Source organism: Pezoporus wallicus, unplaced genomic scaffold, assembly GCF_028554395.1.
Source record: "Pezoporus wallicus isolate ANWC-B61680 ecotype Strahan unplaced genomic scaffold, APGP_CSIRO_Pwel_v1 contig_5767, whole genome shotgun sequence".
NCBI classification, from domain to species: domain Eukaryota; kingdom Metazoa; phylum Chordata; class Aves; order Psittaciformes; family Psittacidae; genus Pezoporus; species Pezoporus wallicus.
Window position 1 is genome coordinate 10062889 of NW_026640599.1, and position 72089 is coordinate 10134977.

Consider the following 72089-nt stretch of genomic DNA (forward strand, 5'->3'; position numbering starts at 1 on the left):
AGAGAAGTTCTACATACAAGTATGGGAGAAATAGAACGGTGGAGCATAGATTACTGTAAGGCAGGACTATATGTGATAAAATTAGACAAAACAAGTATACCCAAACAACTACCCCAAGTTTCATTATGGCTACTTAATGTACTCTTGTTGGTCTACTCAGTACATCCATTACATCCATTACATTTACATCTCAGCTACAGAATACGGAAATAATTCTGCAAGAAACAATCTGGAAAAGAAAGTGATCATTTCTTTTTAAATTCTGGTGCCTGAGGGGGAGAACAATGAGTAGGCTATTTGAACTTACTGACAGCGTTTTCATTGACATAGGGAGGCATAAGATTTCAACCTGTTCTCTTTTTAAACTGAATTTCAACATTAAAAATGGATAAATGGGTTGTGCCACCCACTGTCACAGCAAGCTGTGGGGACCAGGGACATGACTGAATTTAAAAAACATCAGGAAGGTGCTGCCTCTAGATATTCTTCACCCCAATTCAGTTCTCTAATGTACAAAGTGGCACAGTGAATCATGCCAATAGAGATGGTGCTTCCACGAGCAAGGGGTTGCTCTTGCAGTAACTCTTCATGGTTAATCAGCTTTCAAACAGCAAACCCAGACAAGATGAAGGTTGCTCCCGTGGACTTCTTCACCTTTTGTTGTAGTTTCTAAGCAAGTAAAAAAAAAAAAAGAAAATCCTACTTGGAGTATATGAGAGCATATTCCACTCTCTTGGCCAAATCCAGCTCCACTGGGGCTGTTAGCAATCTCTGCCAAGCAGGATGATTTGAAAATGCCTTCCTGAGCACAACACACACTCCGGTAGACCACCATCCAGCTCCTGGGCCTTCAGGAGGGCACCACTGACAGAGCATCACTTCAGCCACATTGAGCATGAAGGGCAAACACGTCAGTAACACTGCAGTCCCACACTGGCTTTGCAAGACAGATCTTTCAACCTGGCGTTGTTTTGAACAGCAAGGATTTTCAATCCATGCTGTATCCAGCACACTAGGTGGCCAGGGATAGCTGAAAGATAACAAAACCAGAAAGGAAAAATGTATGTAATGAACACTTTCACTTCTGCAATCACAAAAGCTAGAGAGAATTTGGAGCTCTAGGAAGCAAAGCTTTCAATTCATCCTCATTTCCCAGGAACAAGGTAGTGCTCCAGCAAAGTGTACAGCACACTTTATCATGAAAGGCAGAGTCACACACTAGGTCAATATGAAGCACATGCATCTACTCAGTTCTCCAGGGATCAAAACATTCATCCCCATCTCCATATCCTTTTTGGAAGGATGAATCATGCCTATAGCAATTGTTTTTTCATTAGCTAACACTGAATCTCTTTCCTAATAGAAAAAAAAACCTACAAATTAATTTTAAAAATCATTATTAAAAAACACATTGCTCTTCTGCACAGAATTTAATCATGTGCAAGTGTTCAAAATTAACATTTATATAATGCTTGGCTCATCACTTTTTGAATTATTCACACAATAAAAAAATTTGTTCCTTCTGTACTGGGCCCTCTGCATCAGCCTTGGAGAGTACTCCACAAAGTACAAGTGTAGGTTTATTCAATACATACTTGTGTAAAATCTGTAGTGCAAAACGTGAAACACTCAAAACTTGTACATGTGCATACGGGTTGTCAAAGTTGAACTGCATAAAACCCGAGTAGAAACACAAAACACTAAGAACTTGCTTACCATTTTTGCACTAGTACAGCTTTCAGGAAGATACAACATTGTCTTAGTATTTTTCAATTGAATCTTTATTAAGAACATCATTATCTTGCTGTTATTTTATTTTGCTCATCACCTGTCCACAAAAGTTTCAGTTTGGGTTTTATGATTTTTAATGTTAATCTGCAAATTGTAGCTTATTGCTGCTACAGATATCCTGGAAATTATTTTACATTTTGGGGTTCTTCTTCAATCCCTGGGTTTACAGCATGGGCAGTTTCAACATGGACTTTAGGATCTCACAAAAAAAAAACCTTTCAAGCAAATGGAAACTATTGCTGGTGGGGGAGCTCAGTGGGTAACAGGTACATGAGGTGCTGGTTCACCTCATGTTCAGAGCATGCATTGGGCATAACTAGAATTGGAAATAATTAGATGAATATTCCAGTTCTGAACTGTGCCTGTTCCTCTGATCCTCTCTGTTGCAACTCTATTTGCTGCTTAGCGGTATCAGTTTTAATACCCAGTTCCTAATTAGTGTTATCAAGCACCTCTCTCAATTCCATTATACAGAGCTAGATGAAACGTTAGGTCAAGTGTAACCCCCAGGTGAGCTTATATTAGTTTTCCTCCTGGTTTCTGTATGCGCTCTTGATGTTCCATCTCAAGCAACAGCAAACTCCTTGTAAGCACTGAAATTGTACAGCTGGGTCCCCAGGGCACCCCGAAACACAGCAGACATCACACAACTGTCACTACCCTAACTTGAGGACTTATTTAGCTATGACAGTGCAGCTGATAAAAGCGAGTAGTCAGCCTATTAGCTGATAAATGCCATTGGGAAGGAAAGCTAGGTTGAAAAACATAAAGTGAAAAAGCACAAATCACCTTTCACTGACTGTTCTTCCCATTCCTTGCATCCTTTTTCCTGACAAACACTTTGAAATTTAAAAAAATAAAAAAAAAAAAAAACAAAAGAGAGTTATCATTTATGCTTCAACTTACATAAGCAAAACCTGGTAGTTCATGTCCACAGCAAACTATAAGCATGAAATATGTGACAACTTTATGTATTTATGAGGCTTGGAGGAGCCATTCAGGAGGCTTAACCACATGGGTTTTAATATGGGTTTCTAACTCTCGTGGATATGATGAAAAGTATTTTACTACTGGCTGAGCATTAATGGATTTGGAGCTGTTAACTGCAGTCCACAGGCAGCCTGAAATGGCGAGCTAATGTGCATTTAATTTTGCTCATTTGGTTTTCATAAAATCAGATTTTGTTATAACACTGTAGTGCCAGCACTAGCAATCTGGTTGTTGAACACTGAAAGGAGAGCATGTGGTCAGTGAAGCTCTCTGAGAAGAGGAAATTTACAGAGAAGCAGATGGAAAACAGAAGAGAAACAGGCAAGGAAAAGAAATAGGAAAAGTTAGAGAAATAACAGCAGTAAAGGGCAGTGGCAGAATAAGCCCCAAAAGGGAGTGTCTTGAATAAACATGTACATGTCTTGCTGCTGGGTAAAGACTGGGTGCTGCCGGGCAGCCCTCTATAAACATCTCTTTAATACCAGTTAACTGAGAGATGCCAGCATTCCTAGTTTAAATCTCTGCCCTTGAATGTGGAATTGGGTACTGGATCCTCTCCTGGAAGAAAAGCAATCCTGAAACCATTTGGTTAGTCCTGGAAACACTTATGAGCTGCACTGCCATTGTATTTCAAAACAAAAGAGGAGGAAATGCTTTTCAGGGAGGTAACCTTAGTTACTTTGCTAATTTACTGTGCACTTTCACCTCTAAGTTTTGCAAGCAATAGCGGGCTGGCAGGATGTCAGAACAGGAGCAAAAGGATGACAACCCTGAGTAAGCATGAAAAAACAGGACCACCTAAGGCTGGCAGGAGGTTGCTACCAACAAGCAGAGAGTCCAAGGAAACAAAAGGCTGAAAAGGTTAAAGGAGTGAAGACTAGATCTGAGCGGTGACATCTCTGGCAAACCAGGAACATGGCCCTCTTCCTTAGCTCCAGCTGTGCACCTTAGGTATATTCCAGCTCATACGGACCTGAAACCCAGACCCATATTCGAGGGTGAGGAAGGATCCAGCAGGACACAAGCAGAAAAAGGTGCCTTCCCATCTACAGCAGGGTGAAGGAAAAGCAAGTGTGTACTGTGTCCTAAGCCGAATGCACAAACCAGTAACTGGGCTGACCCCAGCTCAGGAGACTGGCACCAGCACCGGGCATCATCCTGGCAGATAGACCACGAACCAGCCACAGCCTGAACATCTCTTGGCATTAACAAATGGACCAAACACAAAAAATCAAAATAGTTCATTTTTGTCCTTATAAGTCTTGTTACTAATGATTTCACATCAGTTCAAAAGGGCCTTCCATAGCTCTTAGCCTGTCAGAGACTGAAGCAGGGCCAGCTCTGAGCAGATGGTATAGATATTCCCCTAATTCTTAAGGCTAGCTGTGTAATATTGTTTTGTCATCACCAGCAACAAGGACTCTCCCAGCAGGCAACCTTGGAGAGCCTGGGAGGGACTTTTAGAATCACATAAATATATCTCCTGTCTATACCAGTGGTGAGAACTTCACCATTTTTCCTGTGGGAAAGCTTTCCGGGGAGGAAGAGAAAAATCCATCCTCTGAATGATGTACAAGTTCTGAATGTGGATTCAGAACCTGCTGGTTAATATATTCAACAGGAATCTCAGGACATTAGAAGTATGCTGCACACTGCAGGCTTTTTTATAGTAAATAGAAGAGTCTAAATACCTGCTAAGGTTTAATCATGCATTCATACACAACTTGCAATGGGACATTTTTGCAATGCACCTGCATATAAAAGTCCCATAGCAGTTTATGCCAGGTATGAGCAGGGTCCACAACATCAATGGGCTTTCCCCTGTCACGCTAGAGCTGCTTTTCAGGTGGGTGAACAACCTGAGCTGCATGCTGCTATGGCAAAGCTGTCTCCTGTGTTGAATCAGCTCATTTGCTTTGGGTACTGTGACGGTGTTTTGCAGTCGAAACTGCAGTCAGATCCAGAAGGATTAGTGTCTGGAGAGCAGGAGTTGAACTAAGAAACTTCCTCCTCCTGCCAAATAAATGTAGCAAATGAGACCTGGAGAGTGGAAGTTGAGGGTGCTGTACAAAAGAAATGCATACCGATGCCTCCTAAAATAAGGGCACCAAAGGACTGGCTGTACCAATTAAATTAAATCAACTTCATAGCCAATATCACGCTATTGCACAATCGTCTGTAGACAGTGTTATTTAAATTAAGAGCATTTTCTCTCAGTTTAGATTAAGCCAGTTCATGGTAAATTTTTAAAACATTAATATAAACCATTACTGAATGGAATCAGAGCCTTGACAGCACACCATTAGCTGATTTCTTGCAAGCCTTGAAAAAGCAGCTTCTCAGCAAGATACGTAAAGTTATAAGCAAGGTTTTTGTTTCTTGTGAGAAGATTTATTATTACCACTATTACTTCTAAAATTCATTTCTAAAGCACTGCAAGACTTCAGTGTGGTTGGCTTTGTGCTTGAGTGCTGCAAAGCTGTCTGAATACTGAAGACTTTTTTGCTGAGAAGATACTGAGAACTTACACCCTCTTAAACTTGGACTATTAAATGGTCATTGAAGATCTACCAGCTGCTTCCAAGCACAGGGTTTTTTTTAATGAAGTTATGAATTCATATGAGCAATCATTAGATAACATTTTAAAAACTTCTAGGAGAATATTTTTGTTACTACAGGAGAAAGAAACTCTTGAACTGTGAAGCCGGAGAATGACACAGGTAAGTGAGACTGTTCATCAGAGGCTAAAACATTCAGAATGTTCAGTGAGACTGACACAGATTTACAGCAAAAAGTGAAAGCATAGACAAGTGTGTTAAATTGCCTAGTGGGAATACCTATTGGAGTTTTCCTTCCTTCAAGTGGGGTTTTATTGTCACTTCATCTAAGGCAAGGTCCACTCTTGGTGTATTTGCCAGTATAATAATCTTCTATGTATATATGGGGAAGAAGTAAGTAAGGGAAAAGAGGGAGGAAACAAAGAAAGGGAAAAATGAGATCATATGGCATTTTTAGACTTGATGGCATAGATGTATTTCTGTTGGAAAATCACTTTAGCTGACCTCATTTGGCTTATTCATATACCTGGTATAAATAACAATGCCAAATGTAACTTTTTGCTGTTAGAAGCTTATAAATGTATTACACAGCAATGAAATTATTTCTGCTCAACTAGAGACTATCTGTGATGTAGTGAATTGGTTTGCACATAGTCTAGTTCAGCACAAAGTGAAGTGGCTTGAATTTTTCCAATTAGCACAGTTTAGGATAGCACTGATGTTGAGGTAGAAATCACTATCCTCACCCTGAACAGGTTTAACAAACTTTCTGTCTGAGAGCAAGCTAACCAGTCACAGCTTCTGTGCTGAAAACTTCATGAACCACTTTAACTCAGGATTTTGGTTTTGTCTGATGATGCCATAAGAGGGCTGGGCAGTAAAGCTATTCCATTATACTATATGTCTTCTAGAGTAGACCATGGCCATGACCTGGGAATGTACATCCTAGGGCTCCACTTGCATCATTTTGTCCGAATTTATGGTCATTTCTCCATCTCTCTTATGATCAGCCAAAAATATCACTCCCCAAACCACAGATTGGCAAAGATTTGGTCCTACCAGACCTCAGCTCCTTGGCCATAGGACTTCTTTGATGCCACACTGGTACAACTTCTGTTGGCAGCTCCAGCCTCTTAAACCATCCCCTGGGGAGTTTTTCTCACTTAGAAAAGTTGATAATGTCCTTATTTCAGTTGAGCATTCATTAGCTTTCTATAAGCAAGCCAGCGAGTGGGCAGGGAGAAGAGCAGAATAAAGGATATGTATTGAGAAGACACAATGTTCTTCTCTAGCAATGTGAAAAGACTGGTACATCATAACATCCAGGAATAATAAAGGCAACTCTTGCACTTTCATTAGCTACTTATCAACAGGTTTAACATACTGATGTGTTTGAAAAGTAACCACGCATGCAGATACACAGCTTGTGTAGGTCAGGATAAGGGCAATGGAGAACTCTTGGAACTACTTGATAAGAAATTTGATTGAAAATGGAAGGAGTTTAAAAGCAGGTTACTATTTCTAACTTTTGCTACAGAAAAGCAAAATCTCAAATAAGAAAGAATATTTTTTTATCCAAAACACTGGCAAACCAGAACTAGTGACTGTCATTTGAGTGACTCGTGTTGTCCCTGCTTTAGGCAAAGTTCTGTGCTCCAACTGCATGTCCTGTCATCCCTGAAAACATCATTCCCCCTCACTCATGAAAATCATTGCTTCTGCGAAACCTGGTTTATAGGGCAGAATGGGGGCATGAGGAAAATAAACGACAGCTTTCCTAAGGATTTGGCACAGCGCTTTTAAAACCAAAGGCACAGGTTTGGCTGGACTATCTCTGTTTTCAATGAAAAGAAGTATCAATTTCTGCCAAAATGCCATTGACATCTGAGTGATTATTTTATTACATCTTAATGATTGAAAATGTTACCTGCTCAAATTTTGTGAATTACCCTCCTTGAGCCATAGAAAACAATGATGGACTTGTCTTTCTTCTTGCATTTAAAAGGAGAAAATGTGGTGCTATACAACTTGACTAATTTTGCTAGACTTTCAAATCTAATAATAGCATTCTTCATAATTGATTTAGTCTTTCTCAATTCCACTTAAATTAGCTTTCTACCTTAATTAAATCACAACATATTTTATGCCAGGAGAAAATTGGTCATTTTGAACTGCTGGTATAATTACGAAATATCATCACAATGCACAAGAACATACTGAGTTCTATAATTATGAATAAGCTTAAGAGTTAATTTTATGCTTCTGTTTTATCTACAATATTTATAGCATATTTGCATTGCAGATACGTTTAACACTGTTATGTTTTATAGTGTTTTGCAGACAGTGCTGCAATTCTCAGCATGCAATAATAGGAATTAAATATTTATGGTCGTTTATAATTTCAATTCCCTCTGCAGTCTTCAGAGTTCCTCTTAGAAGTCAGGATTTGTCAGCTCAGAGCCTGTGCTGGCACCAGCAATGATTGCACTGGCACTGCCTCATGCTACAGCAAGGGCTCTCTCTAGCCCCAGCCCATCCATAATTTCTGTGCATTTCATCCCATCTTCTTCTTAGAAAAAAGTTATCAAAGTAAAATATGTTGCCCTATTTTTCAAGCCTGAAGAAGACACAGATTCAGACTAAAGTTTTGCTTTGAGTTCCATGCATCTCATGCATACCTTGGACTGGGAGTTTTGACTACAGATGGGACATTTGTAATTCATGCCTCTGATCAGGCCAAGACTTCAGACTTCACCTGACAATAGGTCACATAAAACACATGCAAGCACTCTCTGTGGCATTTAAATCTCTATAAGCTTCAGTGAGGGACTGAAGGAGCAGATTATCAGGGACAGATACTCTTCTGTCCAGAAACACGACAGGAGAGGACCAGAAGAGCACCCAACCTCTAGCAGAGCCAAAGCTGCAGTGGACACACAAAACAGTTGAGACAAACCTTTGATTACCACTGTCTTGCTCCCTCCTGGGTGTGGGTCTCATCCTTAAAACTGGTTCTGGTTATGTTCCTGAACTTTAAGAGCCTTTTCTAGCTAGTAGACAGAAAGGTCACTGAGGAATTTAGATGACATAAGACAATAAAATGAAGATACTAACTTCAAGGTGAGACATAATCTAGCTATGGACCACTTCAAATCCCATCTCCAGCAATCACAGGCACCATGGAGGACCACTGCTCCCTTCCAGCAAACTACAATGAACTCCAGGTGCACAGTAAAGAAAACCAAAGACCGTAAAGGATCACGGGCCTTCTTGAGAAGCAGTCAGAGAGATCGGGATCATTACCAGTGTGAATGGCACTGACATTTGGGTTCACTGGTCTTGCCCTGTTAGTGGCAGGCAATCCCACACATACATTCTAGAAATTTAAAAACTAAATGAGAATCCAAAATCAAGTAACATCTGTTAACACCTATTAAATATGTCTAGACTCTTTATTTCTTTCTCGGTTCCTTTATCTGACCATCTGTGTTACTTTAAAAGCAGGAACTCAAGCTTTACAGGCCCCTCCCCACAACTTTTGCCCTTTGTTATGTAAGTGATGTTATTTTATGAAGTTTTTTAACAATAGCACAATACTCTTAATTAGGTTTCGTTTCTTTTCATGAGGGCCTCAAAGTAAGGAGCTCATTTACAGTGTTCAGAAGCGCTTGTATTTCCATATTACTTGAACTTATTTTAATATGAATTCTTGCAAGACAGAGCACAATATAAATTATCTGTATCTGTATTCACTTGTGAGCTTGTAAACATTTGCCTCTCTTCCTTTCTTGTTCTTTCTTTGTTGTATTTATTGTTTTCTTCTCAACATAATTTGTTAGGGAACTGACAAAATATTTGCAGTAGCACATATTGCCATTTTCAACCTTCAGTTTTCTAAAGATAAAAAAAGAGGTTAAGAAAGTCAAATATTCCTCTACTGTATGTACTCTTGTACATTGTTGCTAAATATAATTTCCATTTTTATCTGGCAGAAGCTAGGAAGGGACAGCAATGATTTATCTTAAAAATGACAAAAGCTTAACAAATCACGGAACAAGATTTATGCTTCCAAAGGCCTATGCACTCAAAATGTCCTGTGTGTCTCAGTATGAGTAGAGTTACTCAAATGCCTTCTCGTTTGGACACCAGATTGTTCCCTGAGTGTCTTGTCTAAAAGAACATTCAGTCTGCAACTTGGACATTCATAAGAAAAAAGTGGGCAAATCTTGTTATAACTGTGTGCACAAAGAAAATTACTTTTTGTGCATAACTGTATAAAGAATTTAAATTGTAGTACACACGTGTGTCTTTATGTGTGTGTGTCTGTGTTTATTTATAAATATAATAATATAAAGATATTATTAATGCCTGACAGCTAGAATACTGGTGCCTATTCTGGTGGTGAGTGGTTTAAGAAATCTCCCAAGGAATAGTGTCATTGCAGTAGAACTGAACAAGTGGAGTGGGCAATAGCTATGGACAACTTGCTCTTCATGTGGAGATTTATTGACAATGTAGCCTTCGGAAAGTTTCTGTGGCAGATCTCTACCTATAGCTGCCCCAGCTCTTTACATTAAAACACACGTAAAGACTCCAAATCAGGTGAAGACTCACGGCACCAAAGCATCTGAAAATACGAAAATATTAAAGATTTTAATGGACTATAACTGTGTGGTACCTGTACTGGTTCAGAAGGTGCTTGATGTAGTCATATATGCATGGCAGCACTCTACTACGTCTATCTGGAGACCTGTGTCAGTCCAAAATTAACTCGAGTTTTAATAAAAACTGTAAGAGGAAAACAACTAATTAAAGGGAAAGGAAAAAAAAGTAGGAACTCCTTAGCTTTTAGGTTCGGCTACTAAGAGCACAAACAAGTAGCAGAATTCAATCACTAATGTTACATTTGAAATAACTTAGATGTCACTCAAGACATGAAGATGGAATACCTGAAGACAAAAGAAGGAAGGTGAAGAAACCAATTTAGCAAGTGATAATACATTACTTACTATTACATGTAGATAACATACAAGAAAAAGAAATCACATAACAAAAAGAATGGAGGGAGGAGTCCCAGTGCTTTTCCTGAAAAATTGTCTAAACTTCTCCCTGTAAATCTTATTTGGGAACACACTGGGCTCAAAGCCACTGTTTCTCGCATAATGTGGGGACATCATTGATTTTGTTCTTTAAGTCAGAGCTATAATCCATAAGACTGACAACAAAAGAATCATGGTATTTTGTCCAATTTTTAACTGATTATTATCCACTCCAAGCAAAGCTGTGGTAAGCAAAAAAAAAAAAAACTGACTCATTCATAAGCAGACCAAACTACTTTTCTATCAAAAGCAAAAACATCCTTCTTTGGGAAAATGCTGGCAAATTTAAATAAGAAACTAATTTGTCCATGATATACTCAGCATGTAACTTATTTTGTATATTATTATTTACTTGAAGTGAATCAATTTAAGCATTGCCAATAATCAAGTCATTATTTATTGAGGTTTGTTGGACTTTTTCCCAAAAAAACCTATTCAGTTTGAGAGTCACAACTCTTTTTAAAAACTTGTGCAAGTCTGTCCTGTACTTTCTATAGAAAGGACAGATGAGCTATAACCATTTAGCATTATTAACATGAAGAAACTATTCAGGTTTAAAAGTTGGCACTGATTTATTTACACAGGTGATTCTACAACAATTGTTATAGTTTTAGTAACAACTGTGCATTAAACAAGGAGAGAAGGGTCACTGAATGTTGGAATTGCTGTAAGGGTTTTCACCAGCCGTGACGCTGTTGAATTGGGTTAGGTCAATGCCAGCGCAGGCCATGCAGTCAACTTCAGGGATGGTGACCAGACCTATTACTCATCTGCAGTGTGGCTTATAACGTTTAAGGTCTGGCTTTCTCTGCCTCACAGCTCCAATTGCTCCTCCAACCTGGCCAAGATCAGTACTTCCCATGTAGCTGGAGGTGACCTTCCCCACTGTGGGCAGGAAGAGATCTCTGGGATTATCTGCAACACACAAGAGGCTCAAGCGTCTCTCAGCTTTAGGCCTCATTCTGCAAAATGTGCAAACAGACTTTGGGCTTCAGGGTACCAAACCTGCCTGCAGGCTTTGGTAGGCTTGCGGTGAGGAATACCCTAAGCCACAAATCCCTACCATTTGGGAGGGTGCTCAGGGGTGTGTCACTGTGTACTTTCTCTGACCTTCTTCTCTTACTTGAGTATCCGCTCCTGGACAAAAGGCAGGATACCCACTTAGGTGGTCCCTGGTCTGACATAGCATGTCTTTGCTTACTTTAAGTAGGATTACTGGATGTAATTTGATATCCAGAATTCAGAAAAAGAATGAGGCAACACCAATTTTGACAGATCTCTTTTTTCTTTTTTTTTTTTTTTATCTTCCAAGCAGTGCAAATAACTTACTACTTTTAAGAAGTCAATAAAGGCTGTCATATCCCTGCAAGAAAATGAATGACATTTAGACTTTCCACTATACAAGTTTGAATAACTGATTGATTTTATGCCTGAAAATTAGTTTAGGTAAGCGGCACCACTAAGTTCTCATGCATCAAAACAAGACAGACTTTCATTTGAAATCTCCTGAAAAACAGAGTGAAACTGTATGTCTAAACTCTTCAAGTACACTTGGATTGTTTGACCTTGTAGGAAGCACTCTAAGAGCTACTTTTATCACCCAGTTAAGTGCAGCACAGAATGATGCTATGCTTCAATCTGTGTGCCCTCCTCATTGCTATACACATCTATATGAATGATAAAAATTATCTCAGGAATGAAAATACAGACTAAAAACTGGGGCCAAGATGTTCTCAGAACAGGAGTGTTAATAATGAGCAGCAGCTGTTAAAGTTTACAAACTGTACCATCAGAAAAAGGCAGCACAGAGACTTCAGCCAGCAGACTTCCTGGGGAAATAACGTGGGCAGTGCCTGAAGAATTTGTTCAGACCTCAGGCACATCCGAACAAAACTGGCCCCAGCCATGCCAATGAATCCAGAAGGCCACAGAGAACTACAGCTTCCATCCTAGTTCCCAACTGTAGGTCTCACTCATCCTATCCTCATCTCAATAATCCTGCGAGTGTCCAAGAGATTTCTGCACACTGAACCCTAAATCTAAATCCCACATTCACAAACTGCAAGGGAAAAACTGGATTGGACCTCAACTCATAGCAAACACATGTTTAAACCCCTGTGAAGGCAATTGCAGATAATCCACTGGGAAGCGACAAACCTACACAGGAACACCTTCATTGTTTATTGAAGAGTAGCTTTGAAACTTGGATTTGAGCTATCATTCTGTTAGATGTTAGTGTGATTTAAAAGGAAAAAAAAAAAAAGGAAAAGCAAATTGATGACTTATTACAAATTCTAATTAGACTGGAAATTGATAGATGACTCACCAACTTGTAGAACTCAAATCCTGTCCTTTAGCATTCTCACAATGACAGTCCAGATACTGTCCTTAGCTGATTAGTCTACAGTTAAATCTCACCATCCGAATTAATTCTGAATTTTCAGATTAATTTTATCTTTTCTTACCAATGTTCTGACATTTGACTGAACTTTCTTACCCTACTTATTAAGCAGAGCATTTGACTTGAGTTTTAAATTATGATGGCATTTTCCCCTGGAACTATGTGCTGACAAACAATGCTCTGCAGTTTCTGTAACCATTTTTTTAGATGGTAACTAAAGCAATGATAATTTTAGCTGAAGTGCACAAATGCATTTGAGGTGACCAACAAAGACCAAAGATTTTATCAACTTAAATATTCTACAAAGTCAACACAGTAAGAGTAGGTTGTCTGAAAAACACATCAGTCAATAAAGCAACACTCATAATTTCAAATCACTCAGGGAAAAATATGTTTATCTGCGGCTGCTTTTAAGAGTGAAAAGTAATTTAGCCAAATTTCAGAGGGGAATAAACGACCTTTTGCCAGAGCACCATAGCAAAAACATTATTACTTTCTGACTTCTAGCATGATGGCAAAACCCAGAATCCCCCATGGCATGTGAGTGCAGAGTCCCGTCAAATAGATCAAGGAGAGGATCTAGTATACAACCAATGCTAGTCTCATTTGGAATGCTATGTATTTATAACTCCTCTGATTTGACCAAAAAGAAAGAAACAGAGCAGGATGAATGTGCTAGCCCAAACCCACGATAAGGTGTGCTGCAGCTTCATTTAGAATGAATTGCAAGTCGCAGGTCAGTTTTACCAAACAAGAAGGGAGTCACAAACGTTACATCTCAGGAAAGCATAGGTTATTATTGCCAGATCAATACATGATAAATAACAGTGTATCCCACACAGACCCTGTATCGTAAATCAGCCCTGCCAAACTATGCCTGTTGAAGCAGAGCTTAAAATGACATTGCAATTTTTCACGCAGCTTGTACTTCAGGGTGAATCCATTCTACCTGAGGAGACACAAAGCAGGAGCGGATCCTCTCAGAAAAACTGCTCTTATCTAGTAGCAGCATTCCTGCTTCGCCAGGGCTGAGGACATTTTTAATGCATTTAACCAGCAGTGTCACTCAGGCATCCCTTCCCACAGAACTGAGTCCTAATTTGATGAGTATGCGGAGCATAACATACAGAAGCAAATCACGACAGCTTTATACCCTGTGCCCTGCTCATCTCTCCAAACACCTCCACTTGTGCTTTCAGTGACTAGTTTCCAAACTTTTCTGACAAATGAGTCACTACCCATCCACCCATATTTCTTTCAGCATTAAAAAAAGCCTTATGCAATTTCCATCATGATGAGGGATAGCAATGCAGCTGTGAAAATGGCTATTGCCAGCAGGTCACTGTTCACAGAGAGGTTGGGACCAGCACACAGATCCACACACCAGGCTCACAGGTCACAGCGCCTGCAGACCACCACCAGAAAACCCCACTTCAAATAGAGGGGCAGGGCTGTGTCCCCGGGACCCATCGTGTCAAGATTTTCAGTGCTGAGAGAGGCTTACCCATTGCAACTGAGTGGCCACACAGAGCCAGAACTGCAGGAGAGTTGGCCTTGGCACTGTACCCCTCAACACTGGGCACAAAATACTCTCAGAAAATGGCTGAGGGTTCCAGTTAACATAGTACCGCTGCTAACAAGTACCTCATACATAAGAAAAGGCAACTGCTAAATATTTTTCCTAAACATCTGAATGAACCTTCTCCTGGATACCACCTTTCCTTTAAAACTCTGAGTTTACTTAAGCAGCATGTCACTTCATGCCTACATCACCCTACCTGACTCAGTTTTCCCAGCTGCTTTCCCTCCTTGATTTGTTTTCTCTACTATCAATGTTCTTCTGCATACACTCATTTTAAAATTAAGTTTTCATGTCAGTTCATTAAAGCATCTTAATCTAAACTTGTTCTATTGAAAAATAAGTAGGTAGCATTGAGCATACTTGCAGTTTCTTGTGCAAAGTATAATCTGAACTGAAATACACCTCTAAGGATTTCAAAGCTCATCATATTACACTGATAGTAGCCCTACCAGCTAATTAAAGAGTCTACTCTCTTTGAAAATGTGAGTCCTTTTTTTTTTTGTTGTTGTTGTTGTGCTTTCTCAGACACAAAGTTCTGGGGGTTTTAGTAGCACCTGATTTTTTCTGGAAGGCATCTCATCCAGAGAGACATTCTGGAAAGAGCAGCAATAATTTCTGACCTATTATGGGCAAATCAGCAGTATTAAGAGATCTTCAAAGCACTTCTGTGGATGGTGCAAAATGTATATAAGCTGCTACAGCCAGTTATTGACAAAATTATCTACCTTCTGGTGCCATTACACAGAACAGCCTAATATGCATAATTACAGTAATTATGCAGAGTACAGCACAAACAAAAACAAAATTATACGCTGCTTCACACTGGCACTCTTTCAGCAAAATTCATTTTCACGTTTACAGTATTGCAAATACAGACAAAATTATTAAAGCGGAGTTTGAGCATAATTTTGAGTACCAACTCCACATTAAATCGGTGTTTTCTATCTTCAGTAAGTTGTAGGTAGCTGCTGTGATATTGTTTTGATGGTACACTAAACCACCTGAAGTCTAACAGCCTGTAAAGCTCTCTCTGTTTTTGTTTTAACAGTATAGCTGAAAGTTAACTATTACAGCATCTGTTATCACCACCTGCCTTCAAGCTAACAGTCCCTGCTTTACATAACACAAATTGCTAGTAGGAATTATCAGACAAGAAATTTTGACATTGGAACCAAACGGGTCCAAAATCGCGTCTTCAGGTAATTCTGAAAAGAAACATTCTTTCTGTTTTAGGATTTAAATTATACTTTTCGATTTCCCCCACAAAAAGGAAAAAAAGTCTAGAGAAAGGTTGAAGGTACCTGGAAAGGACCCATAAGGCACCAGCTGTAAGACGCTGCTGTGGCCGGAAGAGTATCCAGAACCCACCTGGACAAGTGGTAAGTGATTATTAAACACTGGTGTTTGATTGTAAGCAGTGAGTTATTGCCAGCACAGAATACCTGCACTTGTAAACTCGGTAGCTGGAAGAGGAAGAGTAAAGGATGGCCGAGTTTAAAGCCTCCAAGGGAAGAAGCTTGATACCGTCAGCAATTATGGAAGTCTTTTTCACCTGTTTGGAAACCAGCTCTTTCACAAGTGGGTTCATGTATTCAGACTTTTGATACTTGGAAGTGGGAAGGGGAGAAAGAAAGATCACTGCAAGCAAACTGCTGAGGAAAGCAAAACTGAATAATTTGGTTTTTCCACATTGACACATGTTAATGTTCTCTTTCCGCTCGTAGTGGGTACCCTGGCAGACATTCATACTAAGACCACCAGGAAAGGCAGAGCAAGGGAGTGTTACAAAGATTGCAAATGTAAGAGGAAACCCATGAAGCCCCGCCATGGATCAGCAGGGACAGGGTGATGTTCAAGCTTGCTCAGACTGATAAGTGTGGGAGAGATAACCTTGACATCAACAGGCAAAATCCTACAGCCCCTAACCTGTCGTGAAGGTCCCCAGGCCTGAAGAACTGCATGATTAGAAAAGCACTATTTCATTCCAGACGTTCCTTTAGTCAGCTTTGGTTCTCACTTTAAGAGTGAAATCTAAAATGCTAACCTTTCTCAAGGAAACAAGGCTCTTGGTGTCTGCATCCTTGCCCATTTGTCTACTGTTTAGGTATCTTTTCCCTAATCTTTTGTGAATTCATTGGCAAATTTTGATCTAATAAGCAAAAAAGTCTTAAAGACACTAAGTTCCTACACTTTTCTGGAAAATAGGGTGTGGGTGGAAGAGAAAGACCTCATTAATGCTGCCTGCGAGGGAAAGGCTGGCGAACAAACTCCCACCTCTTTAGAAACCAGATTGCACACAAGAGAGAGAAAGCAATCGGTTATGAATATCTCAAGTGTGGGAAAAGCTTCACTGAGCACTCACACATTAGTAGTCTGTAGAGGACCCAGACAGAAAGCTCAGAATCACAGGAATACAAACTTTGTTTGTTCATATGTTTTGACATTCAGTCTAATCATTTGGGGGAATTCAACCTTATTTTCATTTTAGGACCTGCAATGAGAAGGGGACCAGATGTGTTTGTGCTTGCGGTCTAAGTGTGCACATCTGTGAGACCACGTAAGCTTCATGTGGATAGGAAACATGCCTCAAATAACACATGTGTATATTTTAAGTGTCCTGAACTGGGAACTTCAACCACCAATCTGGTGGCCTTCTATGATGGGGCTATGGAACTGATGGACAGGAGTGAAGCAGTAGATGTCATCTACCTGGACTTATGCAAAGTATTCAACACTGTCCCACACAACATCCTTGTCTCTAAACCAGAGAGACATCAATTTGATGGATGGACCACTCGGTGGATAAAGAACTGGCTGGATGGCCACACACAGAGAGTTGTGGTCAATGGCTCAATGTCCAGCTGGAGACCAGTAACGAGCGGTGTCCCTCAGGGATCAGTGTTGGGACTGGTCTTGTTCAACGTCTTCGTCGCTGACATGGACAGTGGGATTGAGTGCGCCCTCAGCAAGTTTGCCAATGACACCAAGCTGTGTGGTTCGCTTGATACGCTGGAGGGAAGGAATGCCATCCAGAGGGACCTTGACACGCTTGTGAGGTGGGCTGATGCCAACCTCATGAAGTTTAACCATGCCAAGTGCAAGGTCCTACACCTGGGTCGGAGCAATCCCAGGCACAGCTACAGGTTGGGCAGAGAAGAGATTCAGAGCAGCCCTGCAGAGAAGGACTTGGGGGTGGTGGTCGATGAGAAAATGAACATGAGCCAGCTTCAGTGTGCGCTCGCAGCCCAGAAAGCCAACCGTGTCCTGGGCTGCATCAAAAGTAAACAAGCTAATCAAGAAACAACCAAGAGACAAACCCTACTTGGGAATTCAGTTCTGGTCTTACAGTACTCTGTTTTCCAAAAGGCCCAGTACTCAATGTGGAATTTGGTGCAGAATCAGGGCTTACATCTGCAAGAGGGTGAGTCAGCAAATTTACATATTTCCCCCAGAAATGCCAAGGCTTCCTTCTTCCTCTGACACAACTGAAGTTGTAAGGCTGCAGAGGTTACACAGCCAGGTAACCTGCCATCTGTGAGATCTGGTGAGCCGGTGGATGGGTTCATGGTAGATTAAACAAGCCCAGCTCTCTCAGCCTGTTTGCACAGGACAGGTGCTCCAGCCCTCTGATCATCTTCATGGCTCTCCTCTGGACTTGTTTGACCAGGCCCACATCCCTCTTGTGTTGGGGGCCACAGAGGTGGATGCAGTACTCCAGGTGGGGGTTTCACAAGAGCAGAGCACATAGGGAGAATCCTCTCCCTCATCCTGCTGGTCATGCTTCTTTTGATGCAGCATATGGTTGGTTTTCTGGGATGTAAGCACACACTGTCAGTTCATGTTGAGCTTCATCTGGAGAGGGCATGTAGTGAGAGGACAAGGGAGAATGGTTTTAAATTGAAAGAGGTTAGATTTAGATTAGACATTAGGAAGAAATTCTTTACTGTGAGGGTGGTGAGTCACTGGCACAGGTTGCCCAGAGAAGCCGTGGCTGCCCTATCCCTGGAAGTGTTCAAGGCCAGGTTGGACGGGGCTTTGAGGAATCTGGTCTAGTGGATGGTATACCTGCCCATGGCAGGGGGGATGGAACTAGATGATCTTTAAGGTCCTTTCCAACCCAGGCCTTTCTATGATTCTATAAAAGGAGCATGACCAGCAGGTCAAAGGAGGTGATCCTGCCCCTCTACTCTGCTCTTGTGAGACCTCACCTGGAGTATTGTGTGCAGTTCTGGTGTCCTCAACATAAAAAGGACATGGAACTCTTGGAACAAGTCCAGAGAAGGGCCACAAGGATGATCAGGGGACTGGAGCACCTCCCGTATGAAGACAGGCTGAGAAAGTTGGGGCTGCTCAGCCTGGAGAAGAGAAGGCTGCGTGGAGACCTCATAGCAGCCTTCCAGTGTCTGAAGGGGGCCTACAGGGATGCTGGAGAGGGACTCTTCATTAGAGACTGTAGTGACAGGACAAGGGGTAATGGGTTAAAACCTAAACAGGGGAAGTTTAGATTGGCTATAAAGAAGAAGTTCTTTCCTGTTAGGGTGGCGAGGCACTGGAATGGGTTGCCCAGGGAGGTTGTGAATGCTCCATCTCCGGTGGTGTTCAAGGCCAGGTTGGACGAAGCCTTGGGTGACATGGTTTAGTGGGAGGTGTCTGTGCCCATGGCAGGGGGGTTGGAACTAGATGATCTTAAGGTCCTTTCCAACCGTAACTATTCTATGATTTTAATTGTTCTCTGTAAGTGCTGATAGTTGATGATCATTGACAAAATTGATGGAGCCTTGCTCGTTGAATGGACTGTGTTATAAAGGCAAGGCAACAACTTACGCAAAAGGAAATGAAGCATTTGGTACCACAAAGCCACTTAAAACTAAGATGAAAGCTTTATGATCAGAGTTGTGGTTGTGGTACATGTGCTAATAAATATTCTGCTTCTGTGGACATGTGATCCAGCTGAATAGATTAGCTTTGACTCTTAGACAAAATTATCTATTGAATCAAATTTAGAATCAAATAGCAGCCAATTTCTCACCAGAATATTCTTTCACTGAGAATATATGGGTTTGTTTGGGGTTTTTTTAATACATTAGCTTGTTGCATTCCGTGTGGTCTCTGACTGGGTCTCCACCAGCTGCAGGGACTCAGGCCTTCACTTTTCATGGCAGAAAATTACCCTAAATTTCAAGCCTCAATTCTCATGCTCCTAGAGCACTCTGACTATATAAAGGTCTCGAAGTTGTCACTTAGGAGCTATGGCAACCACTTGAAGACAATGACCCAAAGCAGCTTTTCAAACATCAACATTTTTATCTTGCATTTCTTTAATCTGAATTTCTACTGAAACAAAATGTTAAAAGATTAAAAAGGCTCTAAGTAGGGCAGATGATAGTTAATTTAATTTCTTTAATCACAAGATTTTCAAAAATGTGTCCATTTCAAAAGAAAGATTTCCACTGCAAATACTTGAAAAATAAGAGACATTACATAGAACGTTTTGAGTTTCTGTCTTAGAGTCATAATATTTAATTTCCGTATGTGATTTATTTTATTCTGTCCATTTTACTTTATCCCACAATGTTGTTATAATGAATTAATTTTATGCTTAGGGCAAACCACCTCCCTGTTAGGCTCATTTACCCTTCTGGCCACACTGCTGGTGCTCCAGAGCACTGCTGGAACTGTGGAGTCAGCACATTCAAGCCACCACAGCACCAATCTGCTTCCAAAAACAGTGCAGCCACAACAGTACAGCACTGCCCCTGAGCCAGGCTAGGTGAAACATGGTGTTCACACTACTGTAACAGCTCCCTGTCTGCGGCAAGTGAGACAATCACTGGCCTGGGCACTTCAGTGCTTGCAGTACATAACAGGCAGGTATTTCCCTCGGGGTAAAGAAATCTCAAAACTGTGATAGGATTAGATGGACATTAACTATCTACTGACCCCTGCAGGCACTTCAGTCCAGTCCTGAGAGCCTCAAAAAATGAAGAGTGAATGTCTCGCTCACACATTCGCTGCCTAGTGCTACATGCTGCATTTAAGGCACCTGTATTTTCAGACTTAAAGCCCCTCTGGTGCTTAAAGCTCAGTCCTTGAGCATGCCCACTCAGTGCTTAGCAGATCGGAACTACCTCAAACCTGTGCTTCCACCAGGATTTACAAACCCCAGCATTTGTCCATCTGTGTGTCTCAAATGCCTCTGCCATTTCCAGGCAGTGCTACCAGGACCACCTGAGGATAAACCAGCCCACGCGGGTTAGGGACATGAGAGAAGCTGAGTACAGCCAGGGCAAAGGATGATCACACAAGCACTCCAGTGGGAAGCCACCATCCTGTTTTAGGACCAGGACAGGACAGATTAGCCTGAGCTTCTTCCTCCTGCACCAAGTGGACAGTGATAGTCAGGTGATACACCATCAAGAAAGAGTAACTGGATTTCATGTTGGCCAAGAAGGAATTTTCCTAATGAACACTGATTAAGAGAGGCTGGAAAGGTTCTGCTGCCTCCCTTCCGACATATAGAGAACAAGCCTTATGAGGAATGGCTGAGGGAACTGAGGATGATTAGTCTGGAGGAAAAGAGGCTGAGGTGTCCGAGATGCTCCAGCCACTTAATCATCTTCACAGCCCTTCAATGGACTCTCTCCAGTACATCCGTGTCTCTCTTGTTCTGGGGAGCCCAGAACTGGACCCAGCACTCCAGGTGTATCTCACCACTGCTGTGTAGAGGAGAAGGATCACCTTTGTTGACCTACTGGCAACACTTTACTAATGATGCCCAGGGCACCATTCACCTTCTTTGCTGCAAGAGCACATTGCTAGCTCGTGTTCAACTTGGTGTTCCCAGATCCCTAGGTCCTTCACTGCAAACCTGCTTTCCAGCCAGTGTGTATTAGTGTCTGAGTTTACTCCTCCCCAGGGGCAGGACTTGGCCTTTCCCTTTCCTGAATTTCATGAGATTCCTGTCAGCTTATTTGTCTAACCTGGTGAGGTCGCTCTGAATGGCGACGCAACCATATGGTGTATCAAATACTACTCCCAATTTTGTAGTGCCTCCAGACTGGCCACACTTGGATACAAATGCCCCCTTCTTGAAAGCAGTTCCAATTTTATCTGTCAAACACCTAAAAGCACAGAAAAATCTCTGGGTAGAATATCAGTATTTACCTGTCTTTTAGCAGAAAGGCATGAGTTTTGCCTAAGGGCACTTTTTCCTACAAAAAGTTCAACATTAAAAGATGCAGTGCTACTATCAAACCTGTGTCAACAGATTTAATAAAAGATATCATCTCTCCCTAAAACACCACATTTGTGATTAAACCAAAACGGTCGCTACTAGTGCTACTGCTATTGCTACTATAAAATTTCAATTTTCTTATTTGGGCTTCAAGAGTAGGTTTTATGGATTCTTCACTAGTAGTTAAAAACCTCTGCTTCTTACCTCTGCATTCTTGAATAGATTGCCTCATATATTCTGTTAAACTATTATTAATCACATTTATTACTTGAAGATTTAAGCCTTCATCTAAGAGATCCATATAGAGAGTAAGGAGGTACACACTATTGGAGGGGAACATTGCCGAGCTGTCTGCTTCTTCCATTAATCAAGGCACCAAAGGGAAGATTTCCATCCATACAGCTACACCAGTTCTCACCAGGAAACAAACTCCCTTTAACGTCTGAAAACCATTTCTTACTTAACAATGCCAGATAATTAACTAATCAGAGAAGCATATGTCTTGGAGAATGAGAGAAATGTATTTCTGTGAAGACTGTTCAGTCCCAGACACAAATGTGACAATGGGTTTTTTCCCTCTAATTAGTATTGAAGCTAATTTCCTCCTTAGCTCTATCTTACTGCTCATTTGAATTTCTCAGAAACGTTTGTTTCGACTCCAAGAAAAACTGCACTTCAAATGCTTGCATCTCTGCTGATGCTCGGATTAGATCTCCTCTCAGAGCAAAGCATTCCCCAGGACAGCTCTGCTTAGCAGGATGCAGGTCTTGTTATTTGTGTGAATCAATCCAGACCGTTTCAGGGTCACTTTTAGCAAAGGAAAGCCTGCCTGTTAAGACTAGATAAGAGTGAGGTCATTGATTTATTTCTTTCCTCATTATTTGGCAAGGTTTCAGTTGAAGCCTAAACTCATTATCTCTGTGGAAATACAAACATAAGTTGGTCCCTTGAAGCAAGTTAATTTAGTTTGAAAACAGGGAGTTACCTTCTGAATTCAATTAGCTAATAACTTCTGATAGGTAAAGGTCACAGAAGATCAAGGTAACATGCTGGTTGAAGTTAAACGCAATTCCAGGTAATACCAGAGACCACGTTCCCCCCTCCTACTGAATCATGCCTGCAGATCCGACCCACCATCTCCAAGTTCTCCATCAATAAGAGAGACAAATTAATGCCAGAAGGGAACACCTTCAGGGCTGAGAACAGCAGCAGTCCCTTTGAGCCATGGCTCCTTCGAAGTCTTGCCTTTGTACTGGGAGGAAATCAGCAGGGGAAGTCCTCACTCCTACCAACCACGTTGAATAAAGCCCCTCTACACACCTGTGTTAATCAGAATAATGTGTACATTAAAATCCAAATCCCTCTCTACAGCAAATTTGTGGGTAAATGCAGGATTCATTTTCTATTCCCAGGTGTAGAGATGTTTCTTACAAGGAGAGATCTGATCTAGGAGAGACCATGCTTCTGCAGAAGATATGACACTTCTGGATCACCCTAATGGGCCATGAGCCACAGAGGCTGTTGCAGGCTGGGATGGAAAAACATTCCCTGTTTAAAGGCCAAGTTAGAAAATAACACTATGACAGAAACACTGATAGGCTTGATCACAGTATAACTGTTGGTATCACTGTAATGGAGGGGAAGTAAATGGTGCAAGGGTGGCACACCGTAATTGTTCTCTCAAGACAACGCTGGACTCTGAGCTACCTTGGGCAGTCATGAGCTACAAGCAGCTCCCTCTTAAAGAAACGATTTTTCATGTTACAATGTGAAAGCACATTTCTTGCCAGTATTACCCCAGGTCATTAGCTGGATTGTAATTCTTGTGTTTTTTCCAAACTGATTTCCACCTTAATTTGATTTTGAGCACCTGATTAAATTTACCCTCCCTGAAGAAACATTCAATTTAACTCCAGCTTGACATTATCCTTGTACCAAGACACAATTCTCATGGTTGCACTTTCAGCTATAGAGTAATTTTGCCACTGCTTTAAAGTGTCATTCTCTAAGCAATGACAATATATTGGCTTGTTCCTGCACTCCCTTGTTATACATAAGCTCAGAAAGCAGAACAATAAAGTGTACAATGCAAAAGGTGAAGCAGTAACTCTTCAGAGAACTACGGAACACTGAATTACAGGATGAGGAAAGCCATGTATCATGCATTACTCAAAACCTTTCCTAAACTTTACCTTTCCCAAATGATTCTTTTCATTCCACCAAGAGGCACCAGGCACCACAGGATAATGTGCAAGGTGCAGCACCAGTATTCATTTTAATTCTTCATCCCACAAGGAATAGAATTCAATATCCAAAAGCATGGCTATCTCTTTGGTTCATTACAGTAGCCCTCAGGGCTCTCGCCTCTTCACGGGGCTGGACCAATTTGCCTTCCTGGATACTTTCTCTTCCAAGACTCCAAGTGGACATACAGGCAAGGTCTAAATTGTTTATGTAGAAGTCAACCCTCAGGACACTGTGGGTCTCTGGTGTGTTTTATGTGCATTCATCCTAGACCGATCCCTCACAAAAACATTATGCAGAAGAAATATACCGGATCAGAGGAAGGGTCCATGTAGTCCAGTATTCCACCACTGACAGGAACCAGCAGCACATACCAAGGGGAACAATTTTAAAAAGGGATTACCATGCAGGCACTTTCCCCACTCTCTCCTCCCTGCATCCAGCAGCCTGCCACGCAGGGAGTTCCTCAGGCAAGAATGTCATCTTGCTGCGTAATAGTCCCTGATGGATTTGTTTTCCTATTAATTCATCTGATCAGTTTTGAGCCTGTCTAGCCTCTTGATACTCAGCAGATACTGTGAGACTGGTTCCTGTTTAATCACACACCGCAAGGACCAAGTTGTTTGCTGTTGTTAGCTTAAGCCACTACCCGCTAATTCCGCCTGATGTCCCTTGTTCTTGTTCTGGCAGAAACGCAAATAATCATTTGCTACTTATTTTCTCCATGCCACTCATGATTTTAAACACCGCTATCGCACGCCTTTCTACCTCTCTTTTCCTGTCTAAAGAGTCTATTTAATCAATCCCAATTCAGAGGCCGTTCTCTATTTCTGAAAACACCTGTCAGGTTTCTCTGCCCCTTTTGAGCTCTGCTATATCTTTTCTTAGGCAAGGAGATCACAATGGTGCTAAGTAATCAAGAGGTGAATGCACAGCAAAATGATTATTTTGTTTTCTGTGTCTTCCCTAGCAATTTCTGACCATCTATTTGCTTTCTTTGAGCATTGCTCTGCCCTCAGCCAACATTTCTTGGAATTACTGACAGCCGCTCTGAGCTGTCAGCCCCAAATAGTAAGAAGTAGTTTGAAGCTCATCTTTAGCGTCACACAGTCAGGTTTATTTTTTCCCTTGTGCGTTATTTTGTGCTTATTGACATTGAATGCAGGCTGCCACTTTACTGCAATTCCTCTCGGAATCATGAGACTCTTCCACATTTTTGAAAGTAGGCTTTCAGTTTTCCCTCTCCTGGATAACTCAGTTAAAGAAACATCCAGCACATCACTATTTAGCACATTTTCCATACTACTTACGAATATGACATACATTGCAGGTCTTAATGCAGATCCCGGTGGGATTCCACTTGTTATCTCCCACTGAAATGCATGACCTGTTCCTACCTCTCACATCAGTTCCAGGGGGGATCTTTCCTTTCATCCTGCTACAGTTTTGCTTCTTTAGGATCCTCCGACAGAGGATTTTATCAAAAGCTTGTGGAAAATCTGAGCACACCATACCAACCAAATCACCCTAATCCACACACATGTCAGCACTTCAGACAAACAGTAGCAGATTTCTTTCAGACACAATTTCTCTCAACAAAAGCCACATTGACATATTTCTAAAGTCCTTTTTAAAGACCGGTGTCAAATAGCCATTTGCCCTTTCTGTGGTCCTTTAATACAGTGGACTGGGGGGGAGGGGGTGTTTGGAGGCAGGTGCTCCTGCTCTGCTACTGAAAGCTGCTTGAATCAGAATACACTGTGGTTGCAATGACCAAAATATGACCTCCAGCCATAACCATGCAAATGAGACCCCGCTTGCCCTTCTGAATGATACCAAGCACCATTTCTTCTCCAGGGGATTCCCTGTTTAGTGGCTTCAGTAAGCAATCACATGCTGCTTACAACGCAGTCTCCCTCTCCATCGTGATGTCTTCCCCACTGAAACTCCTATTGTTTTCCTTCAGCTGTTCAGTCCTGTGGATTGCTTCCATGCCTCTAATTCCCTAAAAACCCCCTGCAGAATAACCCCTCAGCAGCCAGACCTCTCCAGCAGCCAGGCTGCACTTCACTTGCTAAGTCAGGCCCTTTCAGAGTTCACCTGCAAGGCCAAGGATCTGCTTTAGTAGGGGTGAGGCTCCTGCTTTTCTCCCCCACCTTCAGCCATCCCTGATGATCATTGCCTGATGCAGCTGTCTTTTAAGAAATGTTAACAAAAGCCCAATTAACAACTCATATGGGTTGCCCAGTGATGGAAATTTTGAACCCACAGAACTATACTGGCCCTTCCCTTTACAATTCTAGGTTAATCATCTTAGTGTTATGGCTACTCATCTAAAGCCTGAGACATTAACTCAATCAGTGCTAGTGACAGAGTTCTTCTAATAACATCCAGCTATTTGTCAACATCTGGCAGTTATTCCAAATTGTTGTGGTTATTCCAAATAAAATTTAATTATGCAAACATACCAGATTCTTCCTAATTTTACTTATTTTTATGTTAAAGGAATTATTCTTATTCTTATCACCCAATGGCTTGAAAAAAACATAAATGTGCTAGTTTCATTGGCAACTTAGCTTTCATCACAAGTTCTTAGAGCTTTATACATACAATCAGTAAAAAATCCACCAGGATCTTAGGCACTGCTTTGCATGTATGAGGTGCTATCTATAAAAGAATTCAATCAGAAAATTCATTACAAAATGTGAGAAATGGCCCAGAACCTCCAGTCTAGTGTATGCAGAAGTTTATGAAGTGGTGTAAAGGGAAAATTGTTTCCAGAAGGCATCAGACAGATTAGATGGATAGCAAAGATAAAAACTTCCAGACAAGAAATTGGAAAACAGACCACACTGATGCCCCAAAATATGCCATTATAATTCAAGATACTAGTGCTCTCGTTAACAAGTAGATGTGTATCCACTCATGTGAAGCTAGACTGGGGATTAAAAATGTTCCTGTCTCTGAAAACAGATATTATGAATTATGTTAATATTAATGGAGTATTCTCCTCTGAAGAGGTAAAACCTCCAGTGGAAGAAAAACAATTAACTTGAATTTTCTCACCAATACATTTATGTGTCTGCATATGTACATGCACCTAAAGATGACCACATGAGCTCATGGAGCATTGTTAAAACATGCTTTGAGCTTCACAGTATTTTTAAAATCAAAAGTAGAAACAGGTAGGGTGGCGCTACTTTCCTGTTGTGAAGCAGCCTGAAACAGTTCGTTTCAGATGACCCTGCACCATCTCCCAGTAGCAGCTGCCTGCTGGGGAAGGGAAGGTGGAAGGAGCTGCTGGCTTTTCCCTCAGCCAGCTCATGGCAGGACAAGCCTGCAGGCACAGCAGAGTCAAAGCAGCTGCATTCTGCCCTTACAGCCAGCTTGCCTAAAAGCCGAGACTGAATCTGACCCATGGAAAAAGGAGGAGATTCCACCAGGCTTTTGGACCTTTGGCTGCCCAAAGCCTGGGCATTGCAATATTTGCATATTTTCCCAAAGCTTCTCCTTTGAAAGTCTCAAAATTACATGAAAACTCATCTTTCACTTGAAACAAGCAGTAGGTTTAGGCCTCCATGGAAGCCCAGATGTGAACCATACACATACACGAGAAACCAAACGGGTCCAAAGATCTCCAGGTCCATTACTGTTACTGCTTCCCATGTCTCACGTTTTTAGCATCTGGATTTCTCAACACTGCACAAAAGCTCCAGGCAAGGGGCTCACCATTTCCTTTCTTCCAGTCTTGGGGTTGTTACGTGCCACTGCAGGTGAGGAAAGGGAGGCAGTTTTGGTCCAATGACTCCCCCAGTGGTCTGCCAAGAAGCAGATCACTGCTGCTGGCCAAAGCTTGCACTCTTCTGTTGCGGGAGCACTGCTGTCACTGACAGCAGGTTTCACACCAGAGGCGTTCAGGCTAACAGGAAAATCTTTTCAGCTTCCCCAAAACAGCCAGCCCCTGAAGCTACAGCGTGGTCAGGCTCATGTTTTCTTTTGAGTGGGTGCGGAAGGCTTGAACAGATTTACTGACCACGCTATGAGTTCTGTCATCTGGAGCCTTCTGACTGCTCTTTGTTTGTAATTTTTCAGAAAACAGCTCTTGGTGAGGAAGGACATACCCTGTGTTGCTGGTGACAATCTTTTCCCTCCCTCCCACAATAACAACCCCTCAGCGGCAATCCTGCCGTTACCAGAAGCGCACAGGAGCACCGAGATGGGAACATTGATATGCTGAAGCATGAAGCAGCATGGAATTATAATGAGCAACTGACCCTTAACAAATAATTTGGTAAGCCTCAACAACAGATCCCTGTGGTGACCTATTCAAACATACCCAGGCATCAGGCACAGCGAGCAGGTGATTTGCAAGGCATACTGCTGCTGTCTGGGGACAAACTGAGCACAAAGCAGTGGCACAGCCAAGCCTGTTCAGTATCAATGCCAACTTGCCACAGCTGTTTCTGGCTGTATCCATGGGTTTCCAGTAACTAAACTGACCTTATGGGTAATAAGTATGAAATCACAGAAGACGTGATGTCAGGCATTTTTAGCAAGACGATTTTAAAATTAACTCTTCCTTGCTAGGCAGTATGAGGCTCCAGTCTATTGGTAATGTGGCTGCAGACTCACAAGGATGAAAAGCATCATGCCAGCCCTCTGCGAAATGGCATCAAGTGTTGCAAACGACCTTGAAGTCTGCTTTCCTGCAGGATGATCAAGAGACACAGAATCTGACATTTCCCTTTTTTCTTTTTTTAAGTGCTGCTTATTTCGTTTCCATTAAAAATACCATCTGGCAGGAATCTTATCTCAGAAATCAACACCCAGGTCTAAGAGAGGAGCTCTGCCCCATGAACTATTCTGTGTTATCAGCTTTCTTAACTGGGAACTTCAGCTTACTCAGCCAACTTTTCCTAACAGCTATTTCAAAGCGTAGGCCTGAGGAATAATTCTGTGTAACAGCTAGCTGTGCAGCAGGTCAACACATTATTTTATCTCAGCAATACTTAACATCTTTAAAAGCTTGGAAAGTTTTAAAATCTTTTTAAAAACAGGGGGAATTACTTATTGGCACCTCATGAACCATGTGCATGGGGAACTGCTACTTTATTTTCAGATTACCCAATGGTATGAACCAACTCACTCCCTTTTTTAGCACTTTAGACTCCATAATGAAGAAAACAGTCATAATATTTTGGTTTTCACTCTGGTATTATAAGTAGATACAAGAAAATCAGCTACACCCAGCTGTAGCAAGTTGCAGCTGGATTAGTATCTTCCAAACATTTTCCTCCATATTTTGATTCTGTAATGGTGAAAGAGATTGTAGGGTATAAACATTTGCACATAGATAGTATACTTTAAGTATGCTACCTTGAATACGTCTCATATCTCAAAATCCCTGTGTTTTCACTTAGGAGTTTGTAAACTTGCAAACTTTTCTTCCTTTAATTATGAGGAAAAAAAACAACACTGAATTTCAAGTTTAGATGTGGTAGGTCAAATATTGGCTCTTGCACAGAGGCATGCTTCCCAAGGCACCTTGGAAAGCTGAAAATCCAAAGCAGAGAAGGAGTTTTGACTCAAACAGTGATTATGTTAGTATTGACCTAAACTAATGTACAGGTCACTGCCAACACAATTTATATGCTAAATTACACTATAGGAGCTAACTGAGCTAAATGGGATGGGAAGCACCAATATTAGATCTATTTCACTTCCAATGACTAAGAAATTTTGCTCTGCAAGGAAAACCCTAGGTCCTTCCGTTAGATCAAGCAGAGAAGCTGAAATGTATACAAAATTGAATTGGAATGGATGAGGCTGTTACCACAAAAATTAGTAAAGTCTGCATTTAGTTACAGCAATTCTAAATGGAACATGAAGATTTTAAAAGCAGCAGAGAGGAATGAGGGCCAGTGCACTCCTGTCAGCTTAATTACAGTAGAGATGGTTTCTTTCTGGAATGCTATTTAAACTCCCAGAAAACTGTATGCAGCTAGCAAAAAAGGAAACAAAAAGAAACAAAAATGCAATATTGATCTCAGTACTCCACAGTGACTAAGCTAAAACTTCCTGTTACAAACTTCTACCTCTTTCACAACAAGTTTTATGGCTGCTTTTTTCTTTCTCTGTCCTCCTTCTTAAGAGACTACTTTAGCATCCCCAGCATCTTCACTCTCAGAGACATATTAGAGAAAACTTCTTACTGAAAAGTTATACAGGGTTGATTACCTTTATTGTTGTAGCAAGTTCACAGGAAATGAGGTTGTTTATGAGTACTGAATATAGATTTCAGTTTACATTTCCAACACCAGTGAACCTTGTATTTAAGAAAAGAAAAAAAAAAAGAAATTAAAAAGAATGAGGAAAAGAAAAAGAAAAAAAAAGGAAAAAGAAGAAGAAGAAGAAGAAGAAGAAGAAGAAGAAAAGAAAAAGGTCTTTTGATATCAGATCCTCAGATTTTAGTAAATTTCAGGCACTTGGAGAATACATGACTTCAGTGTCTGGCTGATGTGGTTCTGAGCAACCTGATCTAGTTGAAGATGTCCCTTCTCAGTGCAGGGGGGGTTGGACTGGATGACCTTTGAAGGTCCTTTTCAACCCGAACTGGTCTATGATTCTATGACTTCCATTTATTTTACGGGTATAACAGCATCTTACTGCCATCTAGTGAACACTGTAAAGGCGACAAACATCGAGGTGCATGAACATTTCTGGTCAAAAGCCATTTTTCTTTCACAGGTCTTCCAAATAGAAGAGAAAAGCCAATTTAGATATGGAATAGAGCCAGAAAAAAAAATAATAAAAAAAAGTTTTTCAAAAGAATACTGAAGAGGGACAGGCAGGCACAAAGAGAGGAGCTGGGTATATTTTAGGACCAGTGTCATGGAAATGCAGCAGCCACTCCTCCATAGATTTTGCTGTGATCGCCCATGCTTTCAGGCAGTAGGGCCTACTTTTTTGACAACAACTAAACATTTCGTTCTCATACACTTGTCCAAAATGCAAGGCAGCTAGCACACCCATAACCCTGAGCAAGGCTTTAGTGACAGAAGAGGCACACTCAGGCACCATCAACAACTGTCAGCAACACCTGCCTCTGCTCTGGTTTAAGAGAATATGGAATTAGGCTGCCACAGGGGGTTTTCCATCCACAAAGCTGTGGTGCAGGCACCTGCGAGGGCAGATGCAGCTTTGTTGTTGTCTGAGCTGAGGTGACAAGTATTTGATCTTCTCCCAAAGGCTGACTGAGAACAAGACTTAGAGTGTGCTAGTCTCAGTTCACATCTGAGAAAGCAGAAGCAAGGGTGGGATCCTGAGGACAGGAGCCTATGAACCTACAAATGGCACTGACAGAGACTACTACACTTGACACAGTGGAGTTACTGCTCTGCAGGTGAATTTCTCTCTTGGTCAGCAACACCAAAGTCAGATGGGTTATTTTGGCTAGCAAGTTCCTAGCTGTGGCTGTCTCAGGGCACATCAGCAACATGCTGGCAATGGCAGATCCAGACATCCAGTATGGGTTTTCCAGTGCAATACTGCAACTGTCCTTCATAGTCCACTGACTTGTAGAGGACAGCATGTATCTAACAGGTGGTGTTCAGCCCTGACTTTTTCTGTCGTTACTTATCAGTGCAACAGCCCAAAAACTGTGCTAATGCTCAGAGTCATTTGGGGCACTTTCTTTGAATACATGTTTGTTAAAGGAAGAAGAAGTGGATAGACCATAAACACACTTGTAACCCACCACCCGGACACTGCCCTGCAAAGACTATGTTATTTATTAGGTCAAGAAGGTGGTTTCACAATATTTGTATATATTCACAAACTCATAGATTCTGTCAGCACTTACAGAGGTGGTGTTTTAGAAACCATAATCCTTCATTGCCCAGTGACTAGCCGTATTGTCGCCCATTCTTGCCATGCTCATTCAAACACATTAATAACAAGCTCCATGCTGTTCCCATCACACAGGACATGCAGGGTTTCTGAGACCAATGTCACAAGAAACGCACCTGGCTGAAAAAGAAAGGGAAAGAAATGAAGCAGAACAGCAGAACTTTTTTATGGCAGGTATGTTTGCAGAGGAAAACCTTAAATGCATTTTCAAGTACTAGCATATTCCCCAAAAGTAGGTTGTAGGAATAAATATATCTACGATACCTCACACTGCTGAGTGGCAGATTTTAAGAAGTTTGTGTTTACATTACTCAGCTATACTGCTTCAGCTAGCTGAAAATATTAGCAGCAGTGAGAAGTCAAGATGAAGTTCCTGTCAAAGTACCACTCAGCACTTCTCAGCCTGGTATATTCTTCAATAACTCTTTGCAGTCAGTGCACACACAGCTGATCCCACCAGTCTAGCCTTACCAAGAGCCAAAAAGGAGAAGACTTCTCTAATTGGTAATTTTAATTATGGTCATTTTGATCCAATACCACTTACAAAACAGATGTTTTCTACCCTCCTTTCTCCATAAAAGCTTTCTATGCTATAGATTCTCTGTCATGCATGACAAGCAATGCAATATATTTGTTAAAATATCCCTGTAAACCATGAGGAGGATAGGACCAACTGCTAGTTTCACCAGTGCAATACTGAACATCTGCTCCATCTGTTCCAGGAAATGGTGACAGGCATCTTGCTACAATATATCATGCTAATTTTTCCAAGATATTTTTATAGTAGGTCATTTAAACGATAGTGAGGCATTTTATCACTACAAGCAAGAACAGATTGAACCTCCATAACCATTCTGCTTTAGTAGCCTGAATCACTTCCTGTTTCTGCAACTTTAGTGCTACCATGGCAGTGACACCCTGTGACAGTCACACCCTTTGCCAAAACTGGACCATCCTTGTGGGACTGCATATGGCATGGCATGCAGGAGCACAGCCCATAATGCAGTGGAGGAAAGGAAGGATTTAAGAGTTTCTCCTTTGCACATAGTAAACCCTACCAACTTCAAAAGAGCTGTGCAACTGGATGAATGTAGCACATTCGCACGTATTAAGAGCATCACTTAATTTCATCAATTTGAACACAAAAAAAAACAGCATTCAGTTCAAGTATTTCATCACTTGCTAAAGAAAGAAGGCTGCCCATGTTCTCCATTTGGATGCTGAAGAGTGATACATATTTGGATTTCATCTTGGATTGCACTTACAAAATTTTAATTTTTTTAATCACCTGCAGAAATCTTGATAGTACAGCAGCAGCCAGAAAGTCTTTCTTGTTGCTCTTTCAAACTCTGTTCCATATATTTAAACACATATAAACCTCAAATTAGTGCTACTTAACTAACATTAGATTCTGCAGATAAAACCCATTTTTGTCCTTCAGCATTTTCTCCACTCTCAAGAGGCCTTATTCTTTTCTATTTCTATAGCATTGATTTTACTGGTTTCCTTTTATAGGTTTTTGGGAATACCTTTTGACTGAGGGATGTTAACATCATGCAAAGCACATACCTCTCAGCTGCTCATTTTTTTTCAGGTTTACTATATGACTACTTTTCAAATCACTGCCATTCCCTATGACTCAAAACACCAGCAAAAATTGAAGAACAGGAACAACCAAAATAACTTCCTATGTGAATTCATGCAGGCCACAAATGTCACTTTCCTGACAAGCACTGACATTGAGGAAAGCTTGGTAATAAATTCAGTACTCCCAGAGTTGGATCATATAAGACATTGTCCTGGGTTCAGCAGTAGCAGGCATTTTTCTCCTTCTTGGTAGCTGGTGCAGTGCTGTGTTTTGACTTTCGGCCTGGGAACAGCACTGATAACACTGATGTTTTTAGTTACTGCTCAAATGTTTTAGTCTGACCAAGGACTTTGTGAGCCTCATGCTCTGCCAGGGAGGAGGGGAAGCTGGGAGGAAGCAGAGACAGGACACCTGACCCAAGCTAGCCAAAGAGGTATTCCATACCACAGCACATCATGCCCAGGATGCAACTGAGAGTTACCCAGAAGGGCTAGTGCACTGTGGGGTTGAACAAGGTATGGGTCAGTGCTTGGTTGGGTGGGGTGGGGTGAGTTATCTGTCGGCGGGTGGTGAGATGATGTATTCTCTTCCCTTGTTATTTCCTTTATCATTATTATCATTGGTGGTAGCAGCAGTGATTTGTGTTATACCTTAGTTACTAAACTGTTCTTATCTCAACCTGTGGGAGTCGCATTCTTTTGATTCTCCTCCCCATCCCTCCAGAAGCAGGGGGAGGGCAAAAAGGGGGGGGGGGGGGGAGAGAGCAACTGCGTGATTTCCGGATTAATAGTCATTTGTCACAGTGCTGATTTATTGGCTCTCAAAGTTGTTTCTCTTGATGTCACAGTTTCAGAATGTTGTACCTTACTTAGACCCGGTATTTGCTGTGTTAGTGTTTGTCCTGGGTTCAGCAGTAGCAGTCATTTTTCTCCTTCTTGGTAGCTGGTGCAGTGCAGTGTTTTGACTTTCAGCTCGGGAACAGAGCTGATAACGATGTTTTGGTTTGGCCAAGGACTTTGTGAGCCTCATGCTCTGCCAGGGAGGAGGGGAAGCCGGGAGGAAGCAGAGACAGGACACCTGACCCAAACGGACCAAAGAGGTATTCCATACCACAGCACGTCATGCCCAGGATGTAACTGGGAGTTAGCCTGAAGGGCTGTGGGACTGCAGGGTTGGAGGAGGTATCGGTCGGAGCTTGGTCGGGCTGGGGGGGCGAGTTATCGGTCAGCTGGTGCTGAGGTGTTGTATTCTCTTCCCTTGTTATTTCCTTTATCATTATTATCATTGGTGGTAGCAGTAGTGATTTGTGTTATACCTTAGTTACTAAACTGTTCTTATCTCAACCCGTGGGAGTTGCATTCTTTTCGATTCTCCTCTCCGTCCCTCCGAGAGCAGGGGGAGGGCAAGAAAGGGGGGGGGGGGGGGGAAGTGAGCGAACGAATTACCTGACTGGGTTTAAACCACGACAGTGTTTATTAAGTGTGGGGCTTGGGCTAAGGTCCTTGCCTTATTGAACTTTATGGTAATTATTTGTAATACGGGCGGGCTCCATCAGCAGGGTGGGACAGATGTGGACTTGTACCTGGCCATCCCACTGCCCTTCACCATCCTGGCCCTCGTCCTCACCTCCATCTTCGTGAGACTGGGGGAGCCAAGGGGGAACAGCCCCGGGAGCCATCAGCAGCCAAAACAGCCTGGGAGAGTGGTCCTGGGGACCAAGCAGCAGCAGCAGCAGGGCCAGAGGCCGGCAGGAAGCCAGTGGAGGAGATCAGATGAGATCAGGCGTTTTCAGGGTGATGGGGCTATAGGCTTGAAAATCTATCAATACATTTTAGCAATCTTAAATGTAAGTGAGGCATGCCTGAATCTGAAATCAGGGGGAGTACAAAGACTTCGAAGTGTTTTTTTCCACCAGAGCCAGAGTGCTTAACACAAGTGGGATTTGTTCACCCTCCCTTTAATGAGATGCCCTTGATAGAGGAAGTAAGTCAAACAGCAGCACTGCAAAGAAGATCAAATTTTATCCTGCTTTTAGCATATTAGGAGGTATAATCAGAGACTGGTCACCATCAACTCATTGTGAAAAAACAAGACAAGGGGATCTCACGTGCCATCAAGTCCATTTCCGCTGTAGGCAGACATCTAGTACAACTTCTTATAGTTTCACACACATTGATCAAGCCCAGTATCAATGTGAGTGGGCTGTTGCAGGGCCTTACCATTCTGATCCTCAATAATCTTCAATCCCTTCAGGTGGGTAAGTTTATTACTGTGACAATAACAGTATGAATGCCATTTTACAAGCATGATCCCTAACTTGTGGAACCTCGACTGGAACTTAAAGACAAGTATGACAAGAGATGAGAAAGGAAAGAAGCTCCCTCTGGAGAGGAGTCGGAGCTTTGAGAGAAAGGAACACTAAAATTACAGGCTAAGAAGTGTGAGCATGCCTGCAAGGTCTAATTTCTCCCACTTCCATGAATTTCATTTTGTTAAATACCTTTTTAAAGGGTGGATTCTGTTGTAGGAAAACAGAAAACTAGTAGGATTTGTTTAAGATACAACGGATAATGACAGGTGCCTTACTAAACCCTTTCTTCTTTTACAGAACCTGTATTCTTTGGAAACAGCCCCCAGCGTGTTCTTTTGGCTCTGCAACATGCCTGTTCTGTATCGTTTTTAAAAGAGAGAAATGGTACTGTCCATTCTGGCATGGGGACCTTGCCAGCCTGAAAGTACGTTTATCACAGCCCACCTGCAGAGACAGGGCGCAATGCAGATGTTCCTCTGTTAAGCACCTGACACGATTAGCCTGGAACCACCAGTTTTCCCAGATGGTGGCATCCACAGTGCTCCAAGCACGAAAGGTCAAGGGTATCTCCAGCCCTTTGGTGTCTGAATTTTCAAGGATCCCCGTTGCAATTTAACTGATACACTTGGTAGATACTTGGTACACAGCGCCCTCCCTGACACAGGTAACAGAGATACCAGATGGGAAACCTCACATAGAGGCAGCAGTTCCCTTCGGCAGCCGCCGGCACTGCGCGACACGCACGCTCGCTCTCCACATACACGTGCCTTTTTCTTCTCTCTTTTTCCCTACACACGTATGCGATTGCCCTTTTCCTCCACTAGAACGTAGCCCCGCCGGGGCCCCGGACTCCAGGCAGCGCTCGGCCCCACCGAGAGGCAGAGCCCAGGGCGGGGAGCTGTGTGGCTGTGTGGGGTTGGGGGGAAGGCGTCGGCCTCGGGTTTCCACCCCTCCCTCCGTGAGACCGGGAGCGTGTGCGAGCGGGCCGGCCAAGCTCCTCCCCGCCGCCGCCGCGGGGACGTGCACTCGCTCGGCGGACCATGGAGGCGGCGCGGCGGCCGCTGCGGGCGGGTGGCGGAGCCAGCGCCCGGCGCTCCGCGGTGTGGCTGCTCCTGCTGGCGGTGGCAGCGGCGGGAGGAGGCGAGGCGGCGGAGTCGGCGCGGCAGCGTGGGGACGAGCAGTGTCATTATTACGCGGGCGGGCAGGTCTACCCCGGGGAGGCGGCTCGTGTGCCCGTCACCGACCATTCGCTGCACCTCAGCCAGGCCAAGAGTAAGTGCCGGGCGGGGCTGGGGCTGCCGGGCGGGGGGAGCCGAAGGGGGGCCCTTTGTAGCTCTGAGGGGCCGGGGCTGGCGGGAGGTGTCCGCAGTGCGCCGTGGGCTGAGGAAGAGGGGCAGCGCCACGTCAGGAGGGGTGGCGGCCATTTCACACACACACCGTCCTGTCCCCTCCTTCCTCCGGGGGTCCCTCGGGGTCCCCCGGTGGCGAGGCTGTTCCCCGGCAGCCGGCGGCCTGGCAGCGCTGCGCGCTGTCTCCAACGAGAGCAGACTCTGGCCCTGCAAGGCCTCCCTGCCTGGGGACCATAGCGGTTTGGTTGCGGGTGGCCCCCGCGGCGCTCAGATCTCTTCTTCTCCTTTCCCTTCCCTTTCTTTCCCTTCCCCACGTCGGCTGCTGGCCGTAGCAGTGAGCGTGCTGCCCCCCAGGAGGCCTCGGAGGGGAGGGACGGTTCACACCCCCTTCCAGTCCCATGTTTTTATCGTGGTGTACTGTCAGCGAGTTTACTGTTTCACGGACATTTAGCACGGTGTGGGATTCCACAAACAGCGACTGAGCTAAGGGAAGCGCTTTAAGCAATATACAGGAGTGTTTTGTGCTCGCACTGTGATTAGAAATACCGAACAGTCACCTCTCGTAACGCTTGCGGGTTATTACTGGGCTTGGTTTGTCGCTTGCCTTTGTGCCTAACCTCTCTTGTTGTTTAAATACTTTATGGCAGAGCTAGGTGCAAACATCTTCAATGGAGGCACAGCGAGATGCTCAGAGGCGTTATCTGAGTTCCCGTGTTCAGATGCTCTCCAAAAGTCCCATTCTGCAGAACACAGAGTAGAGAGAAGTCACATAGAAACAATCCTTGCTGTAGGAATTTACTGGTTCTGCTGAGCCATGGCCTAACTTTCATTTTAAATGTTTGCAAACAGATACTATGAAAGAAACACAGCCAAGATATTTGTAACCAATACTGTTTGTATTCTCCACCCTCTGTGGAGGGTGCTCTGTAATAGCATCTCAGACAAGTGTTTTTAACCTCCTCAAAATCCCCTTAACTGACAAAGGGGTCAAGATACAAGGTATTTTATTTAGTTTCTTTTCCTTCTCCCTCCTAATCTGAAGGTCAGTTGAAGAGAACATTTTGTTACAAAGAGATTAGATTTGGGGTGTCACAATTTCGTAAGGAGCAATGTATTTGAAACATTTTTTTAAAGCTTGAAATAACTTGGAGATCAATCATTGCTTTCACTAGAAAATAGTCCCATATGTGCAACGGCTCAATAAAATATTAGAAGTCCAGGGCCTGATATCTGATCAGAAATAATTCTGCAGAAGGCATGAGAGATTAAGATACTTTCTTCAAAAATGTGAACTGAATTTGTCAGTCAGTCATAACTGCTGACCCTCTGTACTTGTATTGCTGCATCCCTTGTGGGTTGTATTGAGTGAAGCCAAAGACGACTGACTTGACTGTCTTCTGCGTCACAGGCACCATCAGTCTGATGATTTGGGGTGGGTTTTGCAGTCCTTGTTATACATCCTCACTATATTTTACAGCTGTGGGACGTACTAAGAAAAGGCAAGCCAAACAATGCAGTCATCATCCAGATAATAAAGATTCCATATATTTTTCTCAGCAGCGTTTCCCTAATTTCCTAGAGCTGTATGTCAATGTCCTTGACATCACAAGTGCATTCACATCACCTTGTATCTCCAGCATACCCTGTCCTTTTTCTCAGAATTCACATTACTTCGTTGAGGAAACAAATGCCACTCCAGTCTTCATAAAGGGCAGGAAGGAGGACCCTGGGAACTACAAGCCAGCCAGAAGGTGATCAGGATTAGTCAGCATAGGTTCACCAAACAGAAATCACACTTAACCAATCAGCCTTCTATTGATGGTTCTGTTCCTTCTGGCTGGATAGATGAGGGGAGAGCAGTGGATGTTGCCTATCTGGACTTCAGCAAGGCTTTCGGCACCATCTCCCATGACATCCTCATAGGCAAGTTCAGGAACTGTGGGCTGGACAAGTGCATGGTGAGGTGGATTGAGAGCTGAGGAATGACAGGTCTCAAGGGTTGTGATCAGTGGCACAGATTCTAATTGGCGACCTGTAACTAGCCGTGTCCCCTAAGGGCCACTACTGGGTCCAGTATTGACTTGCTCGTCAGTGACTTGGGCGAGGGGATAGAGGGACTTCTCAGCAAGTTTGCTGATGATACAAAGCTGTGAGGAGTGGCTGCCCCCAGAGCTGTGCTGTCGTTCAGGGGGATCTGGACAGGCTGCAGGGGTGGGCAGAGAGGAACCTTTCGAAATTCAACAAAGGCAAGGGCAGGGTCCTGCACCCAGGGAGGAGTAACCCACAGCAGGCTGGGGGGTGAGCTGCTGGAGAGCAACCTGGGGGTCCTGGTGGACAAGAACTTGTCCATGAGCCAGCAGCAATGTGCCCTTGTGGCCAAGAAGGCCAGCGGTATCCTTAGGAAGAGCAGTGCCAGCAGGTCAAGGGAGGTAATACTCCCTCTCTACTCAGCCATGGTAAGGCCCCACCTTGAGTACTGTGTCCAGTCCTGGGCTTCTCAGGACAAGAGAGACGTGGAGCTCCTGCAGCAAGTCCAGTGAAGGGCTACCAGAATGACTAAGGGTCTGGAGCATCTCTCATACGAGGAAAGGCTGAGGGAGCTGGGCCTGTTCAGCCTGGAGCAGAGAAGACTCGGGGGATCTGATCAATGTGAATAAGTATCTGAAGGGAGGGTGTCAAAAGGACAGGGTCAGACCCTTCTCAGTGGTGCCAGGCAATGCGACAAGAGGCAACAGGCATGAACTAAAACACAGGAAGTTCCACCTGGACATGAGGAAGAACTTCTTTACTGTGAGGGTGACTAAGCATTGGAATAGATTGGCCAGGGAGGTTGTGGGGTCTCCTCCCCTGGAGATATTCAAGAACCATCTGAACACAGTCCTGACCAATGTGCTCTAGGTGACCCTGCTTGAACAGGGAAGCTGGACTAGATGACCACTGGTGGTCCCTTCCAGCCTCAACCATTCTGTGATTACTGTGAAAATAGCACCTGGCAGAAAACTTTTTTAGTATTTTAAATTCAAGGTTAATCCATTTTGATAGGACTAGCAAATATACTTCGTGTGTTTTAATTGGATTTTTTAAAAACACAACTATGTTCAAGTTACAATTTACTTGAGAGTTTTAATTTAATAAATATATACTGCATTTTTAGACATTTATCTCTAAAGATGCTGCATGTATTTTTTTGTGAACTTGAACTCCAAGTAGTTTTTCATAGTTAAAAAGCAGCAAATTGAATTTGAACCATTTTATGCTTTTACGCTTTCGGTTCACAACAGCTATCCATAACAAAATAGTTAAGGTTCTTGAAATGTTCAACAGCTTCCTCTTCAGTCTAACAGGTGTACTGCTGTGACCTGGTCATGCACACACATGGTTTGTTCAGTATGCTCAGATAAGGTTTGTGTGGCCTTGGTTAGTGATTCACAAGGCCCAAGTATAAGCACTAGTTGGCCAAATTATTTACTTTCCACGTGTACTGAAACCTACATTTCTTCATCCTGTAACCTCCGTCTCAAGCAGTAAGGCAGTTTCATTTTGTAACTGTGTACAGTAGGTTGTTTTCAAGCAGGAAGGGGAGTAATGGTTGTCCTTGCACACATGCTATCTAATGCACAGCTTTGAACACATGCTTTGGATTCTATCTTTTAAATGAATGTTCTTCATATTTCAGTCTCTAAACCAGCACCTTACTGGGAAGGAACAGCAGTCATTAATGGAGAGTTTAAAGAGCTGAAATTAACGGATTATGAAGGAAAATATCTTGTCTTCTTCTTCTATCCTCTTGACTTGTAAGTCAGTCCACTGTCAACATACCAAGACTGAATGCAGCTACGCTAGACTTGTAGTTCATTAATTATTCTTTTCTTTGTGGGTCTTGTTTTTTACTTTGGTAAGGGCTTGGGGGAAAAGAAAGTGATGGAAGAAAATATATTCTTTGCATTTGTGTTTTCATCATGCATTGGTAAAATTGTAACACAATCTTTGTCCTAATAACTGTCTCCACTAATTTGTGTCTCCGCATAAAAAAATAACCTTCATTCTGTAATACCCATCAGGCAGCCAGTAATTCTGTATGCTGCTGTAAATCACTGCTGCAAATAGGAGACAGCATCCCATCTATACTGGGGGATGTATCCAAGAGATGGCATTTTCCCTTTAAGCTCATCCCATAAAATCCTAAGAACACTTAACGTTACCTTTCTTTATTTAGAATTCAGTAACTTCCCTGGTTGGGTAAAAGCATCTCTGCTTTCTACCAAACAATCCCATTCTTTTCCACAAAATGAAGAGGACAGAGATGCATAACTACCTTAATATTACAAAGGAAATAACCCACCTCTTCGCCCTTGGCTTCAAGGCCCTAGATATTGTGATCTTTACTACTCTATTTCTTCTGTAGTGGAAAAAGTTCAAGTCAAAATAGTTAAAACTTGCAGACAAGCACAGTAACAACAAATTACAGTATGGGCCTCTGGGGAAAAAAAAAAAGGGCTTATTGTGCTTAAATTCAGCCACTTAATATTCACAAAGTCTAAAGGCAAGTAACTGTAAAAACACATGAACCCAGACTGTAAGCTAACTGTAGCTTTATAATCTTCAGTAACAAATCATTTATACAGCTAAGCTAGAGTCTGAGGCTGGAAGATTTGTCAGGCAGCATTCAAGCAAAAGCTGAAATCATTTATGATAAATCCACCATTTTAAGTTAAACAGAGAACTTACTGGATGCTTCATGAAATTCTGAGTTTATCTTATCTTACATTATCTAGTACATTTGTGTGTCCAACTGAGATAATCGCCTTCAGTGACAGAATCGAAGAATTCAGAGCAATAAACACCGAAGTAGTAGCATGTTCTGTGGACTCAAAGTTCACTCACTTAGCATGGTATGTATCTTATCCTTGTCTTTCAGTAAAAATTATCCATGAGTCCATCTTAGCTGAAGAACATTATTGCAGATATTTAGCCTATGTAGGTATATCATAATGAGTAAAAGCATGATGCTACTTATACTGATGTTTAAAATATTTTTCAGTGGTAAAAATTTTTAACCCTAGTCCATGAAAGTGCCTTTATCTTTGAAGCTTGTTCAGTATGTTACTTGAAATATATTATGTCTCAGTCCAAAAAATACTATGAATACACAAAAAAAGAGGTAAGAATACAAGTATCTGTCAGTGCATTACACTGACCAAATTCATGAGCACATTAGTATAAAGGACCTATGACTGATAAGAAAGAAGTTGTTATTAATGGATATGGCAAAAAAATCTACTGAACATTTTTCTCAAACCATAAATAGTATTCATCTCTGTGTGCAGAATAAAAATGTCACTTGTATTAAGTCCTTCTGTCTGTGCTGCTCTGGTTTGTGACTTGTAACTTTGTGTAGGGAATATAAATCTTCATGAGAAATACATCTGTATCTCATTTCCTTCAAAGGATTAATACTCCCCGAAAACAAGGAGGACTTGGACCTATGAAGATTCCACTTCTTTCAGATTTGACGCACCAGATTTCAAAAGATTATGGAGTATATCTGGAAGATCAAGGACATGCGCTTAGGTATTTCACTTGGTTAGAGTTATTTTTGGGGGTTTGGTTTTTTTTTCCTAGGGTAGTACTTACTATTTTATATTTAAAAAAAAAAAAAATTTTAAAGTCTTTGAGAGCAGGTTTTACTTGAGGATTCATGCCAAGAGACAAAATAAACATTGAAGAACACAAAAAATAAAGGTTATAATGAGTCAGAAGAGGGGCTGAGGTTAATAGCCTGTTTAGCAGCCATTAACATCAGTGGATATCTAGGGCAGGGCAAACAGAATTCCCCAGAACTGCAGTTACTCAGAGCCCTCCCAAGTCCAAGTGGAATCAAGACTAAAGGTAACTAATGGCTTCAAGAGATGTATCTTTCATAAACTTGATTAGTTGCTTTTGGGATCCCCGTAACATCATAGCATCTGCAACATCCCCTGGCAGGGCCTGTCAAAGCATAGTTTTAGGTACTGCAGAGAAGTAGCCTATTTTGGTTTTAACTTATCTGCAGCTTGTGTCATCTGATATCCCACATAAAATAATAGTAGGTTACTAGCATTCTAACGTGTTGGGCACTGTATGGTGTTTGCAGAGATCAAATTCCTCCTGTTCAGCAGATATAAAATAAACACAACACTGTAATTAGTTCTGTTTCCTAACACACAGAAAAAACTGTTTTCACAGAGGCCTTTTCATTGTTGACGATAAGAGAATCCTTCGACAGATCACGATGAATGACCTTCCTGTTGGGAGATCAGTGGATGAAACACTTCGTTTAGTACAAGCATTCCAGTACACAGACAAACATGGAGAAGGTACTCTTTCAGATACGTTCATGTTGAAGATTGTTTTACTTATACTGCAAGCTGTATTTGTAGCTTTTTGGAAGAAAGGTACTTGGTAGCATTAGAGACTAGTCTCATGCACTGAGTGAAGTGGTTTGATTGCCCTGCTACAAGGACCCAATATCTCCAGAGGTAGTTTCTAGAATAGTAATTCACACTGTGCCTCACATTCATGAGAATGCAGTACATAAAGCATTCCTTAATCTGAATTAAGTCCTTATGTACCATCTGTCACAAGCATAAACCTGCACAAAACATGAGGCCATGAAGAATCAGGCCAAATATTTCAGTACATTTAGCATACTACAGTAATTGAGATGCAGGCCATTCTTGTCCTGTGTCATTTACTGAGGATCTGTGACAGGTAATTGAGAGTGATTCACATCAAGATACATGCTGATACTGTGGAAGTTAGACCGCCATTACTTGTATTTTCTTTACAAGTGCTATGTGATTATCTTCCCCTGACAAAGCAGCTTTCACTTCAGATCATTACTTTGCTTCAAGAATTCATATTCCCCCAGTTCAAGCATAAGGTGAACTTTTCACATTCCTTTAAATACTGTGTTTAAGAAACACATTAATTTATTTAAAGATTTATTTAAATGTTAATACACATGTTCAGCAGCTTATCTTCTATTTCAACTCAATTTCACCCAGCATTTGAAAGTACCTTTATGTGAAGGTACAAAATCATTATTATGCTTTCCTGTACAGACTTAAAAAGATATATGATGATACTTAGGCTACATGCAGTTCACAAAGGAAATTCAGCCTCATTGAGTTACAAAGTTGTCTTACAGAATATCAATCTCCAGAGCAGCACATTTTTTTCCAGCTTTTGCAGTAATGATGAGAATAGCCTCCCTAGACACTTTATTGGATTCTTTGCACAGAATAGGAATTGTGGAGAACTCTTTCTCCTAACTGCATTTGTGGCATTTTGTCTGACAGCACACCTGAAAAGCAGTGTAATATGGCATAACTCACTAGGGTAAAGCCTCAGAGGGAGAGCTCTGAACAGAAAAGAGCTTCACTCCAGAATGTGCAACTGTACAGGTGGTCACAGTTAACTGCGTGTTAACTGCACCCTCTAACCCCTTTACTTCTGAGCAAGGCTTCAAATAAAATCACTCGATCTCTTGTGGAATCTTTGAACTGATTTCTTTGTTAAAAAGTTCCCCTAGCATTGGTTTTCAAGGAATGTAGGTCTCTGTGTAGTCACCTGAATTTCATTAAGAAACTTTTGTTTCTACTAGAATAGGGGCTCATTCTCAGATACTGCTTTGCCAGCACTTTGTCTAGAAGGGCATGAGAATTAAACGAAGGCATAGATATCCATCCAGAGATAGGCAGTTCCCAGTTAACAGGAGTGGTAGGTGGTATCAGGCATAAACTGTTACACCACCATCCCATGTATAAAGAAAAATGCATATTTATTAGTTACATATATTTACATGTGATGCCTGCATGCTCTTTTACTTCAAGTTCAGAAAGAGAATATCAAGTGTGCAAAAGTGTATGTAAATATACTTTTACTAACTTTGTCCTTTTTCTTTTCCAGTTTGCCCTGCTGGTTGGAAACCTGGCAGTGAAACTGTAAGTCACTGATTATATTTAAATGCATATACTACTAAAAACCACTCAATTATTATTTCCACTATAGCTAAATCCAAAATCTTTGCAACTTTCAGTTAGATGATACAAGTAAACTCACATTGTTACAGTTACAGCTTTCGGATTACTACCGATTTCATTAGAAGCTCAATTATGTCTAGTGTAGAATTATAATTTCCCTCACACTAGACTTATTCCAGTTGTTTCAATTCCCCACGTGAACAGAACTTTCTTAAGCAGCAATGAGTTTGTGCTCAAGAACTTGTTTCCTGTTAACACCTGATGGAAGAAGTTGGAAACTCTCGAGTCTGTCCTGCCTTCTCAGGTTTTGTCCGTATCAGTTGTTGGTTCTGTCAGGTCTTACTGTGGATCCTAGGCACTACCCAAAAAAAGAAAGACACAAGGTCCCAGGCTGCTGTAGTATCTGACAGAGCCAGTGCGCCATTAGAGCTCCAGCAGAGAGCACTGCTTTGCTGCACAACAGCTCTTCCTCCTTTGCTACTGTTCGCCTACATGTAAGAGGACAAGGAGAAAAGTGAGGGTTCAGATAAACACCCATTTAAGGTGTTTGTGTTCTGTGGCTTTCATCAAGCCTCAGCAGAATAATGAAACTTTCACTAGAGGGCTGAGCTGCCTAGTTCAGATGAGCTCACTGTCATTTATTTGAGCATGTGGCTTTCTTCTGAACCATTTGGTGATGACAAAGAGTTGTTGTTTAAGAGCTGTCTCAATCAAAAGCAGGTCCCAACAGCCTCTAGGCAGAGTAGCCATCGTTGTAACTGATTGATAGTAAAAACACCGGAATGTTAAAAACTGTGTTTCTTTGCTGGAGTACTTCCTGGGATAACTGGAGGCTAGGAATCACCTCTTTCAAGCTAGAGGAGGAGCATACTGAGAGAAACTGGATATTAAGACTATAAGATGAAAGAGGGTTGGCTGGCATAACAAACATTTTGGCACTGGGAAGTTAGGCCCTCCATAACCATGGATCACCTAAATAATACAATATTAACATATTTTTAAAAAAACAGTCTAAGAATGCTGAGATTAACAGCTTTAGTACTATCAGTTTAAAAATCTAGAACAATACATAAGCATTCTCTTTCTCCTCTGTGCAAAAGATGCAGATAATCTAAGTAGCAAAGTAGTTCAAAAAGCCTGTCTCAAAGATGTAGCCATGCCTTCTAAATGTGTTTGATTTAATTAGATCAAACCAGAGGAAGCCATGAGAGTGTGGTGGCCAAGGGAAGAACTGTAAGTAAATCCTAAGACTGCTGATTACAGACGTTAATTGATTAAAATCTTGCTTTGGGGGCAAGGAACATACATGTATGTGCTCCCAACTGCCAGAATTCTTCCTTTGGTAGGCTGCACTCTCTCTTCCCCCAATCAGTTAAATCTTTCTGCTTTCAAGTATCTTCAGAAGTAAAGAGTAATCTAGTATCAAGTCAGCTGATAAATTACTCTCCAGTGTTGCTTGTGAGTTGGCCTTAATATCATGTTATGAAATATGATGCTGTTTTGGTTTTATGGTTTGTTGTGTTTGCATGGTTTTGGTTTTTGACTAACATTTTCACTTTCTTTCTTACACAGATAATTCCAGATCCAGCTGGAAAACTGAAGTATTTTGATAAACTAAACTGAGGCTCGCTCCTGTTGAATTACATAGGTCACATTCCATTTGATTTTGCCAATAAAATTTCATTAATTTTGTTACTTTCCTGAGTTTGACTAATATGTAACTGCGGTAGACTACTGAAGGCCTTGTTGCTTAAACAGGAATCTAACCTGTGTGAAGTCCAGGGTGAGCAGAACTCCACTGAGCCCAAGCCTCCCCATCCACCCCTGCAAGGGGAGAGGAGAAGTTCCTGTCTACATATAGAGGGTAAGGGAAGCACAGCAGGACCAGCACCAAACACCCAAGGCTCGTACTGTGCTACGAAGCCCCTATGATCTCAAGAGGGGAACAAGTAGAAAGCTAGTTTTTTATGTTACCAAGCTGTAAATCAGATGCTTGAATTTTACTCAGGATTTTGTTTACAGCTTTTATAAATCCTGAAACACCAAAAAACATCAACACAGAGAATGTTCAAATAACTCCAAGCAACTGCAACGTGATGAATGCAGGACAGGCTGTTACATGGCTATTCATAAGCAGCCCAAGGCAAAAAACAAACCTAACACTTGTGCCTGCCCTAGAAATGGTGCTTGTGCCCTGAGCTGAGAAAATAAAACAGGACTGAGAACACTTAGTGACTGAAGAAAACCAAGGCCATCTGCACACCTTGAACATTGCAGAGTTAGGTCCACAGCAGTGTAGCTATGTCAAATTTGAAGGCCCCAGCCCTCTGAACACATGTGGCAAAGAAATGATTAGCTAATGGATGAAGGAAATGTGTTTTTTTTTTTTTTATAAAAAAGCAGTTTAATGGGGATGAAAAGTTTTAGAGAAATAGTCCTTAAGCAAAGACTTGAGTCATCATGTGACATACTTGAAATGAAAGATTATGTATATGGAAAAAGAAAATAGGGTTTTTCAGAGATCTGGACATGCTGATGGAGAAGTTTACGAGAGAAAAAAGAATGAGGAAAAAAAAAAATGTTTGAGGTGGGAAAGGTGAGAGTTGACCAGGGAAACAGGGTGGAAACAAAGGCAGATCCTTAGTTACACACTGCCTCCAGGAAAATGAAGGAAGCAAAAGAAGTGAAGAAGAGATTCCTGAATGAGAGAGTAACATTGGAAATCAGGGGGAGGAAGAACCCTGAAATCTGTGGGTTTGGGATCATTAGTATTTCCAGAGATGCAAAACAACTGGCAACCTAAGGATTTTGCTTACTGTTACCTACAAAAGCTACTGCACTGTAGCAGTGCAAGACCCACTCCTCTTCCACACACATCACTAATTCTTGCAAAGTGCTCCAGTGTATTTTCTATGCAGGTATCAACTACAGCTTCCACAAAAGGAGTCCCTGCTTTCTCTTTCATGAAAGCTGAATATTTGCCTTTTTATATTCCCATGAGCTAGTGCCTAGCCCATGAAGAGATAATCTCTCCCACAACTAGGTAAAACTGCATTTAGAGGAGTCATTACTGTGCCCACCAGGCAAAGGCTGAACTGAATGTGCAGTACAACCAATTAAACGTGCAGTAAGTTTGGAGCAGGTTTCTAAACTGAAACCCTTGCTCAGTGGCCCATACTGCACCAGCTCCAGCAAGCTTCTTCCCAGAACACTGCGCACTGCAATGTGGCTGCAAAGGATCTGTGCGCATTTGAAGAAGGGCTACTAGAAACTGTTCCAGTAATTCTGAGAAAGTCATTTTATTATTTTTTAAGCACAGAAACAATAAAACCATTTGAAACAAAGTGCTTTTTCAGGCACTGTGCTCAGCCAGTCCCACAGAAATCTTCTTTTATATCACCACTATGTGAGAAGGTATGCGGAGGCAATCCAGCTAGCACACACTTCCTCCTCCTCCTCACTGTATTCCGAGATGTGATGGGCACAGAAACATTTACCTCCCACTGCAGAGCCACAGCCAATTACATAGAAAGGTTCACTACAAGTAAGAAGACTTTCTACCAATATCTTTAGGCACAAGCCATGCTAATGGCTAGTCACAGACAGCAGTGATGGGGTGGCCATTAAGTTGCAACATAAGCTCACCATTATGTTAAACATTTTAAATTTGAATGTGAGATACAAGAACAATTTTCTCTCACACATAAAGGTACAGAGCGACATGCATAAATAACACCCTTGAACAAAGACACATTTAGCCTCTTATCAGAGAGGGTAAAAACTTGGAGTTACCTTCTTGGAGTAAAAAATACTTGAGCACATACTCTTTGTCTTTCTGTTTACTCCTGTATATGTTTGTATATCTTTTACATATATGTATATATATACACACATTCTGTGCAACTGTACATACATTTCTTTATCTACTGTGATAGTGGTATGCGTTTAAGTTATGATGAACTCTGAAAACACACTAATTTTTCTAAGCATCTTCATCTGTGGTACTCATTTTCTTCCTACTCTTGCTCCCTACTCTACTACATATATTTTGCCTCTTTCATCCCTTCCCAAAGCTGAATTGACAAATTACGATATATACAGCTGAAGAGGCATTAGAGGAAGAACTTGGTACCCCCTTAACTTACAAGCGTTATACAAAAGTGACCCAGGTAGGACCACTGGGTTGATGTAATCCTTCAGACAGTCTGACATAGATCCCTCCACTTCCTGCCTTCCAGAGTTTCAGTTCAGTGTCTCAGTTCTTTATATGTGTGGTCAGCTAAGCATATTCAGCTTCAAGAGGTTTTTTTAAAGGATAAAAATAGAAAATACAATATGTATATACATTGTTATATCTGTAATAAAAAGACTGTAACAGCATACAGCTGGATCAGCACTGGAGTGTGTCTGAAGAGAGGAACTCCATGCAAGGAACCAAGAGCTTGCTATCACTTCAATGTATCCAATACAGATCCGGCAATGCCCCTGTGCCTCCCCTGGAAAGATAACTAACTTCTGAAGGCAGCCAAATGTTAGGAAAGGCTGATGTATAACACACTGATTGTTTCAACACTCATCCTCCTTGTGGGAGTACCAATCAGCTGTTAGGAGCCATGACCTTCATGCTATCCTAGCTCCAAAGGAAGCTCATCTTAACTGTGAATTTCTCAAACTTTCCAACTAAAAAAAAATTTCAACATGTTGCTTTATCAACCTGTTTTGTGCATCTGTGCTGATTCACATAACTTCTACATACTGCTTCCTGATTTCAAGATTTTAAACCTAGCAGGGAAGCCAGAGTCTGTTCTTGTGTATTGTAAGATGTCATATTTCATCCATTTAACCTATCATTGAGCCTAGCTACTCCTGATATTGGAGATTATTTAAACTTTCTCCACCACATCAGAAACACTTTGGTGCCAAGTACTTTCTCCCTGTTACTTAGATACCATAGTTATGTCCCCACGGTGTCCCTTCTGTGACGGAGAATTACTCTGCGCTTCACAGATAAACTTGACAATTTTTAAAGCTGTGCAATACTCATATTTCATTACAGTCTACAAAGGAACCAGAAAATAATCCAGCCAAGGGGGCTTTCCTCTAGCTCCATCCTCAGTGGGATAAAAATCCTCTCTCCATTCAGCAGCTGACTTGGGAGCTGCTCAGTGCAGATTTGCCAGACCCCTAATGCCAGCATTAAACATAACCATTGCCATTTGAGCAGCATTTTACTTTTTCTGCTCCCAATCCCTAACAAACCAAAACAATCTACCCTACAGTGCTGTTTCCCAGTCCCACCCAACCTCACCAAGCACATCTCTACAGACCATGAGAAATAATTCATAAGGAACTTACAGTTATATACAACAAAAAAAGTTAGAAGAGGCTGGCAAGGGCTAGCTGTACACAGACAGAATGCCAAAGAGGCCATATGGTCACCTCATTCCATCACAAAATCCATTTTTCTCCCAAGGGAACCATGAAAACATCCAAAACAGGAGCTGTACAGCCTTGTAAAATCCCAGCTAATGGAAAGCACCTGCTTTACACTGAGCACACACTAGGAACTTCTGAGCTTATGCTTGCTGCCCAATGCAAAAAAATAAACCTAATTTACACAAGAATGTAGGTCAAATGGCTTTATCTGTGTGTATCTACCTATTGCACACTTTTTTCTGATAAAACTTCTATCCCTTATCAGGGAAGCACAAAGGAGAGCTACTAAGAGAAAGAAGGCAGATGGTGACAAGATAGCAAAGGTCATAATGCAATTACTCAAAGCAGACAAAAAGAAGCTACCTGAAGCTTAGTACTGTATTTTTTCAGGCTTTTTTCCTAGCATTAGCATGTGAAAATAGATTTCAACAAATCCTAGTAGCAAAGAATAAAAAAATCCAAATATATGCAAATATATAAATAGCATTTAAAAGGTGTTTTCTGTTGTGGGGTTCAGGTTTGTGGTTTTTGGTTTGGAGGGGATTTGGTTTTATTTTTTGCACCTGTCTGTTAGCCATCTCTGGTGACAATTCTTTCCAAGACAGCATGCTGCTATTCTGCTGATCCAGTGCCTGTCAGATTTCTTTCATCACAGCAGCAAAGTGTCGCTTCCCATCTAAATACAACATGGACTCTGAAATAAGGTGGAGAAAAGAGAACCACATTAGTACCCTAGTGTCAGTACTGCGCAACTTCATAATTGGTAAGATAAGAAGCAATCCACATGGTCATGAAAGCATAAAATAAACTCGGTTTGCCATGAAACCCTGTTACATTATTCAAATGCCATTAGTTCAGTTATTAGAATGACCAGTGTTCCAACAGAAAGTCATCTTTTCTACAGAGTTATGACAACAAAGCATTAATTGCATACTTGCCTCCATATGTTTTGGGGACAACTCGTGGAACCTCATTTTCTGATATAAATGTAAAATGGAAGATATTGGTTGTGTGGTGATCCCTGGTGTCTGCATCATAAACCTCAGTGTGTACTCGAACCTGGATGTAGTTTTTTTCTGTGTAACAGACCTGCACAGTTAAGACAAGATTTGTAGTTCCTACTTTATTACTGGCATCGACACACTGTAACAGACCTCATTACACTGTCTAACAATCGAAGCGCACACTCTCATAATGCACTGCTCATTATCAGTGATTAACAGCGACTACAGCAAAGATAAGTTTTTCTCTTTTAAAAAAGAAATTGACTCCTACCTGTCCAGAAAGCAGTAACAAGGATCCAACCTCAACTGGCCTCTGAAACATGATGTCATCAACAGATACAATAAAAGGTCTGGAACCCCTGAGCAAGAAAAAGAGAAATTTCTTCTCAAGACTAATGAGGGTGTTTGGAGAAATTTAAAAATATTTCCTCATCAGCTTTTGAATGAAGGCTTACTACAGCATATACCTTTCCTAAAGACAGGCCACAGGAAGTGCTACAGAATTATGTTATCACCCACAACAAAAATAACTGGAGGCAAACTCTCACACCAATAAAAGCACACATTCTCTAAGGACACGGCAGGGGGGTTGGAACTTCATGATCTTAAGGTCCTTTCCAACCATAACTATTCTATGATTCTATAACATGTTATTGCATCATTATTCTATAACTTATACTTGCTAGGCAATCTTCGTGCCATCACTGCCAACAGTTTTCCAAGCACTGACATGAAGCACTTCTCTTTGCATCAGGCTAGACATACTCCCATTAAACTTATGAATAGACCTTTGCTGGCTGATGACCTCAGTCACACTTTCTAAGCACAAGAAGCTACTAGAAGAACCTCAGAAACTATTTTGCTTTTGTACGGAATGATATACTTATTTGGCAAAATGTCTATTTTATATGGTTAGAAAGAAAACGTATCTTCAAAAGTCAATCTCAATGGCTTGGTAAGATAAAAGAAAACAGAAAAAGGATGTATTTTCTAGCTTGACATGTGATGCTTAACAAGAAGCAAGATGCAAAACTCTGTAAATACAAGAGACTCTCTAGATAAAGCAGTGCTGTGCACTAACAGTGCAAAATTCTACTAGACACCTACTTTTCTACTCAGATTGTCATTAGGCTGGTTAGTTTGGCTTCCCAATCTATGTGTATGTGCACAGTGCTCTGGATTATATAAATATTGAAGGTCTACAACTCACCCATAGCTGCAAGCAATTGCCCATCCAAGTTCAAACGCCTTTCTCATGAGAAAACCTCCAAAGATCCTATTGAAGATGTTTCGTTCCTATAGGTGGAAACAAAAAAAAAAAAAAACAAACTGCTATATTACATACATTATTTCCAAAGCATCATGTTGAAGTCTGCACTTCAGTTCACAGTATTTAACAGAACTCCCAATACCTGAATATAGAAAAAGCACTACTGAAATACATATATAAAAGTCAAAATAACTGAGGCAACTTTACTTCATAGAAGCTGACTCTGACATCATTTGACTCATTTGACAACATAAAACCTCAGAATTGTGCAGCAACCAGAAGCCCAACCTTAACACTTTGAAAAGGACTCTCTTTACATAAAATTAGTAGTCTGGTAAGAAAACAAGGTAATTAAAAATCTATTTTGCAGTGGTAACCAATATAGGTAACAGAAAAATGACAAAAGAAACTGAGATCTAAATACATTGCAAGGACTGCAGAACTGAAACAAAATAATGGATTGATTAATCTTACAAGACAATTCATAAGTAATTGCTTCTGTAATTTATTTTTCAAAATACCTGAGGATGGCAAATCTGTAGCCCTTTTAGCTTTGTATCTTCCATCCACACTGAATTGGGTGGTAATTTACGACTCCGGAAACTTACTGTCCTTTGGAAGAGATAATAAATTTTATAGCCCACATTAGGAGAATTCAGCAAGTGAAAAATGCACAAATAGCAAATGCAGACACACACTGAGGAAAAGGAAAAAAACAAGACCAATAAAACAATAAAAAAGGACCCCCCCCAAAAAAGTATAAATTCCTTCACTAAAAGCTGTTCCAACTGACCTTGAAGCCTTATCTAAAGTGATACTTTGATTTTTACTGCAATAAGCCTATGCTCCTGATCTTTCAAAAACTTCTGTTAATGCTCAAGCTTATGTGAATGAACAAGCTCAAGAAACGTACATGAAAGAAAAGATGAATCACAACCACAAAGCCTGTCAGAGAAAGTCTTACTGTTTTCTAAGTCATAACAGGACTTAAAAGCACTCAATGAGCTAACAGTAATTAAACATCAAACATGTAGACAGTTTGAGGTTTTCAGATCCAGACAGAATGTGTACAAAATACATCTGCTAATTTTAGGGGAAAGCATGTCTCACTTTGGTAAACAGCTTTGAAAATAACAACTGTGTAATAAGTTAAAGAAATAACAAATTATCCACAAATACGCCACTGCATTAATGCCCTTAGGCATTGTTCTATCACCACTGGCACTGGATGATTTCCCACAAAGCTCAAATGTAAGAGAAGTACATCAACAACAGTCTCCCCCAAATACTGCTTTCATGTATTATATTTAAAACACATGGCAAGGTTACCTGATCAAAATATGGCCAATTCCTACCCTGACAGGTTTTTATCTAGATATCAGGGCAGAAAACTCTCAGACTGCGCAAGTCACACAGCTGCAAAACCATTCCCTTCCCTTATTTGGTTAAGCATCACTAACACTTTTCCTCAAGATTCTTCCTAACAACTGGCTCAGAAGCATTTTGTGCTTATAGTGTCACTTTTCATCATCTTGGCACAGCTAACACTAACAACAGAAGACTCTTTCAAGAGATGTACATTAAAATTTGTACCTGTGTTTCAAATAAACTGCCACAGAATTTAAATGGTGAAATGGGAAAACAAAATGCATGCTTTTATTCCAGACTACCCTCTTACAAGCACCCACTTAAAAGGCACATGACTTTTCCAAAAGACTTCAGTTCTACTCCACCCCTCCCCTTCTTGCCTTGTGTCCAACGTATTAAGGAATATGTCATGAATAATGTTTCTTTCTTCTGCAGTGGGCGCCATTTTCAGTAAGGAAGCGGTGCTGAAATCAATCCTCTTCAGTTTGTTCACTAAACATTTTTAAAAAAAACATATTACAGTTCAAAGAAAAAAAAAAACATTTGACTTGCTCTGAACATTTTAACATGGAATCAGCCGTCTCTTTCCTTTTCTCTTTTTCCCCCAGAAGCTAAAAGCTGTAACTCCACAGTCCCATAGATTCAAACAGAAATCTGGCTTTTAGAATTGACCATATCAAAGAAAAATAAGGTAGAACTTCACTGTTTCCTCACCAATGTGATATACATAACTGCTACCCACCCATGGCTCCTACAGAAAACTTCAATATTCCCCTCAAAATATAAAAAAACATATCAAAGAAGAAACCTTACAGAACAACCAACCTTCTTCAGGTTTTGCCAATGGTACAAGAATGCAAATTTATGACAGACTTTACTACCGTAGGCCACAAGGGTTGAAATTTTAGATCTTCAGTTCATTCAGTCTTTAATGTTTCTCTAATTCTCTGCTTTAATATTCCAGCTTCAAACAAAATAAGATGGAGATACACAGTCCTTCCCTGGTTCCCCCCCCTTTCTTTTTCTGAATTTCTTTCCAAAAAGAACAAGGAACTCGACAGGCAGGAAGCTGTGATGAACCCAGCAGGCCCACCATGGGGGCAATCAATCAGCCAGAGCATTAGGAAAGCCTGTGCTGCGCTCAGATCTGAAGTGGAGAGAGCATCCTAGAAACTGAGAACTCTACTTGGGGTGCAGAGCACATAAGGAGTGCCCTTCTGTGTCAGTTTAGCCAAAGAGTTGCCAAGAATGGTGATAGCAGGCTTTTAACCTCTCTTACACTACTGACATATGAGACAGAACAAAACATAGTTTTGAACAAATTAGGAGCATTTCTAAGTAGCAACACTTCTGAAGTTTATTTCCTTCTAGCTATTAAGTTGAATCTGAGGCACATGTGCATACTACCAGGAAATCTGACATACATTCCCCTTGATTGAAGATTTTTTCTTCCTCAGGGCTCTCAGGAACTAGTGGATTAACAAATGCTGGCCTATGGACAGGAATTTCTGGTTTAGTTACAAACTTTACAATAATATTTCCTCCAAAAACATTATAACAGTCTTCTATTTTTGCTTATATACACAGTACAAGATGAAAAGAGATACCTGAGGTTATATCATAGAAATAGATTATTTCATATTGTGCAGCTGCCAGCAGAATACCAAATTAGCTTTAACTCTCAAGAGGCAGTTAAATGATTCAACCACTGTACAGCATAATTAAGAAAGGGTGATGCATCTACGCTTCTTAAAGAGCTAAATCTGTACACATGGATTAAAATGAAGATTTTTCAAGCTGTTTAAAAATTCAGCAAATGAAGATGTGATGACCTAGGATAGTCCAAAACGAATACATAAAACTTGAATGGTACCACTCCTCATGGAGCAGAAAGCGCACAGTGCTGTAGCTAGCAAGTGTTTTTATAATCTACATGTTCCCGTGGCAGTCTTATCAACAGCTGAAAGCTGTTTACCACATATACCACTTATCAAAGAAGATATGAGGCTGCCTTGAGCCCAAATTTGTGTGTTTATTTTTCTGCACAACTAAGTTTATTCTGACCTAATTACATAACATTATTTATTGTCACAAGGAAAGGCAAACACTTACTTTCAAGAGCCATTCTTCCCCATAATTTCTAATTATTATTTTTCTATTTCAACATTAATACAAATGCTCAGAACAATATATATATATATATATATATATATATACATACACACAAACAAATATCTGCTGAACAAGACAACACTGCCCCAAGCCTTTACTTGAGATGGTGACAGAGGCATGCAGAGAGGATGTTTTAGCTTAGAACAAACTGCTCTTTCCTGGTTTGCTAAACCTCTGGATTTCAGAGACACACCAGCTCCTTCTCCATGATAGAGCTCATGCACTCTCTCCACAGCTCAGGACACATCTACAGCAGCTGTCCTGTTCAAGACCCAAGCTGCAGAGATGAGCGTTTGCTATAGCCCAAGAGCCACACATCCATGTTTTTATGGCACTATAACTAACCTAACATACCCTGTGCCTCTCTGAAAGGTTTTTACTTCACATAGAATAAATATCTTCCTTATATGGACAGAATGCTTCCAAAACGTAGCTGGCTTGAGAACAGCAACTAAAGTTTGTATCTATTTGCACAAGTTCATATAGGCTTGTCCTAGGTCAATCTGCTAGTGTCTAATTACATCAGATTTGATGTAACTCTTTTGCAAAAGAAGTCCTTAAAATGAGAAGCATAATTATATATAGATATTTTAACGTACACTATGTTAATAGGGTCTAAGAAAATATTACAAATCTGAATGAAACCAACCTAATAAGTACTTCTAACATTATCAGGACTAAATAACTATGTCAAGTTAACCCCCCCTCATTAAACATATCCTTTTTCATTAAATACAGGCAATTATTAAAACTAGTTAGAAAATCATTTATCACTTTTACAGGCTACACAAGAAAGAGGTAAGAAATACAACCGATTTTTCTGGTGCTAGAGGCAAACCAAAACTAAAATTAAGCAGCCCATTAGTTTAATGACTGAGGAGTTACAGAATGAGAAAAACCAAAAAATGGCTTATGGGTTGTTTGGGTTTTTTTTATGTTCTGTAAATATTTATTAGTTCCATGCTACTTAGATAAGTAAGTTTTAGACTGAATTATTCTGATGAAACCTATCGTATCTATTAGGGAATTAATGGCATTATTCACTCAGACTATTTAACCATCAAAACTCAATCTTTTCCAGTTTTATGGCAAGATGGCAATTAATTCTAACAACTCTTAGAATGCAGGTGGGTTTGTAACAGACTCATTCATTTCTGTGTTTATCTGGCCAGTCATTCAAATGCAGAAAAAAAAAACCTAAGAAAAGGGTCCAATCCCAAGATTAACAGCAATTCCTGGTATCACCTGTTAAATCAGTGCTCCAAAGCTTGTCACAGGAGAGTAACACTTACCAGCAGAAAACATCAACTATGTGATTGGTCACCTATGCTACATGCCTTATATGTGGCTACATGCCACACACATAGCAAGCTGCCATGTTTGCTGTTTTCACCACAGTAGGAATCTGAAAACTGTTTTCCTCTCCTACAACTTACCCTTTATTCTCTGGATCCCGGGCTACCATGACAAAGGTTGCATCTAACACAGGGCTGTAATCACCATCATGTAGCTAAGAGAGACAGGAAACAATTATATTCTAAAAATACAATTATAAATGTGCTTAGCAAACTATTCAGTTGACATCAACTATGCCATCACACTGTTAATGCTGTTTACTTTCCCATTCTGTCATCCCATCCAAGATCTCTCACAACAGGTCAAAAAGAACGAAATAATGCAAATTAAAACTCTAGTTTCAGGAATACTTCAATGTAAATATTACACTGGGAATACTTATTAACTACTACTTTCAGCTGGGTGGGGAGGAAATCAATGCAGGCATTGTAAAAGGACCCTTTATTCTGCGAAACACCAGAACATTTTCTGTCAATAACAAATTGCCACTAATGTCAGCACTGTGAGGAGTTCAGACAATAAAGGTAAAATGTTATTGCCTATATCAAAGGCTCCACTTAGGGAGACCAACTGAATAAAAAATATTTACCTGTTTCTCTGAATTATAGCCACTAACATAATTTAAGTGGTCATAGCATATCTTTGCTGCCCTAAATAATTAAATAACGGAATTAACATCTGAGTTAACTAATCAATTGACAGTAAACATTCAATAGAAATTTTTTAATTTAATTATGAATATTCCTCTTGCTTCCTGCACAGTGTAGTCTTATTACACCTTCATTTATTTTCTATTCTTTAGTATTTAATTATTTACTACAAAAGTTGTGCTACACAGCAGATAAGATGAACACAAGAGATACAATTTAACACTGAAACTGAATACCAAATAAAAAAATAAAGTTTGCCAAAAGCAGGGGGAAAATCAGTTAAGAACATGCAGAGCACAGCCACATTTTTTTTTCCTGTAGGAGTACTGTGTCACAGTTTAATTACAAAACACTGGTTAAGAAAAATGCATCTTGAAAGAAAAGTAAGCAACAGAGTAATTTGCTGCATCTAGACTACTTGAAGTTATCTTATTCTTGAAACACCAGGACTGCCTCAAGCCCTTTAAAGATAGTTATACTAGAAAATGTAATTCATATTGCTAATATCATCCAGAATTCCTCCGAAGCGTTTCATCCCTGTGATGAGATGGAGAGAAGTCACAGGAACTAACCTGCAGCATGTGCATCTTCACTTCCATTGAGGTCTTCCCAACCCAAGAAACATTGCCTGTGAATTTGATGTCACAATCTGGATATATAATCCTCTTGCACAAATCTACAACACAAACATTAGAGGCTGCTGGATCACTAACATGTAACATTAGAAAGACTGGATTTTCTAAGACCTTTTGTGTTCTGCAAGTGGCAACACACACAAAGTCAACCCAGAAAAGACAGTTGTTGCAAGGGACCACACTGCCAGCCTGCAGTTTCTGCCTTGTCAGAACAGGAGAACAGGAGAAGGAACAGAAGCCAGAACAGAAGGAAGTACGCACACAAATGGCAGACCCACAGCAGTGTTCAGCAAAACATGCGACACAAGCGAGATCTAACTCTACCAGAACAAAAACTGTTCAATAATGAACCCAAGAAGCTCGTGTCAAAATGAAACCAAACACAAATGTCCATGAAATTTGTATTTGAAAGGAAGGGAAATGCGAAACATGAAATGCTCCCCCTTCAACAAAACAAGATGAAGTGAACTAAACAGGAGTGTGAAGAAGGTATCTTCAGTAACAACCCAGGGACAGCAGTAGCTGCTGAAAGAGGAAGACAAACAAATGAAAACATTCCTACTGACCGAATTGCCACTTACTGATTTTATCCACCAGAGCTGTAACTATTGATAAAGGAGACTTTGGCTGCATTTCCTGCTTGGTGTGAGTGTAGCAAATAAGAACTGTGGAGAGACCAAAAATGAGTCAGCTCTTTAACAAAAAACTTCAGTGGAGCAGATCAAAGCCATCTTTGTGAAGCATGAGAAGTACGTGTAAAACACAAACTAAAGTATGTTTCAGAGCGCACATGACTTCCACATTTTGTGTAACTCACAAGATTGCTATAAAGAAAAATGATTCAGTAGCTGTCCCAGTTATACGCATATTTACTGGCTACAAATAGAAATGTAATTGACCACTTTAACTCATCGCTCCACATCCAATCCCACATAATCTCTTCCCTCTACCCCTGCAGCCCACAGTCTCAGATCCTTCCTACCTTTTATTTCGATTTCATGCAGGTTATCCAAGGATACATGCTGTCTGAAGACTTACTTTCAACTACAGATTCCTTTAAGGAGGTGCAGATTAGATAAAACTGTGCCTTACAGGTATGAAAGCATAGTCAGACATATTTATCACACTGTAATTACTACTAGCTGAACCACTATTTAAATTAATTAGCTCTGCTCAGAAGAGCATATCCAAGTAAAAAGACTTCTTGGAGTAATACAAGGCTGCAAAATGGTTTGGTTTTTTTCCTAGTACTCGTGACCATTAAAACAATATAACCCCAGCAGAACTGACTGAAGCCCAGTATGACTACAAACAAGGCAAACATTCTGTGCTCCAACACAAAAAAAACTCAGAACTTCACAGGTTTCCAGAAGAAATAAGACACAGAATGAAAACCAGGCTCATCTCATCTACCAATAGAAGGTAGTACAAATTGTTTCAAGTTTCCTTCTCTAATTCAAGACAGGTACTGAAGCCAGCATCTTCCCTGTCCCAGAAAGAAATACCAATCATCTAGTTGTTTTGTCTATCCTCAATAGGTATATGACACATTAACTTGTTTCCCTGCCTTCCTCAGTTTTGTCCACCTGACTCACAGTCTTTCATTGCTGCCCCTCCACCCTGGCCCAAAAAAAAAAATCCCTGTTCCATTCAGAAATTCCTCTTAATAAGCACTTATTCTTTGTCAAAAACCTCAATCAAAATGCTCCCAACCAGCTAGAGAACTCCAATGAAGAAAGAAGTCACCTGGTGACATTTTAAGAGAAAAGTATCTCCAAGTTACATTAACAACCTGCCACTTGTTTTAGCTTAAAACAAAAGTCAAAGAACTTGAACTTTTAAAGCCCATAAATAAATAGAGGGGAAAAAAACAAACAAAAAAAACCCCAACCCTAACTCATGAAACAACTGAGTAACTTTTACCCGTAATATCAATTTGGAGACAGAATCCAAGAACCTATAGACTGTTTTCCATTTTTCCTCAATGGATACAGTCTGTTCATTCCACATTATAATATCTTCTCCCCAAAGGGAAGACTGAAATAGTTGCACCTCACGATCTGTTAGGTTTTGTGTTGGTTTTGTTGGTTTGAGTTTCCTTTTTTTAAGAGCAAAATTTGGTTTAATTTGAAATAGCGCACTTTGCAAATTTTCTGATTTAACACTCAATGCATATTCATAATCTAGGATCATTTCTTAGTAAATTATTCCTGAGCTGCTCCTTTACAGAACTGGCAGAGGCAAGAATGTGAAGCTGAGCAATTTTGCTACTGTCCTTTGTCATCCTTCCTTCTCCTTCAGCATCAGTATCTTTCAGGTTTTTTCCTTCTCTTTTGAGAAAAAACACTGATGTGATTCCCTCCCTGAGGTCATACTATACCAAACAGTAGTGAACAAACTCACTTTCTCTGCATTACTTCTGCATTCTTTACAAGGGCGTAGATACGTACCTCCTAAACTGTCAAGATCTTCAAGTATCCTTCCAAACCTGCAAGATACGGGTTTTGACAATTAAATACCTACATACATAGTAAATGAAAATTAACACTATGCTGGTTCCCTTGTTACCTTACACTGTTGTGTACATTCAGGTACTTTTCTCTTATTTCAGGTTGACTTCCTAGAGGTAGAATAACTTCCAAGTAGCTATCCTTCATCCTCCTAGGAGGGAGATCTTCCTGCTGTTTTGCCAGTAAAGTATGAAGAGCTTTTCTTTCTTGCATTGCTTGCACATGATCCCTTGTAAGGGGAAAAAAAAAAAAAAAAAATGGAGCATGACAACAGAACTGCAACCACAGCTAAAAGATGTCACATTGAAGATTATCAAAATGAAAACAAAACAGTAGTAAAAATAGCAAGACACAGTGAGTGTGCCGTGAAAAGAATGTGAAATACTCCTAATGAGATATGCTAAGCAGGACTACTGCAGAAAACTTTTAAGTATTTTTGTGCACAAGTGGCAAGCACATACTTTGTGCTAAAGAGATAACAAAAATTTTCTAATTCCGAATGCTACCAAAATGGTTCCCCTTGAAAAGAACAAATCAGGCATAAACCTATGAGGTTTTGTGTACATTCATGTCTTCCATAGCTACCATATCACAACTCTTCCTACAGCCACAATTTTTGAAGGACTGCCAACTTATAATCTTTCCCAAAAAGTAGAGCATGTATAGTGTTGGTTAGCACTAACAACAAAAGGAACTAATCTGATAAGACTTGCTAGCATCCACAGGTGAGCTCTCCCTTTACAGCATCAGTTCATACAGCATACACTTGATCGGCAAGCTAAAGGAAAGGGGAAATTAATCTATTTCCCCTCTCTATTCCTACCCATAGTCACCTTACAACCACATAGGAAGGTTATAGAAATAAATAATAAAGGAAAAGGAGCACTATCCCTTCAGAGCTGCTTTTCCAGCACCAAGTCAGAGGGGTTGTAACTCCCACAAGGGAGTAAAGGACAACTTGCTGTCACTTCTTTACAATCTACCCAGTTGGTTCCTTGCACAGGCATCTTACAATTACCCTGCCCAACATTTTCTCTTACCTGTTCCTCCAAATGTTTCTCCCTTTAAAAGTGCAACCTGACTAAAAAAAAGCAAGTATTTCGTACAATTCCTAGAATCAACAACAAAGCATTAAGTGTCTTAAGGGTTAAACATGCAACAGTTCCAGTATAAAGCCAAAAGGTATGGAAACCTATGAATTCATTTCACAGAGCAAGAGAAGGCATAAAACACTATGTAACCAAACTTGATTTTAAACTTGTGGAAATGTGCTATTCATTCAGTTGTGCATGCTGCATTGCTGAGACCTGAGTGCCATTGTGTTTTACAAAACCAATTTAAAAAATAGAAAAATAAAGAAAACAACAAAAAGAACCTTTTCACCAAAAATTAAATATGTCTTCAATTTTGACTTTGGATAAATTCTGGGCATTAGCCATTTAAGATTAAGACTTTTCTGCTTTGAGCCTTATTTTTGGAAGAGAAGTATAAAGCCGTCATCCTGCAACATATTTATATTCCCTCTTTCCTGTTTAAGAATTTGGGAGGAAATATGAATAATCCATGATCAAAGAGGGTAAAAGTCCAGCAGAAATTTCTGTTTGTTTTAAACATGAAACATGGTTTACCACATCTAAACAACAAAAGTACTGCAGAGTTCAGAGAAAATAGAAAGATAACAACCTCCTCCAGGGGGTTAATGTTTGAAGGTGTGCCACTGCATAGAAACAGAATATACTAGATGACTAAGAAAAGATGCAATGTCCAAGATGATGCACCTTTATGCTTTTTAAAATATTTGTTTCCAAGGTCTTTCAGTGAAAGGTTTCAGAGAAATTATATCAGAAAGTAAATCTTAATCAGACAGTAAACCAGAAATTTGTCTACAAGCATATAGAGACCAAACAATAAAAATTTAACTATGTTTTGTTTTCACCAGTCCCATCCTGGCTCCTCTGAGGTCAGCACCAGAACTCTTCTTGACTTCAGCTTCAGAATGTGCTCTTCAATATACAGAAGTATTGGTCTCAAGGCAATAACATTTTTCAACAGATAAATACTGTTACACACTGCAGCACCAGTCATATAGTAACAATAGTTCATCTAAATATTAACTAATGCCTGCCCTAAACATTCTGAGAAATTATGCTATTTATTTCTGAAATGGCCACAACTGTATCTAGACTGTAATTAGCAATGAGCAGATTAACAATTTTAATTACAATTTAAGTTCAAAACCAGAATAAATACATACCCAAAATATTTCTTTCTGATACAAAATGTTACCGGCCGTTACAAGAGAAATCATGAACCAAAGTTTCCTTTTAGCAAAAATAACAGCCAAAAGCATTCCTCCAACATGTATCTCTCCTCTCTCCCAGTAGACCAGTTGCATGCGCATCAGTCCTTCCCTGCCTCACATTTAGGGACCCCTACCTATCAAGCTGTTCTTAGTTTGTCCTCTTTAATCATTCTTCGGCCTGACTTAACTAAAGCAGTGGCTGTTCAGTCTCCACACATATCAACTCTTTGTCACTTCATTTTAAAAGTATGATCTCAAAGGCAACATGATCCATGTCCTTCAGACCTCACATATTAACCCTGTCATTCCCAAGCACTCCCAGCCATGGGCTCCCCAGCTTTACTTCTCCATAGTAGTTACATACAGTACTCCACAAACCATTTCTGTTGTAATTTATACACCACAAGAGACATACCTATCTAAGAAAAGAACTGCTGTAGTGATCCTGGCTTCAATCTACTCTCCTCCCAGGGCTGGAGCAGTGGGGAAAAAGAAATGGATAGAAGATCAGATTTTTCCAGAGCCTCTAAAGTCTTGATCCTCAGGTGGTATTTCTATATAGCGGGGCTCCTTCCCACCCATTGTGGGCTGCAGGAATGGTTCTTTTAAGTGCCCTTTTCAGCTGACTTAATGAAAATTTCAAGCCCTATCATGCTTAGGTAGCAGTCTTACTAAGCAAAAATCAGCTTTTCAGATTCAGACCTTTTCTTTAGTGTGACTATAATCCTGTCTAGATAAACCTAGTCAGAAGGCCTAGACACATCAAACACTCCACTCAGGCAAGCGTCTCTTCATTTCCCTATCAGTGTACAAAGTGTGAAAGAAGAACTCAGCAAACGCAGCCATAAGAAAATTAACAATAAATACAAAGAATATGGCAACAACCAAACTACAATACATAATTCCCTCAGGCTATACTGATTTTAAGAACTGATAACAGTGGAGGATTACAGTCAACTCTGGCTTATTCAACATGATGGAGGGGAAGGAAAGTAACCTAAATAAAGCCAAATCATCACTCATTTAAATTATATGTAAATTAATATTAAAGTACAGCAGAGAAAAGAAATGCCCAAGATGCTCCTGACTAAGGAGACCCCAATCCCAAGCTGACAATTTTCCAAAGTGACATAAGTGCTGCCAGTCCATTAACGATGCAGCCTGCTTCACACTGAGCCAGCTCAGCTGCCTCTGAATCCAGTGCAGTATAAATCCACCACCATGTTGGTAAGACACCAACAAATAACTCAAGAGCAACCAACAGCAGTGTAACATTTCCAGCCAGACTCTAGAGCTCTTACACCTTCATTGGATTCAAAGCTGATGGGAGAATCTTTTAAGCATCAAGGTCACTTATTTTGTTCCTTTGGTGGTACAGACCTTGTGATCCTCAAAGCGACAATTCAGAAACCTTGCTTGCATTACTTTTTAGCTGTATCTCCTTTCTTCCCCAGTCAGCAAGCTTAACATGTTAACTTCCACTACCACAGCCCTGAGCTCTACCTGGGTTTCACAAATAAAGTAAAATACATTTAATGCACACTGTACCTCCAGTTGGTAGATGCTCCCACTATTTCCCTCAATCTGCTTCGCACTGAAAAAAAAAAAAATTAATCAAAAGCAAATCAAGCTTAGCTCTGCAAGTGATGAACATGAGGTTGAGGCTGCCTGGTGCTAAGAGGCACCATCCTCATCCCAGAACAGGAAAATTAAGTAAATTCATGCAAATAGCATTCCAGAAACAAAAGTCTGGCCAAATTCTCTGCTGCTGTTAGTAGGCATGTCACAATAATGGATTGAGTAACATGATTCTGTAGCTTATTGTGTTTAGCCAACAAAGAGTATTTGCTAATGCAATCAAACACCTGCAGTGCTAATTAGCAATTGAAAGACACAGCAGATCAGGATCAGGTTAAGGAATTTTGATGTGAAAATATTTCAGCCTAAACACAAACAAAACTGGAGATAACACAAATCAGAAAGCCATAAAAGAACATAAACAGGAACAGTGCAGCTGGGAGACTGCGACTGAGGAGAGTATTTTTTAAATAATCCCACTCATGAAGGCAGGTAATAGCATCAGACTGGCTCTTGCCAGCAGGGTTTCACAGACTAAATCTTTATCAGTCTCAAAGAACACGTTGTTAAGACACTGAAGACAGGTCTATAAAATTAATTCCTGCACTATGTGCACTTAGAGTTGATGCCAGTTCTGCACAAGTATTTCATAAACTTCAAGAATAATCTGCATATGCAGTTTCTCTACTCTCCTTGGATGAGGTTATTAAGTGTGCTAACATCCCATCAACTCTATCTAACTGCTCCATCACGATTAGGCAGGTAAATGTATGCTATTTGGAAACACCTGAAAACAAGCAGCAATAATTCCCAAGCTCAGAACAGAAGCTGAGAATGTATAGTTGGGATTCCTTGCTTATTTACAAAGACTTTTATACAAAGGGGTTAAAATACTGGGACAAAATAGGGACACATCTAGAAGGGCTACCAAAAAAAAAAAAATTTCAATGAAACAGAAAGAGGGCTGCTGCATTACAAGCTAGTCCTTTATACTTGCAGGTTATTAGGTACCACCAGGTTTGGCACTTTTCAAGCTAAATGCCTGGTCAGTGTATTCGCAGTGATCAGCAAGCTATCCTGTGAACCCTGGAACAAGCAGAGTTTGATTTCATCAGTATTTAAATCACATTCCCCTATCAGCCAGACCAGCTCTGCCGTGTCCCCACTCCTCCACACAGTCACTTTTCTGCTGCTTTCCAATCCCAAATCCCCCACACCACCACCACTGCAACACCCCTTACCTCCCTTTTGTCCCTTCCCCTGCAACACCTTCAGCTCTCGTTCCTGCACTCCCAGCCTAATTCTATTTCGCCTGCCCCCTAGACAAGCACTAGCATGAGCTATGGTTAGCCTAGACATATGCAAGGGGCTGAACACCAGCCAGTCAGCACAGAGATCCCAGTCGCTCACCAGCTGCCAGCAAACACCACAGTCCATGGCTGACCCAAACACTAGCTCTGGCACCCTAATGAACCTCTGATTCAAAGACAGTTTTCACAAAGATTGTGGAAACACATTTCTCTTCAAGATTTGTTTCTCATCTATTTTGGCTGACATCAAGAAACAACTGGTTCTGGAAGAAGAGGGTGACAAGGAGATAGACAAAGACAAAACAGATTGCTTAGACCTCATTTCTTTAGGAAATTTGGCTAAAAAAAGTATTTTGAAATTAGAAGAGTTCCACTACAATTCTAAGGAAAACAAAAATTATGAAAGAAACTGATTTCAAATCTTAAGAGTTAATTTTTATTTTTTTTAAGGGGGGAAGGTCAGATTCTTTTTTCTTAAGAAGCAGACAGCTTATTAACAGAGTAGGTACTACTTTTCTGTTACTCACACTCCACTTGTGAAGCTGCCATAGCATGCATTGGATCGACATAGTGTTAGTAGAAACACTTTTACAGCTTCTAGAACACAAAAATTCAATTTTCCGATAGTGCACAGACTGTGCTGGGATGGAGGGGGAATAAACAGCACCTTCTCTTTGTTTAAACCAAGTTCATCTTCCTTTTCAACTCTAAACAGTAGAAAACTCTGAAAAAACCTCTGGTCCAAACCTGTAAACATGTATATACATTGTTAGTCCAATTTAATACTTCTGATTTCAATTTTAGGCATACAAGTGAACATTTGCCAGGCTGAGACCACATACTTTTTATTTTAACAATAAAAGGGATAAAGCATAAAAATGTTCCTAAAATGTCGTGAAGCTAAATTTAGTCCATTTTACAGGTTCATAAGTACATAGTTTCTCTCTTCCCTTCCCCTGGGGAAGACTACCTTGCTCTTGCAACAGAAATTTAAGTAAGTTATTAAGCACAGACGTCCATAAACTCTTTCCCTTTTCTTATTTGGCAAATGTCTTAAAAGTGCAAAACAATTGCACCAAATGGGGCTTATCTATTGTTGTACATTTCACAGTATCTCCTAAACTACGATCAGTGGATCATTAATGCCAGAGCAGGAGGGTCTGAGTATATTTGCACTGTGATGTGAAGAAGGACACAAGGGCAGCTGGACAAGATCACTGCATTCATCTCTGCCAGTGAGATTCACGTCCTCTTCTGCTGGTGTTACCCCAGGCTGTATCCAGGTTCAGGTAGACCACTGTCACGTATTTTACCACCACTATAGAGGTTGGTCTTAACTTACTGAAAGACGCAGATTCAAATGTCTAACCTGAAGCTAAGTACTGCAGGAGTTGCTGTATAAGAGATTTTGTATCCCACAAGCTCTACGAAACACGATATCCAGCACACCACCAGAAACACAATGTGCTGAGAGAGATCTAGGACAACACTGCCACAGAGCCATTCACTGAAGGCGAAGAGGCTTTAAGCAAGTCAATAGACAAGAGTAATAGCATTTCATTTTTCATTAATGCTCAAGTAATGAAAAACAGTAGCTGTTTAGTTTAGTGTTATAGCAAATATTTTAATATGTACAGATTACCACAACACACCATTATTCACATGAAGGGGTAAGTGTCCTGTGGAGTGGAAAACACAGGTTAGATTATCAATTAAAAGAAACAACGCAAACTACATCTAGTAAGGAGTTACCCGATCATTCTACCTGCTTGAGTTCCATTTAAGCATGTGTCCTGCAATTTTAGTAAGCAACTGTAGGCACCCTGTCTTCGCCTGATTTACACTCAGTATCTTCATGTTTTCAACTGAGTTCATCCTTTCCTTCAAAGCCAGTTTTGTGGTTACTTTGTTTACTGGCTCTGTGTAGTATCTGCTTGCAGTGTAATTCCAATCAGTTTTTCAAACTCAGTGTTACCATGTGCTATTGACAAACACTATTAACTTTGGAAAGAGTATCTGGAAGATTTTTCAAAACATGGGATGAGTTGTCTTTAAGAAAACTTCCAAAGTCCTGCTTCATGTAGCCTTTGGGAGAATCATGGAGGAAGTGGGGATATTCACAACTGAGACCCAAAGTTGCGAGGAAGCATATGAAAAGCTAGTAAATATTTGGTGTTTTGTGAAAACAAACTAGTTTACATATCAGTGAAAGTTTGTATAACATTATTTGTTATAATTTTAGAACAGAATCTCAAATACTTACAGTTATACAGTCCACAAAATATTAGTATTCCTTGAAAACCAGAGGAAGGCCAGCATGGCTTCACAGATTCACTGTTTCCACTCGCCTTCTAGGTGGCATCATTACAACTTAGATATAGAGAGCAGGGTAATATTTGCAAGAATGCAATATTCTGTATCCATGCTTCTTTCCTTTCATTTTCCAAATTAGCATTTATTAACTAGCATGAAAAGAAATTCACTAACAATGAATAACCCTCATTTTCTCTTGCACTGGATAACCTGCGATTTCTATTTAGGCAACAAAATGGGCAAGAAGATCTCAGAAACAAGCAGAAATCCAAGTCATAGAATCATAGAATCATAGAATAGTTAGGGTGGGAAAGGACCTTAAGATCATCTAGTTCCAATCCCCCTGCCATGGGCAGGGACGCCTCACACTAAACCGTGTCACCCAAATCTCTGTCCAACCTGACCTTGAACACTGCCAGGGATGGAGCATTCTCAACTTCCTTGGGCAATGCATTCCAGTGCCTCACCACCCTCACAGTAAAGAACTTCTTCCTTATATAGAATCATAGAATAGTTAGGGTTGAAAAGGACCTTAAGATCATCTACTTTCAACCCCCCTGCCATGGGCAGGGACACCTTATGCTAAATCATATCACCCAAGGCCTCGTCCAACCTGGTCTTGAACACTGCCAGGGATGGAGCATTCACAACTGCCCTGGGCAACCTATTCCAGTGCCTCACCACCCTAACAAGAAAGAATTTCCTTCTTATATCCAACCTAAACTTCCCCTGTTTAAGTTTTAACCCATTACCCCTTGTCCATGAAGGAATTATTTGTACCTGGCAACAGCCCTTTTCCTCCTCCCCTTTTCTCAGTACCTGGGATTAGAATGCAAGAAAACTTTTTTTAAAACTTCTGCAACAGGCACATTATGGCTTATTACTACAATTAGAGTGCCAAAACAATCCTTCAACACAGAGCGCCATTGACAAGAACATTTTCACAAGGCAATGCTGCTGATCTGATTAAAAGATTTCTCTAAGTTTACAAAATTAGTGTTATTAACACACTAAAAGTTCTGTAAAACATTATTCCCACTTCGCTCCTTCATCTGTTGGTCATTTTATATTCCTGGGTTCTAGCTATGAAAAAAAAAGGGTAGCAAAAAAGTGATACTATAAATTCAAAAAAGATCAAGGACAGGTTTAAAAGGCCATTAACTTTTTTTTCTGCTCCCCAGACTTTGCTAATTCAGGACTCATGACCCATGTTGCACTTAAACCCTTTGATTATGGCTTCATTTATGGTAATGAATGTCAGTTAGAAAATAGCAATATTCTTTACTCTGACATTTCATTTTATTCCTTCTGCGATAAGATTGGATGAGGATTTGAGCAACCTGGTCTAGTAGACGGTATCCCTACCCATGGCAGGGAGGTTGGAACTGGATGATCTTTAAGGTCCCCTCCAACTCAAACCATTCTATGGTTCTACAATTCTCTCCAGTGGTCACAGTATCTTTCTGTACTACGTTTCCTTTCTGCGCAGAGCCAACTTGAGAAGCAGTTGTCCCTCCAGAAGAAGAATCACATGTTCTGCCAATGCTAAAGAACCAGATGAGCCTCCATGTCTGTAACTTTAATGCGTGTGCATATTTGTTGCCATTAACCTCCAAACACACACAGAAATACTGCCACGTCTTCCAAAGTACAGTCAATTACCTTACCTTCATTCATGTCAGGAAGCTCTGGGGAGCCAGTGGTCCCAGAAGTGAGTGTCCGAGCCAGAAGAGAAGGAAGCTTCCTCATCATCCACAACCTACAGGCAGAAGAATTTACTGTCATTAAAACTAATGCCATGGAAGTAGTTTAGGATTTATTTTTGGAACAGTGCTGATTACTTTAGAAACCACACTCTTAATTTTTAATCCTGATTTTTAGAACCACACACAATCAGTACAACAGTTCCAAGCCAGCTGAAATTTCAACTGATACCTGTCCTCATCTGAAAATAGGAAGGAAGAATGATTCACTGGCAGTAACTGGTCTTTTCACTGACTCAGATGTCCTGGGACAAACAGCATCTTCTATCCTGTAGGCAGGTCCATGTGCATCTGGGAAATCATCCATGACCCTAACCATAAACCTGTCCTGAACTTGGCAGGTGTCCATAGCAGTGGAAGGTGGAAAAGCCGAAGAAGGATATCACAAGGCCTACCACACAGTCACATTCAGCTAAGCCCGGTCTTCTCCTCCCTGGCTTACTACTGCTGCAACTCAGAACAAGCCTAATGTGCAGGATATAATCCTCTTAGCTGTTCAGCAAGAAGGGACAACCATGAGAACCCTTCAGAGAATGTAATCCACCCAACAATTCACTAAGAGTTCAATCAGGTAGCAACCAGTGCAGCTCTTCCAGGCAAACAAAATTGTGATAGCACAAAAATACACAGAGGGTCACCAGGAATAAAACTCCTCATGATAATTTATAGTGTTATCCTGACAAGAAATAGGAACTCTGCCCTTAATTTTATTCAGCTGAGGCTGGGGTTTCAGGTCAAAAAAGAGGCAAGTTCCCGGGCTCCAGAATCATAGGATGGTTTGGGTTGGAAGGGACCTTAAAGCTTACTCTGTTCAAACACCTGCCATGGGCAGGGATGCCTTCCACTAGACCAGGCTACTCAAAGCCCAATCCAACCTGGGTACATGTCTACACACATATATCTTATATACATGTTTCCCCCTGTCTGCAGGTACACCAGGAGTACATAAGAGAGAAAAAGGGAACACACACACAAAAATAACCCAACTCAGAAGCCAGCAGTCTCATACACACCAGAGAATGGCAATGGTGAAAACTGTGTAAGTGATGCAGCCTCTGGACCCGTGGCACAGTCAGGGAATGACTCCTACCTCAACCCCGCCCGCACCCCCGCGGGACCCTATCACGCCCGATGCCATTTCAGGCGCCCTGAGCGAGGCGCTCCTCATACCGACAGGCCAAGACGGCCAAGGCCAGACGCCTTCACCCTAAACTCCAGGCAGCCACACCCGGCAGCGCCCTGCCAGCCATGGCTCGCACTACACACACACACCCCGCCCCGCCAGCCATGCACCGGATCCCCTCCTGGGTGCAGGCAGCCTAGCCGCGGGACCCGGCTCGGTC

General features: G+C 41.0%; 2 protein-coding genes across 7 annotated transcripts in view; one reads left to right on the forward strand and one right to left on the reverse strand.

Moving 5' to 3' along the window:
• Positions 1–36692: 36692 nt before the first annotated feature.
• On the forward strand, positions 36693–46774 carry PRDX4 (peroxiredoxin 4). 2 transcript variants are annotated; one of them, XM_057419545.1, is made up of 8 exons: positions 36693–36978; positions 40732–40849; positions 41831–41947; positions 42504–42626; positions 43281–43411; positions 45006–45040; positions 46266–46312; positions 46652–46774. In XM_057419545.1, the coding sequence occupies exons 1-8, from the start codon at positions 36747–36749 to the stop codon at positions 46653–46655; spliced, it is 807 nt and encodes a 268-aa protein (XP_057275528.1). In that variant the 5' UTR covers positions 36693–36746; the 3' UTR covers positions 46656–46774. The 2 variants fall into 2 exon arrangements, with proteins under 2 accessions (XP_057275528.1, XP_057275527.1); XM_057419544.1 differs by lacking the exon at positions 46266–46312.
• Positions 46775–51079: 4305 nt separating this feature from the next.
• ACOT9 (acyl-CoA thioesterase 9) overlaps positions 51080–72089 on the reverse strand; it is a 21201-nt gene continuing 191 nt past the window's right edge. Inside the window, exons 2-16 of one of the 5 annotated variants that reach the window (XM_057419478.1) lie at positions 70651–70742; positions 68323–68349; positions 65331–65376; positions 61539–61709; positions 61421–61458; positions 59552–59635; positions 58908–59011; positions 57766–57839; positions 55582–55649; positions 54538–54649; positions 53311–53401; positions 52730–52815; positions 51791–51878; positions 51454–51604; positions 51080–51209 (exon numbers count right to left, since the gene is read on the reverse strand). In XM_057419478.1, coding sequence (XP_057275461.1) covers positions 51151–51209; positions 51454–51604; positions 51791–51878; positions 52730–52815; positions 53311–53401; positions 54538–54649; positions 55582–55649; positions 57766–57839; positions 58908–59011; positions 59552–59635; positions 61421–61458; positions 61539–61709; positions 65331–65376; positions 68323–68349; positions 70651–70742 — 1291 coding nt within the window. In that variant the 3' untranslated portion in view covers positions 51080–51150. Of the gene's footprint in view, positions 51210–51453; positions 51605–51790; positions 51879–52729; positions 52816–53310; positions 53402–54537; positions 54650–55581; positions 55650–57765; positions 57840–58907; positions 59012–59551; positions 59636–61420; positions 61459–61538; positions 61710–63416; positions 64187–65330; positions 65377–66770; positions 67973–68322; positions 68350–70650; positions 70743–72089 lie in introns of those variants that run through there. The other 4 variants (XM_057419480.1, XM_057419481.1, XM_057419483.1 and 1 more) reach the window with 4 other exon arrangements.

Excerpts from the sequence above, each read along its gene's own strand:
- PRDX4 (XM_057419545.1), top strand. The coding sequence starts at position 36,747 with ATGGAGGCGGCGCGGCGGCCGCTGCGGGCGGGTGGCGGAGCCAGCGCC. Across the intron at positions 36,979-40,731 it reads GCACCTCAGCCAGGCCAAGA|TCTCTAAACCAGCACCTTAC; the intron begins GTAAGTGCCGGG and ends TTCATATTTCAG. Across the intron at positions 41,948-42,503 it reads AAGTTCACTCACTTAGCATG|GATTAATACTCCCCGAAAAC; the intron begins GTATGTATCTTA and ends TTTCCTTCAAAG.